The 72,089-nt window shown below is 41.9% G+C and overlaps 2 protein-coding genes across 2 annotated transcripts; one reads left to right on the top strand and one right to left on the bottom strand.

Moving 5' to 3' along the window:
* Positions 1-46,401: 46,401 nt before the first annotated feature.
* LOC147459831 (uncharacterized) lies at positions 46,402-47,206 on the bottom strand. The gene is given in 2 exon segments (XM_086511640.1): positions 46,402-46,584; positions 46,586-47,206. Coding segments are annotated over 2 exon segments (804 nt in total).
* A 4,573-nt stretch (positions 47,207-51,779) lies between these two features.
* On the top strand, positions 51,780-55,114 carry LOC147459830 (pentatricopeptide repeat-containing protein At2g39620-like). The gene is made up of 2 exons (XM_086511030.1): positions 51,780-51,944; positions 52,108-55,114. The coding sequence occupies exons 1-2, from the start codon at positions 51,888-51,890 to the stop codon at positions 55,063-55,065; spliced, it is 3,015 nt and encodes a 1,004-aa protein (XP_086367156.1). The 5' UTR covers positions 51,780-51,887; the 3' UTR covers positions 55,066-55,114.
* Positions 55,115-72,089: the final 16,975 nt, after the last annotated feature.

The raw sequence follows: 72,089 nt of genomic DNA, 5'->3' as shown, positions 1-72,089 counted from the left end.
GAAAAAGACAAGCCATCTACATCCACGACAATGCCTCAGAGTAATCCTACTGGCTGTACTCTTCTCTGATTTGCCATGCGAACTACAAATGGTGCAGGTTCCCAATCACTAAGTCCAAAATGCTCACATGCCGCTTGAGTAATAATATTCACTCCCGCACCTCCATTTAACTGTACTTCGATGTATGTGCCATGATATCTGACTGAAAGCTCGGGAATGTGAGTATCAGTGATCCTATTTGCCGACAACGGGATTGACTTGTCTCCCTCACCCTCAGCTACCACAATGTCAACTTCCATCATTTCTTTGGACTTCTAACTTAGCAAGGCATTATGAAAATTCGGAACCAATTTTAGTAATGAACCCAAAGGTACTTGTAATGGCGAATCTAGGACCTCTTTCAAAACTGAATCCCAATTATCCACTTTCATAGTATCAACCTCGTTTCTGACTTTCCCCTCTTTTGTTTCCAGACAAGAGGTCGATGGTACTGATGATTGCAATGGTAGTATTGATTGTGACATCCACGTCACAGTCTTTTTTTGTACATCTTCTTGAGTCGCCCAATCCGGAAGTTTAACATCAACTGTTGGAACCACATTTTTTCCAGAACGCGTAATTAGTGAAACCGCCGGGTTTGATTCCTCCAGCCCTTCAATCTGAACCATAGCCACACTCGACTGCTTTTCAACAACACGTTCCTGTTTCTTCCGATCATATTCCATAGCCTCTGAACACTCGGACCGCCAGTGCCCATCTCCCAAATAGAAAAGGTAGGTCTTGGGTCGATTAGGATCTCGGCCACCTCGTCCGTGACCGTGACCCCCTCCTTGACCCCGTCCACCTGCTTGTCCTTGAATGGGAACCTCTGTTGTATGAGCGTGAACCATCGACACCACAGGCTCTTGTCCCTGCCTTGACTGTGGTGGGTGCCATGTAGAAGAATCCCGACTCCTACGACCCCGACCATTGAAATAACATTCCACTGTATTATGAGTGTTGGCCGTGCAAATTGCACACCATTTCTGATTCATTGCACACTCTTGAGCGGCATGTCCTGGATTTTGGCACTGAGTACACCACAGTTCCTTCATACTTTTAACCACCGCAAAAGATTTTGATGATCCGGATGGAACACCTTTCCCTTGACGCTGGGATTTTCTCCGAGGTGCCCCCTCCGATGCTTTCCCAGAATCGTTGCTGTCTGAGTCTGAGGAATCTGAGTCTGCAGTCTCCGACTCCGAATTATCACTGCCACTTCCGCGAGACTTACAATGAGATTTCTTTTGATCTTTTTTCTTTGACTTCTTTGGGGATTTTGTATCCTCTAAAGCTTCTCCTGCTACAACAGCCCTTGCAATTATATTATCCAGTGGAGTGGTTACCTTATCCACTATTGCCATAGCAGTTCTGAGATCCTTATTGAGTCCTTGGAGAAAATAATCATTCAACACCTCGGCTACTTGCCGTTGTGCCTGAGGTACCACTGCAAAAGCATCCAAAATTTTGCAGCATAATCCTCCACTGGCAATGACTTTTGACGTAGCGTCCGAAGCTTTTCCAAATGTTGAGGGATCGTCTTTTCCGTTCTGAACCATCATAAGAACGCTCTGGACCCTTCGACATACGTCTGAAAGTGATCATCAGGGTACTCTGATAGCCATTTGGCAGCTTTCCCTGAAAGTGTAGATTCAAACACTGATTGTTGATGAAGAGGAACCACCATTGCAGGATGATTCAATCATACACTTTATTAAATTTTTGCAAATGTGCATTAGGGTCTTCCTTTGAAAGACCTCGAAAACAACTATACTTAATCTGACCACCTTCCACCACTGCATGTGCCATCGTCCCTTGCCCAATTGTACCCCCTCTTGGAAAAAGCTTTGATTGATGACATGAAATTAGAGATATCCCCAAAGACTTGTATGCCCCCCATATACAACCGCTACTCCAGCTCGAGAACGGTGCAAAACCATGTCTTGTCTCATGATATTCCATGAAGAACTGTCCCAAAGCCGCATGACTCCTAGTCCGCAATGTCCAAACACTGCAAGACCGCAGGAACGCATTGTGCCGCTTATGCCGTAACAATGGAAAGTGTCCACACCAACACTAGGTTTCTTTGTTTTTTACTTGAAAAGTGCGTCAATCCTCGGGCTTTGACATAGTCTAAGCTATCGACCACTCAAACAACCTAATCTAAGCCTAAAGGTTCTCAATGAGTACACCTACTCCCAAGACACCTCTACACAAATGAAGTAAACAAACCTCAACCCTGCGGTTTCTTAAAGTTGGTTTTTGTACTCCAGGAAAACCTGAACAAAGTTTTTGGACAAATCTACTAAGCACTAAGGTTTTCCTAGTTAAGATCACCGCGTCCTCAACAATGGTGTTAAACTGTGGGGCTCTTCGAATGAAAAGCCTCAATATCTTATTGTAGGAACAATGAGATCCATGAACATAAATGTCATATCGTGGGACGGAGTCGACTTGACTAGTGCATGGAGGCTACAAGAGGTTTTTGATCTCTCAAAAAACACACTTAATCCATATCTTACTCAAATCTACACTCTACTGCATGTCAGGTAGGAACGCCTACCTACGACACCATAAACAACTCTCAACACTTACCAAGTAAACGAAGTCCAAAACAAAAAAAAGCTCATAGGATGGGTGGAAAACATCTAAAGACTTTTGCGTATGCCCTCAAAACCACTTGCCAAAATCGTGCTTATTATCTACATGGCAGATTTGACCTAATCGTTTTCAGCCCTGAATGCACCCTAGACCTTAGCAATGATGCCCCGATACCCCTCCATGACACCCATCCAATGCATAAAATACAGTTTTGTTATGTAAATCCTAAGTTATGAGCAGATTAAGGAGTAGGTGAGTAGCAACATAAATAAAATTTACTGCAAGAAAATCACAATGTTGCGAAGAGCTTTCATCTATGAACGTGATGAAGCAGACAAAACTTCAAACAAACACTTCACAAGGGAGTTATGAGCTTGAGAAAAAAGCAAGAGAATACACAGTGCTTTGAAAAATAGTCATAATGCATATAATTGAAAAAGACTCCTTTAGGCTTTACAAAAACTAGGCTTTTAAGGTTTTAGGTTCAGAAATGAGAAACTCTCTAACGCTTTAGTAGCCTAGGATTCCACTGATAGAATGTGGAAGAATTTAGCCCCACTCTGTCTGGCTCACAATCCCATAGTTGTTTACAATTTAACTTCAAAAATTAATGAAATACAAGGGCTTAAGACTATAGATGTCCAAAGTGATTTAAAAAATGAAATATTACATCATAGGCTAGATATATAGGATCCACTACTAGCTATGTACTAACAACGGGCCTCAAAACATTATTGAAGGAGGGAAGAAAGAAGGTATGGGGCATTGCAGGGTACTACTCTACCTCTCGTGTGATCAGCTCTTTGTGATGTAGGTATTGCAAGAGCTCTGGTTCAATCAATGAGACAATTCATTGCCCTTGAACTAATTGCAAGAGCTCTGCTTATGCTCTAGATGCCTGTGTGAAGTGGCGGAGAAGGTGATTGCCGCAAAACCCAGAACTGCAATATTTTGTTTTTGCTTGCTATGTACTTGGACTATGGGGCATATCTTTTTTCTACTTCCAACCTCCCCTTCCATCAAAGGATAGAAGTATGACCGTATGGGGAATTGCAGGGCACTACTCTACCACCCCTGTGTTCTGCTCTTTATGGTGCAGGTACTGCAAGTAGCACAGCCTAAGTGCTACCCCTCTCGTTGCTCCAAAGTGAGGTTGTTGATCAGCCGGAGGAGGCGATGTAAGCACTGAACTAAGAGAAGAGGCAAAGGAGGCGAGGTAGGTAATGAGGCAGAAGAAGGGAAAAACTAGAGCACAGGAGGGTTGGGGGAGTATCCCCAGCTCACGTGAAAGCAAAAAACTATATTATTGAGGATAGCACAAGAACTCATTTTTTGAAGGGCAAGCTCAAACCTGCACTGCTAGCGCAATTGATGGACGCCTGAGCACCCCCTTCAAGCACATGCATTGCCAGACACACCAAAAAATTGTGTGCGTGTCATAATAACTAATATCTAATTCTCCTAACTGACATTTAATATGGGGAAGTACCAGGGGAGAAAAAGCTAGAATATTGGTTAAGCTGGAAGATCGATCACGGTAGGGATCCAAAGGAGGGAAAATAGGGATCCAAAGGAGGGGCCATCTGCAAAATAGCAATGTGCAAACAATGGGCTTCAAAGACCCTAAGGTTCAACCCATTAAGACTTCCAAAATGCTAAGGTTCCAATATTCAAAGGTTAGGTCCAATGGTGAAAACCTAGGGAAAATTGGATGCTTGTGGGAAGACTCAAAAGTCTTCCCACATCCCTATCTTTGAGGGGGCGAGCCTTTCTTGTAGGGGATGAGAGAGAAACACACACTCTAGTAGGCTCCCTTTACACAAAGGGAATAGGGGACACATGTCAGGTCCCTAGCCCAATTGCCCCGAAGATGCTTTCAATTCCTATTGGACGGCCATAGAGGTGGACCAATGAGAATTAAGCTAGAGTACATTTAGTTTAATTCATTCAAAAACACTTGATAAAAGAATCATTAGAAATTAAGCTCTCTAGAAGACTATTGGACATTCTCCCCAAGGGGTCCAATGAGCATTCAACAGCCCAATGGCTTGCCTGATTCCTATTGGCCATAAGACTAAAGGGTCCAATGAGAGTTCAATTGCACTAATTAAATACCTAAAGCTCTCACAAAAGGGGAAAGGGGGACACATGTCACAAGGATATCACTTATGCTTCTTACTTATGATTGGCTAAGCTTTGCAGGGTCGATCAAGAGAGAGAGGGGGCTGATTTTGGCAATGCATTCTCACACACACACTCACACAATCTCATGTGTGAAGCAAAGAAGACTCTCTCTCCTTCTCAAGCTTTAATGGAAAGCTCATCATCTACTCCAAGCTTGTGAGAAGGGAGGCCTACACAAACAACTCTTGGCTTTGTGATGCAAATCCAACCAAGAGCCAAGCTTCAATGCATGCTCATCTCCTCTACCATGCTAATTACAAAGCTATGCTAAGATTTTATGAGTGATTATGTGAGGAGATATACTTCTTTCTCGTAAGAATACTCCTTCTTCCTCTCAATCTACTCTCATACCCTGCTAGCTCTCACCATCTTCGAAGATGTGTGAGGTCTTGGGTCTGAGACCATGAGGGAATTGATGTTGTGTTTTATAAGTGTGTGCATGGTGCTTGAAGCTTCCATCTTCATTGCACCAGCAAGTTATTGAAGGAACACAAAAAATTGTATTGTAAAATGTCTCTCTAATTGACGGGGGAAACCTTTAATATAAGCCTTTTGGAGGGGGGACCGGCTCCATGTAAATCCGGTCCTCAACTGTTGTTAATAGCTTAATTTCTCTCTCTTTTGAAGTATTGTGCAAGCCTATCTAACTAGGTGTTATGATTTTTGTTTCTCTCTCCATCCAAGCACTCTTGCTATGCTCATTAGAAATTTATTCTAATGAAATACTCACTATGTTTATGCAATTTTCCGCTACACACAAGTTACTAGGCCATTAAATGTTACACTGGTATCATAGCACAAGGTTTCTCTTTTCTTGCTCAAGAAGGGAGGTCCTCAAGCTAACTATAAATGGTTGGTATTATTAATTGCAATTGAGTAAGTAGAATAGGGATTTTTCAGCCTTGCAGTGCGCCTGCTTCGTGCAGATAATGGGGCATTACCGTCGAGATCTATGGTCTTCATAGTGGAGTCCTATGGGGCTTGCCTATACGGCTTCACCACTATTGAGCTATTAGAAGCTTGACAGGAGCTGGTACTATTTTGGTGTTGAAAGACCCTCTCTTCTATTCCTTGCAATTAATGATATTCAAGTCTCCAGTACAGGAGCTTGAGTGCTTTTCTAAAGGGGTAAAGAGGAGTAGCAACTAGGGCTTGAAGTGCCAAAGTACACCTAAAAAAAATTTACACCTAAAAGTTGTTAGAATGGCTGACAATATTAAAGAGAGTGAAATTAATGTTGATAGCTTTGATTTTGCTAATGAGCAGGCTACTAATGATGTCCCTATACTTGTTAACTACCTTATTTCTAGGCTTCAACAAGCCATGGGCAATCCATCCCTCCAAAGTGAAGTGCAATGGCAGCTTCATGCTTATGGGATTCTCCAAACTCCCCACCAAGAAGAGAGAATGCTCCTTGTGAGACTTCCAAAAGAGGCCTCTCTCCAATTCGGGAAGAAGAAGAGGATCTGTACAAAGGGATCAAAAATCTACCACTTGATGACGCATCTCCTTCCCAAAGGAGAACTCAAGATCCCCCACCAAAAGAACAAGAAAGAAGTGAGTCTCTTGCCACCTCGGAGGAGATGGCTCCATGAAGACAATGGGCAAAACGCTCTCCAACACCCCCTACACGGAGAAGACCGTCGCACACTTCTCCACACCATAATTCAAAAAGGGATAATAGAAAACAAGAGAAGAAAAAGGCAAGAAAGAGGTCACCCTCTTCTCCATCTTCTTCATCCTCTTCCTCTTATGAAGAAAGTGATGGTGCAAACAAGGAAGACCAAGGGAAGAAAAAGTCAAGAAAGGGGTCACCCTCTTCTCCATCTTCCTCAAATTCTTCCTCCTCTGAAGAAAGTGATGGTGCAACTTTCGAACCACCAAAAAGAAGAGGCCATAGGAAATACTATGCTACGTGGAAGAGGTCTTCCAAGCTCAAGAAGTTCAAAGAGGGAGGAAAGAACATCTCTTTCCTTACCTACGATGGCACCTTTGGTGCTACGGATAAATTCTTGGCTTTCATCCAACAATTCGATGCGGCGTTTGGAGATGAGGGCTTCACGGAGTCCTCTAAGCTACACCATGTATCTATGCATTTTCAAAAGTCCGCCAGGCAATGGTGGTCTAGCCTATGGGCAAACGATGAAGCTCCACGAACATGGAAAGCTTTAAGAGCTTCCATCATGAAGCAGTTTTTGGCTATCGATGCCAAAGACAAAGTACTCATCAAATGGCGAAGCTTGAAGCTCACTCCCTACGAATCTATCCACAAATATGTAGACAAGTTTTGTGACTTACATCTCAAAGCCACTGTCTTCAAAAAGAATATATGTGCTCATACACCATACCATGGTGGCTTCACGAATCAATTTCCAACGAGGGGCTAAGAGAAATCTTAAGCCCACGGAGAACAAGGACCGTGACAATGAGCCTAAGGGGAAGGACAATGTCCTCCTAAAGGCAACGCCAACAACAACAAAGCTAAGGAGAGGGGAGTTTATAAAGGCAAAAATAAACTCTCTCCTGAAGAGCTTGAGCGTTATCGTAAAGATAACCGCTGTTTCAAGTGTGGGGAGCAAGGGCATGCTTATTGTGCTTGCCCCCACAAGAATACATGAAATGAGCCTCCTAGAGTTACCTTGGTCGAAATCCAAGAAGAGGATGCTCACCACAAAGGATCTCCTCTATGCCATGCTTGGGGAAAGGTAAGACAACATGATGCTTTTATTCTCTTTGACCCTGGTTCTACTCACAATTTCATATCCACAAAATTGGCCACCAAGGTTTGATTGCATGGCTGCCAATGTGAAATTCCCTGAAAGGCAAATCTACTTTATGTTTGGGGAAAAAGATATGTACATTGATGCTAAGGAGTTGGGTAACACCATACCCATTGTACATACGCAAGCTTTCAATAAGTCAATAAAGAGCTCTATTTCCATGTATATGATTTTTGTTAAAGATTCTCAAAATGAACCTAATGCTTTAGCAAAAGAAAATATAAACAATCACAAGGAATTAGAGTTATCCAATTTTCTCCAGGGATTTCAAGATGTTTTTATTGACGACATCCCTTGAGAACTACCTCCTAAACAAGGCAATGATGACCATGAAATTGAACTTCTTCCAGGAAGTTCACCGCCTAATAAACCTCCTTATAGAGTTTCTCAAGCTCAACAATAGGAGATTATGCGGCAAGTGCATGAGTTAGTTGATAAGGGGATGGTTAGGCCTATCTCATCTCCATTTTGTTCACGTGTGTTATTAGTGCAAAAGAAAGATGGCACATATCGTATGTGTGTCGACTATAGAGCACTAAATAGGATCACTATCAAAAATAGGTTTCCCGTTCCACGGGTAGAAGACCTATTTGATAAGCTGCAAGGGACCTACTTTAGTAGGATTGACCTAAAAAGTGGCTACCATCAAATAAGGATAGTTGATCAAGTCATTGTAAACACTGAATTTTGCACTACGTTTGGTCTCTACAAATACATTGTCATGCCTTTTGGCTTGACCAATGCACCAACCACATTCAGCCGCTTAATGGAGAAGCTATTTAGGCCTCACTGAACCTGTACTGGAGTGTTCTTTGATGATGTCATCATCTACTCTAATTCACTAGACGAACATAAGCAACACCTCCAAGTAATATTTCAAGTCTTACGAGAGAATAAAATTCATATTAATCAAAAGTAAGTGAGTTTTTCTTACAAGAGATTCAATATTTAGGTCACATTATCTCTCAAGATGGCATCCAAATGGATCCATCAAATATCACTTATGCTTCTTAATTATCATTGGCTAAGCTTTGCAGGGTCCAATGGGGTGCCAGTGTGAGTAAAAAACATGAGGGGTTGACCAAGAGAGAGAGGGGGATGATTTTGGCAAGGCATTATCACACACACACTCACACAATCTCATGTGTGAAGCAAAGAAAACTCTCTCTCCTTCTCAAGCTTTAATGGAAAGATCATCATCTACTCCAAGCTTGTGAGAAGGGAGGCCTACACCAACAACTCTTGGCTTTGTGATGCAAATCGAACCAAAAGCCAAGCTTCATTGCATGCTCATCTCCTCTACCATGCTAATTACTATGATAAGCTTTTATGAGTGATTACGTGAGGAGATATACTTCTTTCTCATAAGAATACTCCTTCTTCCTCTCAATCTACTCTCATACCCCGCTAGTTCTCACCATCTTCGAAGGTGTGTGAGGTCTTGGTTCTGAGACCGTGAGGGAATTGATGTTGTGTTTTATAAGTGTGTGCATGGTGCTTGAAGCTTCCATCTTCATTGCACCAGCAAGTTATTGAAGGAACACAAAGTATTGTATTGTAAAATGTCTCCCTTGATGGGGGAAACCTATAATACAAAACCTTTTGGAGGGGGGACCGGCTCCATGTAAATCCAGTCCTCCACTATTATCAATAGCTTAATTTATCTCTCTTTTGAAGTATTGTTCATGCCTATCCAACTAGGTGTTATGCTTTTTGTTGCTCTCTAACACCATTTTAGATAATTTGGGAAAATCCCGTTTTCCAAATGCTAATTGGGATGTCAAGATTGTGTTATTTAACTCTTTTAAGGCTCAATTTGTCGTTAGTCTAGATGTGATGTCAACATTCTACCTATCATTTTTATTTTCCTACTTAATAATCTATAATAAAACCACTAATGTAAGTTACAGCAAAAGGATTTGCAATCAATAAATGCTTTTAAAACTTTAATCAAGGCTTTTAGAGATGGCATCTTAAAAGAAGAGGTATCCAACAACACCCAATAAGATGGATACTAAGCTATATAGGTTTATTGCACCAATATCAAATGTTCTTATAATATCAATGACCTTAATTTGCTTGTATAGCAAAGTACTAAGTCTTTACTTTGCATCACTATCAAATACCAATTACACCATAACTAACATTAGCAATTGGAAAAGCTTAACAATACTATAGAGTACCCTATGGCCCTAAGACCATAAGATGCCACATATGGCACTTATAGTGCCATTTGATATATTTTGTGTCCTATAATGTAACATGAGACACTTATAGAAATAAAATGTCTTAACTTTGCAACACTATCAAGTTTTAATTACATTTTAATATTGTATAATAGAACCATAACTAATATTTAGCAATTAGAAAACCTAAATAGTAATATTAAAGTATCCTATGGTCCTAAGATCATAACATCCTACTTATGGCACTATATCTCTTTTGTGACCGTAAGTTGTTATATGAGACACTTACATAAATATAACTTTATAGTTTTAAGTACAATTTTTTCTTTACATAGAAATACAATATAAGAACTTTCCATATAATTTTGTGGTCATGAGATTAAGATTCTATACAAATATGCTATATCTACTCCTTAATACATGTTTTAAGACTTTAATGGAAGATCTTAGAGTTGTTGTCTCTAGAAAAGACATGTTTAAAAACACCATATGTTGTGACTACCATAAAATTTTGTACATCGATTATGCCAAATCATATGAATTGTAGACACAAAGATTACCAACAGGTGTTGGTCTCATGTAAAACAAAACACTAAGTACAAAGAGTATGGTGTCTTCAAGATAGAGGGTGTTAAACAAACACCTTTTTGTAGTACTCCACTCTTTTCATAAAATTGATGATCTTGATCTTATATCAAACAAAGTACTAAGTACAAAGAGTATGGTATCTCCAAGTCTGAGGGTGTTAAACAAATGGTGTTAAACAAAAACCATTTTTGTAGCAATAACATTTATAAACAATAATTGGTAGTTTATATCACTCCCAAAAAAAACATTACTAAGAAAGAAACCATAGCAATATGCCATAAATATTAAACCATTAACTTACAATGCTATTTAAATAAGAAAAGTATCCTCATAATAAGATGCACCTCACAAATTCAAATCTTTGTTACTTTTCAAGCTATAACATGCATGTTCTCATTAAATAAAAATATTGAAAATATATACAACACCAAAAGTTTTGGTGGATGATATTTATGATGCATGATGAGTACAACAAAGATAAAGTTATGTTTAAACTCTTTTTCTTCAGATTTGGAATCCTTCAAAAAATATAATATCATTTTAACATGTATGATTATACAGTCAATAACCAAATTGTGATTATAAAACAATGAGCACATTCTACACATGGCACCCAATATGTTACATGAAAACTTTTGTGGTATATTTTAGAAAAAGCACCTTGTTTGTCTTATAGCCTCAAGGTCATAGGGGTTTAATAGCATATGATGCAAATCCCTTGGATTCTTTTGACATTAAAATTGTGGAGTGGTAATTTAAAATGATAAACACTTCAGAAGATTCTCAAAAAGGTTTTCTTTTCCCTAAAAAAAATAGGCCTTCTTTTTTAGCTATCATTAAATTGAGCCTAAGTGTGAACAAATAGGCTTATGTTTTTCTTTGCAGTTCTCAATATAGAGGCTTTTTCTTTTTACTTTGTGACTTGGAAGTAACCTCCTTGAACTTAGGATCATAGGGTGCTAAATCCAAGCCACACACAGTAAGTGATTTGTGGAATCAATTATACCACCTTGTGGCCTTATGTTCATAGGGTGCAAATGTCATGGAGTGAAAATCATGTGGCTTCTTATAGTTACAATTGGTAAAGGTCTTGTAGAAGATAGAGGTGGTGCCCTATTGAATTGAGACCATAGGGTGCTTTGCATAAAAACAAATAGCAAGGTTCTTACAATTTGGCTTCATGTAGCTATATTTAGTAAACGTATAAAAAATAATCAAATGGTAGAAAAGACTTTAAATTTTTTAAATCCTCTTGTATCTTGAAACCATAAGCACTCTCACAAGAGATTCCAAAGATCATTTGTAGATGCCAAAATATTACAAAAGCTTGTTCCATACATCTTGTTGCACGCTTAAGTTGACAAGGAACCTTATGGCCCTAAGACCATAGGGTGGTCAAGTTTCCTTAGGTAAGGACCATATGCTCATCTTTTGGCACCTTCATGTTAATAGAGAACCCTATGGCCTTAGGGTCATAGAGTGGTTAGGCTGCCTTATCTAATACATACATAATCATTATGTACTAATGGATATGTACTATAACCCTTTAGTCCTAGGGTCAGAGGATGCTCTTTGGAATCTCTTGTGAGAGTGCTTATGGTTTCAAGATACAAGAAGATTTAATATATTACAAAAGCTTGTTCCATACATCTTGTTGCATGCTTAAGTTGACAAGGAACCCTATGGCCCTAAGACCATAGGGTGGTCAAGTTTCCTTAGGTAAGGACAATATGCTCATCTTTTGGCACCTTCATGTTAATAGAGAACTCTATGGCCTTAGGGTCATAGAGTGATTAGGCTACCTTATCTAATTCATACATAAGCATTATGTGCTAATGGCTATGTACTATAACCCTTTAGTCCTAGGGTAATAGGATGCTCTCTAATATTGTGGTCTTATAAGCCTTTTGCCCTAGGTTAAAATAATGATATGTAAGTGGAAAACCCTATGGCCCTAGGGTCATAGGATGCTCTCTATTATTGAGGGCTTGAACCCTATGGTGGTCACAAATTTCCTTATGTAATTGCATACAAGATCCTTATGTACTACATACATAGATGACCTAATGGCTCTCTATTGGAATTTTGTGGCCACAAGGTCATAATCTTATCTTGTTGAACCCTTAAGCTAATAGACAACCATATGGCCTTAAGGCCATAGGGTGGTCAAGTAGCCTTAAGCAAGGACCATATGCTCATCTTTTTGCACCTTTATGTTAATAATGAACTCTATGGCCTTAGGGCCATATGATGGTTAGGTTGCTTTAGGTAAAATTACATACAAAAGCATTATGCACTAATGACTTTGTACTAGAACCTTGTGGTCCTAAGGTCAAAAGATGCTCTCTATGTTCGTAAAAGATCCTATGGCCAAGTTCATATGATGTCCTCTCTTACTGAGGGCTTATAAACTTAAAGTGTATGTGCTCAATTTTGTATCTAAGGAAAATATGCTCATCTTTTTACACCTTTATGTCAACAAGGAGCCATATGGGACTAAGGCCATAGGGTGGTCTAGTTGCCTGGTGTACTAGATACAGGATTTGTATGTGCTACATACAAAGATGACCGAATGGCTCTCTATTGGCATCTTGTGGCCCCATGGTCATAATCTCACATTTGTGAATCCTTACATTAAAAGGGAACGCTATGGCCCTAAGGCCATATGGATTTAGTATAGAGCCATTAGTACATAGTGCAAAAACAATACAAAACTTTGTTTCATCATCTTTTTATGTGTAAATCTATTTAAAAACATAAGCTTTCTCACAAAGTACATAATGACAGTGCATTACAAAACCTTGTTCCATCCTCTATTTTCAAGTGTAAATCTATTTGACCCAGCCTATGGCCTTAGGTTCATAGGGTGTTAATACAATAAAGTGCAAATTTTCCTATGGTTACAAATCAACTTTTGGCCTTATGACCATGTACATTGTTCTTAATAGCTCAATGACCTCAAATTACAAAATAAAAGACTATAAAATCTTTCTAAATAAAAAAACTAAACATTTGGCACATCAAGCTCATGTGCTACTCATAACTCTAATAGAAAAATTTAGAACACTTTCACATCTTCATGTATGTTGAAAACATAAGCACTCTTACAAAGGTTTTTCTATACACAAAGATCATTTGTAAATGCCATAACATTACAACATTTTGTTCCATCATCTCTACAAATGTGAACCTATTTAATACAATATTGACTTTTGAGTTGTTTGATATAATTCTTGGCTTCATGTGCTTTGATTACAGGCTCTTTGTACCCCAATTTCTGAGCAAGCATAATTAACTCAACTCCTTTCAAGGTTGATATAGATTTGATATTCTTCAATATCCTCATTTTTTCTTGATCAAGTGTCAGCCTTTCTTATCTTGACTTCTAGCGGACATTCCAGTACTGCTAGATGAGGCACCATTCTCATCATCAAGAACGCGAGAAGCTTCTAGTAGCCTGCTTGTAGCGTAGGTTTTTTGTAGACAAACCAAATTGCGCTCCTCCCACTCTGAAAAAACCTTTTGTACATGATTGTAAAGCTCGTGACCTTGCACTATGGGAGCTTGTCCATACAAAGAAGATCTTGTAATTGTACGAATGTCGTTGACATGATGAAGATCTTTGGTATATGGTAGCAGCTCTCCAAGGAGAATATTATCCTCCTCATCAATGTTAAATGATGGTGGAAATATACAATTTAATGCAAGATTAATGCATCCTTTCAATGGTGCATCATCTATAAGAAGCAATCTTTTTAAATCAATCCCAAACTTTGCTGATGCAATAGCTAAAGGTTTGAAAAATGCCTCTACTCCAGGATTGTCGGGGCGAGTGATTCTTGACTCTACACATTGTTGACATTGGCTTTGCCCCCAAATCATAAAGAATGGAAATTGTTCTCCAGCTTCCTTCTCTAAAATCTTGATGATTTGCATAACCTGTGTATCATTAGCTGTTTGACCATATGCCAACATTGGAGATGCTTAGGAGACTCTTTAAAAACTCAATGCATCCTGGTCGCAAAACAATATACTCATGTTTAAACTTCAAGCTCTTCATTTTTTTGGACTTTTGCCAACAACGCCTCAAAAGCAATCCACACAAGCTCAGTATTATAGTCAACGTTGGTCCATCATTGGATGAAAGATTTGGATCACCATGCACTCTAATGCTCAAATCTTGAGCTACTAAAATGTTATTGAGAGAGTCTTCTTCTGTCCTTCTATATGCTTTGGAGCTTGCATCATTGTCTACTTCCATTGTATCGCTGGAATTTATGTCCAACAACTGCGATGGTCGACCTTCAAAAACTTGTATCTCTTTGTCATCTTCTTTACAAGATTGTTGGTTCAAATGAGGATTGATAGATTCTTCTTCAATAGGCTCAATAGCTGGAGCATCCTTTGTATCAATGACCTCACAAGAGACACTGCTAACTGTAAAGTCTTGTTGAAGAGCTGCAAGTTTAAACAACACCCACTTTTAGCTTTGAAAATACCTACAATCTTGATGGCTTGAAAAAACATTAAGTATCCAAACTACATATTAAATATCTCATAATTATATTGCAATGTTGTATATACTACATGATATTTTTATTTAATGGCTCTATACTAGCACCCTATTGCCCTAGGACCGTAGGGTGCCTTCTATATGAAAAGTTATAGCTATATGGACATAAGGTGTTGAGTTATACATAATGACTATAGGCTCATCTTTTTGCACCTCTACAATGACATCCTCTATCCCTATGGCCATGCAGTCCTCTCTATATTTGTGTGGAGCCATTTGTTAGTGAGGAACCTTATGGCCATTTGTCCATAAGGTGCTCTATTTTGAGTCATTCGAACCATTGGAACATTATATTGAACATCTATATTGGCACCCTATGGCCCTAGGGCCACAAGGTGCTTTCTTTGCTAACTAAGAAACCTATGATCACTAATGTGGCCAATGAGAGCATTACCTATATAGTACACATAGTGAAATTCATGGGAATATGTGTACATAAGGTACTTATGTAGAGCTTCATGACCATAAGGTGCTCTCTTTTGAAGCTAAGGACAATAGATTCATCTTCTTTTTACCTATGTACTAGCACATTAGGGATATGGGATCATCTTTGCATTACAAGGTAGCCTATGGCCCTAAGGCTATAGGGTGTTATTTATGATAACAAGGAACCCTATGGTCCTAAGGCCATAGGGTGGTCATGTTGCTTCACTACTACATATACAAGAGCGGAGGGATTTTTACCTTGGTTTTTATGGTGTATGAACCTTTTGATCCTAAGACCGTAATTTGTTTATATGCTCTTTTACAAGCTACTACTTACAAAGTGTGGCCTACAATTAGAACCTTTGACCATGAGGTCACTAGTCATAGATTTTTTTAAATATTTTAGAGGATGCATACAATTTCCACCCTATGGCCTTAGGGCCATAAGGTTGCATGTCTACAAAGAATGATATGATGTTACAACCATGAAATTTGTCTTCAACAATGAAAAACCTCTGACCCTAAGATCATAGGATGCTTTGACAAGACCCCTAGCCTTAAGTGGTACAATGTCATATGTGTGACAATAAACCTCATAGCATAACATAGCTTAAAAGCATTACATAATATATCAATAACCACATAGCTTTAAAGTTTTACATCATACATCATTTGATCACAAAGCTAAAGGATGACCTTTGTAACCTCATGTCTATGTATAAATTTTCCACTTAAATTAAATTCATTTATTTTGAAAATACTCAAGCTCACAAGTATACACTCTTATGGTCACATAGATAATGGGTGCTCTTTGCCACCATATGTTCATGACATGATATTTACACACTTAAATTTAATTCATCTAATTTGAAAACATTAAAACTCACAAACATGCAAAATAGTTTTTAAAACAAAACAATATTGTTGGTCAATATTTACAAAATCAAAGAGAAACAACAATCTCGATGTCATGGGAGAATTGTCGTTGGTTGACCTTCGGAAGCTTGGATCTCTTTTTCATCATCTTTATGGACATTTTGGTTTAAATGGGGATTGAGAGGCTCTTTTTCAACAGTTTCAATAGCTTGAACATCTTCTGTACCGATGACCTCACATGAAACATCCTCAATTGCAATATCTTGTTGATGACCTGAAAGTTTAAACAACACCTACTTTTAGCTTTGAAAATACTTACAAATGTGATGAATTTCTATAATCAAGCACTTAGAAAAAAGATTGAGTATCCAAATGACATATACATGAGAATTAAATTACAATGCTTTATATACTATATGCAAAGTTCACTTAATTGCTCTATACTACCACCCTATGGCCCTAGACCCTATGGCCCTAGACCCTATGGCCCTAGGGCCATAGGGTGCTCTATATGTTGGTCAAGAATCTTATGGCCCTAGAATCATATGGTGCCCTCTATATTGACAGTTTATAGTTTCATGAATATAAAGTGCTCCATTTCACACATTGGGACTATAGACTTATATTTTTTGCACCTCTATGGAGGTATCTTTAGTCCTTGTGCTATACCAACCTCTCTTTGTTAGTGAAGAATTCTATGGATCTACACGAGTATTTTGTACTACATACATGTACCTCACGTCCATCAGGTGTTCTTTGGGTCATTGGGACCATATGATCATTACATTACACATTTGTATTGGCACCTATGACCCTAGTGCCACAAGGTGATTTCTATGCTCAATACAATTCCTATGGCCACCAAATTGACATAAAAGTGCATTATGTACTACCTACATGGTCACCTAACGGCTCTTAAGCCATTAGGTGTAAATAAGGTAGCCTATGTACTATGTATAGCTTCTTTGTACAAACATCATAGGTCCATGGATGATCTTCATGTTGAAAATGAGCCTTATGGTTCTAAGGCCATATGGTGCTATTTATGTCTACAAGGAACCCTATGGCCCCAAGGCCATAGGGTGGTCATGTTGCTTTATGTATTGCAAACAAGACCTTAGGGATTTCCACTTGGTTTTTGTGGTGTATGACCCCTGTGATCATGAGGCCATAATTTGTCTACAAGGAACCCTATTGCCCCAAGGCCATAGGGTGGTCATGTTGCTTTATGTATTTCAAACAATATCTTAGGGATTTACACTTGGTTTTTGTGGTGTATGACCCCTGTGATCATGAGGACATAATTTTTCTACAAGTAATCCTATGGCCCCACGGCCATAGGGTGGTCATGTTGCTTTATGTACTGCAAACAAGAGCTTAGGGATTTCCACTTGGTTTTTGTGGTGTATGACCCTGTGATCATGATGCCATAATTTGCTATATGTTCTTCTACAAGCTACTTACAAAGTGTGGTCCACAATTATCACCTTATAATCAAAAGCTCACTAGCAATACACTTTGGATCCCTTTTTTAACGATTCAAAAAAACTCTAAGCAATACGGTGATCAAATTTATGACCATACGGTGCTCAAATTTATACCAAAAACTATTGACTCACCTCTAAAAAGCCACCCTTAGGTCCTAGGGCCATACGGTCCTCTCTTTGTTAGTGAAGATCTCTATGGCCCTACAAAAGTACTATGTACTACATACATGTACCTCATGTCCAAAAGGTGTTCTATTTTGAGACATTGAACCATAGGATCATTATATTGCATATTTGTATTAACAGCCTAAGGTCACCAAAGTGGCCTACAAGAGCATTATGTACTACCTACAAAGTACACTTAATGGGCCATTAGGTGTACATAAGGTTGCTTAGGTGTTATGTAGAAATTCTATGACCATAAGGTGCTATATTTTGAAGCTAAAGACCATAGACTCGTCTCCTTTTTGCCTATGTACTAGCACCATAGGGCCATATTTGATCTTAATGTTAACAAGGATCCCTATGGCCATAGGGCCATAGGGTGCTGTTTATGATTACAAGAAACCCTATGGACCTTAAGGCCATAGGGTGGTCATATTGCTTTATGTACTACAAACAAGAGCCAGGGATTTTCACCTTACTTTTTGTGGTGTATGATCCCTATGATCCTAAGGCCATAATTTGTTTTTTGTTTTTCTACAAGCTACTTACAAAGTGTGGTCTACATTTATTACCCTTAAGGTCACTAGCAAGACACTTTGGATCTCTTTTTTGACAACTTTGGAAAAATTCTAAGCCTCTTAGTTAAGCTATAACATAAAATATTTGACACTCCTATTTAGGATATTTTATTGTTTCATAGAGTCATAACCCTATGGTCTTGAGGCCATAGGGTGTCATGGGAACCATATACTTTGCACCCAATGGTCACACTACCCTATGACCCTAAACTTTAGATTCATGGGTTTCTCTAAATTCTATAAATGCTACATACAATTTCCATAAACCTAAATTGATACAATTTTATCAAGGTCTTATAAACCTAAATTGATACAATTTTATCAAGGGCTTATAAACCTAAATTGTAAGTGCTCTATTTTGCATCTAAGAACAATATGCTCATCAATTTTGCACTTATACGTCAATAAGGAACCCTATGTCCCTAAGGCCATAAGGTGGTCTAGTTGTGCTATGTACTAGATACAAGATCTGTGTGTGCTACATACAAAGATGACATAATGGCTCTCTACTTGTATTTTTTGGCCCCATGGTCATAATCTCATCCTTTTGCATCCTTACATTAAAAAGGAGCCCTATGGCCCTAAGGCCGTAGGGTTCTAGTATGGATCCATTAGTACATAATGCCAAAACAATACAAACCCTTGTTCCATGATCTTTTCAAGTGTCAATCTATTTGAAAACATAAGATTTATCACAAAGTACATAATGATAGAACATTACAAAATATTGCTCCATCATCTGTTCAAGTGTAAATATATTTGATCCAGCCTATGGCTTACGGTCATAGGGTGTTGATACCATAAAGTGAAAATTTTCTTGTGTTTATAAATCAACTTTTGGCCTTATGACAATGTACATTGTCCTTAACATCGAAAATAAACTCAAGTTACAAAATAAAAAGAAATCTTTAAATATGAAAACTAAACATTTGGCACATCAAACTCACATGCTGCTAAAAACTTTGATAGAAAGATTTAGAAAACTTTCACATCTTCATATTTTGTGGTTATATTTGATTCATCTATTTTGAAGATACTTTAATTACCAAGCATACATATCTTATGGGCACATGGTTAAAAGGTGCTCTTTGCTCTTTGGCACCATTTGTTCATGAAATATTTGCACACTTCAATTCAAATCATCTCATTAGAAAATACTCTAAATCATAAGCATACACAATTGTTTTGTGAAATAAAATCATACCAATGTTTAAGATTTCAAAATCAACGTTCAAGATTACAAAGTCAAAGAAAAACACCAAACCAAATACCAATGTTCTAAAGATCATGAAAGAATTGAAATTTTGGCTAGCTTAACCTGTTTCCTGTAGAAGCTCTAGAATGGCATCAGCCTCAACATCTAATGGCTCATCGATTTCTTCATTCTCTGAGTCCTTGCCATTATCATTTTGTGGAGTAGAGACCAAACCTGCCCACCTTTTAAGCTCGGCATCTTCATCTATTGTAGAATGGCAAAGAGCTTCTAGCTCAGTCATTTGCTCATTGGTACAAGCAACTGAGATCACCTTTCGTTGTTGTAGAAGTGCCTCTTTGGTCCCGTAACCAAGTGAAAATATGTCCACTACCTTATCATCCTCTTTGAGACAAATACACTTGATGGCGCGCCGAACAAAAAAAGCTTTGGCGGTAGTCATAGCATCAAACTCTTCATTGTCGTCAATGCCTAGAGTAGACATTGGTTGAAAGAGAGACTCCTTGAGACTAGAGTGATTGGCAAATTGCTCTTCTTGACTAAAGAAAACCCAAACTCCAAAAATTACTTCACGAAGAGCAGTGGGTTGGACGGTCCCTGATGTTATTAAAGAGCCAAGAGGCAAAGCATACAACTCATACCATTTTTCTTTTTCAAAGATTGCCTTCTCAAGAGAAGCAGCATGTTGGTACTTGACTAGACCAACAATAATAAATTATGATGGTTGATGTGCTATCCTACAAACTCCATCAATAACCTTTCCAAATTGAGCAGCACTCCAACCACTAGATATAGTGCCCTTGTGTGTTGTGTCTATGATACATACACCAACACGCACTGTAGAATTATTCTCACCTTGGAGAAACTCAATGCCTTCTAGATTCTTCCCCACGCACTTTATGGTCCATAGCAAGCTGAATTGTAATCTAGATGAACCATTCTTTTGTGCAATGATCAATTGCACATATCCCTTGGTAACTTCTGGAATTGCTGGGGTCTCCTTTGTTTTTTGAAGCCTAAGATGTAGCCATTGGGTGCAACTAATAAAGAGAGATTTGTAGATCTCATCTGTAATGTTATAATGAGATCTACATTCCTCCCATGAAGTAATGGCTTCTACTGGATCAAGCTCTTTGAATAACTTGAACATCTCAGCCAAAAACACCTTCGTTTGTTTTATGTTTGTTGCACATGCAGAGAGGTCGATCATGTCCGGTTGATGTGGTTGCTTCACCAAGAAAATCTTTTCTTCTTTGAGCTCCTGTTGTAATAGCTTAACATCGTTATCTTCTAAGCCTCGTAAGCATCTAAAATTAGTTTTACTTGGTTGGCGTCCACGTGAAAATGAGGCTTGATGGTTCTCTAGGATGTTTATCCACTCCTCATAGATGTCTTCTGGATACATGACCATGTGGGCTTCTCTATTCGCAAATGAGCTATGGTTAAATGTGATGTTTGCCACAATCACAAAGGCCTACAAGAAACAAAAAGTAATAAGGTTTTATCTACAACTGCAGATTAAGAAAATTAGAAACAAGAAATAGAACTTACATCCCAATCTTTTCGACTCTCATGACCATAAGGAACACCTGCCTTTGGTTTTTTTGGACAAGAATATGCTAGCCACTGTCCATGCCCATGCTTCAAGACCTCCACATAAGGTTGGGTTTTCATTGTTGTCTGTGTCTCTATGTTCTCCATTTTGGAGATTCGCACTGCAATCTCTTTAGGGGCATCTACAACAATCCTTGCAGCTCTGTATTTGTAGAACTCTCTCCTTGAAGCATACTTTGTGCTCTTGTTGCGCAAAAATGCTCTAGCTGCTATTATGGAGTGTTGACCAGAAAGAATCCAGTAGTGGTATGTTGCTAGCTTGTCTGCATGTACTTCATTAGCCTTTAGAGGCTCCTTTTTTATGGGATCATATGGCATAAGGTCAGCTACATTGGAGACTGATCTAGAATGCTTTGCAAATTGTCTCAAAAGGAACTTTACATACACACCTGACAATGGCCTACATTTGAAGTGATCAGGTGCAAGATTGCATTGGTCAATAGAGATGAGTTGTGTAAACTGCACCCCAAACTTGAAGTAGTGCTCTATTCCAATGTACCCATCTAGCCCACTCTTGAAAGTCTTCTTAACATCCTTATCAAGATCTTTTTCTTCCGGCTGAACAATTGAGGCTAGCACCTTCACTGAGGCTGAATCTACAATTACTGCTATTGAAGGAGTTATTAAAGGAGGTTCAATTAAGCTAGCTTCATCCCTACGTGGAGCCTCTAGAGGTACAAGTGAAAGACTTTCTTGCTCCACATTTTCGGTGCTATTTCTGATTGAGGGCGTCTCACTCTCCTTTAAAGTCTTCTTCTGATTAACTTGACTTGTACCTTCATTTTTTCGCTTCTTACTATTCTGTGCCTTCAAGCTGGCTAAATACTGAATAACTTTCTTGAAGCCTTCAGTAAACATGTTCATGAGATTCTCGCTGGGAGTATCTTCTCTGATTTCTATCCACCCTGCCTTTATCATTGTCTCTCCATCACTGCTATCTTTCAGCAACTCCCAAGCAAAGGCCATGGGCTCTAGCAAGTAACAATCACCGTTTTGTACTTTCACACAAAGACATGGGGACATGTCAAGATCTGAGCAATCTTTATTTATCTCCTTGACAATTCCACAATCTTTGAAGGGAGATTTTTCTTTATCTCTAAAGAACAAGTGGACTCTCTTATCAGATTTACCACTTGGTAAGTGAAAATCTAGATACCATGGGCTTGGAGTGGAGCCTGTTGCATCAACTGACTTTGGCATTCTTTTCTTTGAAGAGGATTGAGCCATATCTCTGAAAACATAACAATATAACATTATTTGTATTTATGTTCGATTTGAATATGATTGAGCCAAGTTTATGTAAACTTAACAGCATAACATTACTTTGTTATAAATGGCTCTAGTGCTACATGGCTGGCCTAGGTGCCCAAGTAGAGTCTCTATATTGAATGCTACTGGTCAAATAGAAAACTACCTCACATTATCTAGCCATGCTTGATCTCTGAACATTGTACATTGCCACCCTATGGCCCTTAGGCCACAAGGTCTCCAAATGGGACATATGACACCTTGTGATCCTATGGCCCTAGGGCCATAGGATCTCCAAAAGGAGCTTATGGAACCCTATGGACCTTGAGATTGTACATTGGCACCCTATGGCCCTTGGGCCACAAGGTCTTCAAAAGGAACATAGGGCACCTTGTGACCCTAAGTCTATAGGGTCTCACATCATACTTGAGGGCATCCTAGGGCCCAAGGGTGGCCATAACAAACATAGGGAACCCCATGGTGCACATTAACGGGCAACATGGCAGCCCTTACGGCCCTAGGCCCATAGGATCTCCAAACGGAACATAGGGAACTCTATGGCCCTATAGATCTCTAGATGGGACATAGGGCACCCTGTGATCCTATGGCAGTAGGACCATAGGATCTTCAGAAGGAACATAGGGAAACCTATGGCCCTTGATATTGTTTATTCCTAACCTATGCTCTTGGGCCACAAGGTCTCAAGATGGGACATATAGCATCCTTTGATCCTATGGCTCTAGGTTCCTTATGTTCCTTTTGGAGATCCTATGGATCTAGTGCCATAGGATCTCGAAAAGGAACATAAGGAACAATATGTCCCTTGAGATTGTACCTTCCCACCCTATGGCCCTTGGGCCACAAGGTCTCCAGATGGGACATAAGGCACACTTTGATCCTATGGACCTACGCTCCTTATGTTCCTTTTGGAGATCCTATGGCCCTAGTTCCATAGGATTCCCATAAGGAACACAGGGAACCCTATGGCCTTTGAGATTGTACATTGCCACCCTATGGCCCTTAGCCCATAAGATCTCTAGATGGGACATAGGGCACCCTATGATCCTATGGCAGTAGAGCCATTGGATTTCCAAAAGGAACATAGGGAAACATATGGCCCTTGAGATTGTACATTCCTACCCTACGGCCCTTGGGCCACAAGGTCTCTAGATGGGAAATAGGGCATTCTTTGATGCTATGGCCCTAGTTTCCTTATGTTCCTTTTGGAGATCCTATGGCCCTAGGGCCATAGGATCCCATAAGGAACATAGAGAACCCTGTGGCCTTTGAGATTGTACAAGGCCACCCTATGGCCCTTGGGCCATAAGCTCTCTATATTGGACACAAGGCACCTTGTGATCCTATGGCCCTAGGGCCATAAGATCTCGAAAAGGAACATAGGGAACAATATAGCCCTTGAGATTGTACATTTCCCCCCTATGGCCCTTAGCCCATAAGATCTCTAGATGGGACATAGGGCACCCTGTGATCCTATGGTAGTAGAACCATTGGATTTCCAAAAAGAACATAGGGAAACATATGGCCCTTGAGATTGTACATTCCCACCCTATGGCACTTGGGCAACAAGGTCTCTAGATGGGAAATAGGGCATTCTTTGATCCTATGGCCCTAGGTTCCTTATGTTCCTTTTGGAGATCCTATGGCCCTAGGGCCATAGGATCCCCACAAGGAACATAGAGAACCCTATGGCCTTTGAGATTGTACAATGTCACCCTATGGCCCTTGGGCCATAAGCTCTCTATATTAGACACAAGGCACCCTGTGATCCTATGACCCTAGGGCCATAAGATCTCGAAAAGGAACATAGGGAACAATATAGCCCTTGAGATTGTACATTTCCCCCCTATGGCCCTTGGGCCACAAGGTCTCTAGATGGGACATAAGGCACCCTTTGATCCTCTCGCCATAGGTTCCTTATGTTTGTTTTGGAGATCCTATGGCCCTATGGCCATTGGATCTCCAAAAGGAACATACGGAACCATATGGCCCTTGAGATTGTACATTCCCACCCTATGGCCATTGGGCCACTAGGTCTCTAGATGGGACATAGGGCATTCTTTGATCCTATGGCCCTAGGTTCCTTACGTTCCTTTTGGAGATCCTACGTCCTTAGTGCCATAGGATCCCCATAAGGAACATAGATAACCCTATGGCCTTTGAGATTGTACAGCGCCACCCTATGGCCCTTGGGACATAAGCTCTCTAGATGGGACACAAGGCAGCATGTGATCCTATGGCCCTAGGGCCAAAAGATCTCGAAAAGAAACATAGGGAACAATATGGCGCTTGAGATTGTACATTTCCCCCCTATCGCCCTTGGGCCACAAGGTCTCTAGATGGGACATAAGGCACCCTTTGATCCTATGGCCATAGGTTCCTTATGTTTGTTTTGGAGATCCTATGGCCCTAGGTTCCTTATGTTTGTTTTGGAGATCCTATGGCCCCAGGGCGATTGGATCTCCAAAAGGAACATAAGAAACCATATGGCCATTGAGAATGTACATTCCCACCCTATGGCCCTTCTGCCACAAGGTGTATAGATGGGACATAGGGCATTCTTTGATCCTATGGCCCTAGGTTCCTTATGTTTCTTTTGGAGATCCTATGGACCTAGTGCCATAGGATCCCCATAAGGAACATAGAGAACCCTATGGCCTTTGAGATTGTACAGTGCCACCCTATGGCCCTTGGGCGATAAGCTCTCTAGATTGGACAGAAGGCACCCTGTGATCCTATGGCACTAGGTCCATAAGATCGCCAAAAGGAACATAGGGAACAATATGGCCCTTGACATTTTACCTTTCCCCCCCACAAGGCACCCTTTGATCCTATGGCCATAGGTTCCTTATGTTCCTTTTGAAGATCATATGGCCCTAGGGCCATAGGATCCCCATAAGGAAGATAAAGAACCATATGGCCCTTGAGATTGTACATTCCCACCCTATGGCCCTTGGGCCACAAGGTCTCTAGATGGGACATACGGCATTCTTTGATCCTATGGACCTAGGGCGATTGGATCTCCAAAAGGAACATAGGAAACCATATGGCCCTTGAGATTGTATATTCCCACCCTATGGACATTGGGCCACAAGGTCTCTAGATGGGACATAGGGAATTCTTTCATCCTATGGCCATAGGTTCGTTATGTTCCTTCTGGGGATCCTATGGCCCTAGGGCGATTGGATCTCCAAAAGGAACATAGGGAACCATATGGCCCTTGAGATTGTACATTCCCACCCTATGGCCCTTGGGCCACAAGGTCTGTAGATGGGACATAGGGCATTCTTCGATCCTATGGCCCTAGGTTCGTTATGTTCCTTTTCAAGATCCTATGGCCCTAGGGCCATAGGATCCCCACAAGGAACATAGAGAACCCTATGGACTATGAGATTGTACAGTGCCACCCTATGGCCCTTGGGCCATAAGCTCTCTAGATGGGACACAATGCACCTTGTGATCCTATGGCCCTAGGGCCGTAAGATCTCAGAAACGAACATAGGGAACAATGTGGCCCTTGAGATTGTACCTTTCCCCCTATGGCCCTTGGCCCACAAGGTCTCTAGATGGGACATAAGGCACCCTTTGATCCTCTAGCCATAGGTTCCTTATGTTTGTTTTGGAGATCCTATGGCCCTATGGCCATTGGATCTCGAGAAGGAACATAGGGAACCATATTGCCCTTGAGATTGTATATTCCCACCCTATGGCCCTTGGGCCACAAGGTCTGTACATGGGACATAGGGCATTCTTTCATCCTATGGCTCTAGGTTTCTTATGTTCCTTTTGGAGATCCTATGTCCCTAGTGCCATAGGATCCCCATAAGGAACCTATAGAACCCTACGGCCTTTGAGATTGTACAGTGCCACCCTATGGCCCTTGGGCCATAAGCTCTCTAGATGGGACACAAGGGCCCTGTGATCCTATGGCCCTAGGGCCAAAAGATCTTGAAAAGGAACATAGGGAACAATATGGCCCTTGAGGTTGTACATTTCCCCCCTATGGCCCTTGGGCCACAAGGTCTCTAGATGGGACATAAGGCACCCTTTGATCCTATGGCCATAGGTTCCTTATGTTTGTTTTGGAGATCCTATGGCCCTAGGGCCATTGGATCTCCAAAAGGAACATAGGGAACCATATGGCCCTTGAGATTGTACATTTCCACCCTATGGCCCTTGGGCCACAAGCTCTGTACATGGGACATAGGGCATTCTTTGATCCTATGGACCTAGGTTCCTTATGTTCCTTTTGGAGATCCTATGTCCCTAGGGCCATACAATCCCCATAAGGAACATAGAGAACCATATGGCCCTTGAAATTGTACACTGTCACCCTATGGCCCTTGGGCCATAAGCTCTCTAGATGGGACACAAGGCACCCTGTGATCCTATGGCCCTAGGGCCATAAGATCTCGAAAATAAACATAGGGAACAATATGGCCCTTCAGATTTTACCATTCCCCCCTATGGCCCTTGGGCCACAAGGTCTCTAGATGGGACATAAGGAACCCTTTGATCCTATGGCCATAGGTTCCTTATGTTTGTTTCGGAGATCCGATGGCCCTAGGGCCATTGGATCTCCAAAAGGAACATAGGGAACCATATGGCCCTTGAGATTGTACATTCCCACCCTATGGCCCTTGGGCCACAAGGTCTCTAGATGCGACATAGGACATTCTTTGATCTTATGGCCCTAGGTTTCTTATGTTCCTTTTGAAGATCCTATGGCCCTAGTTCCATAGGATCCCCATAAGGAACATAGAGAACCCTATGTCCTTTGAGATTGTACAGTGCCACCCTATGGCCCTTGGGCCATAAGCTCTCTAGATGGGACATAAGGCACCCTATGATCCTATGGCCCTAGGGCCATAAGATCTCGAAAACGAACATAGGGAAGAATATGACCCTTGAGCTTGTACCTTTCCCCCCATGTTCCTTGGGCCACAAGGTGTCTAGCTGCGACATAATGCAGCCTTTGATCCTCTGGCCATAGGTTCCTTATGTTTTTTTTGGAGATCCTATGGCCCTAGGGCCATTGGATCTCCAAAAGGAACATAGGGAACCATATGTCCTTTGAGATTGTACATTCCCACCCTATGGCCCTTGGGCCACAAGGTCTATAGATGGGACATAGGGCATTCTTTGATCCTATGCACCTAGGTTCCTTATGTTCCTTTTGGAGATCCTATGGCCCTAGGTCCATAGGATCCCCATAAGGAACATAGAGGCCCTTGAGATTGTACATTCCCACCCTATGGCCCTTGGGAACTTAGGGCCATAGGATCCCCATAAGGAACAAGGCACCCTGTGATCCTATGGCCCTAGGGCCATAAGATCTCGAAAAGGAACATAGGGAAAAATATGGCCATAAGTTCCTTATGTTTGTTTTGGAGATCCTATGGCCTTAGGGCCATTGGATCTCCAAAAGGAACATAGGGAACCATATGTTCCTTGAGATTGTGCATTCTCACCCTATGGTCTTTGGGCGACAAGGTCTGTGAATGGGACATAGGACATTCTTTCATCCTATGGACCTAGGTTCCTTATGTTCCTTTTGGAGACCCTATGGCCCTAGGGCCACAGGATCCCCATAAGGAACATAGAGTCCCTTGAGATTGTACATTCCCACCCTATGGCCCTTGCGAACCTAGGGCCATTGGGTCGCCAAAAGGAACATAGGGAACCATATGGCCCTTGAGATTGTACATTCCCACCCTATGGTCATTGGGACACAAGGTTTGTAGGTGGGACATAGGGCTTTCTTTGATCCTATGGACCTAGGTTCTTTTGGAGATCCTATGTCCCTAGGGCCATAGGATCCCCATAAGGAACATAGAGATCCATATGGCCCTTGAGATTGTACAATGTTACCCTATGGCCCTTCGGCCATAATCTCTTTAGATGGGACACAAGCGACCCTGTGATCCTATGGCCCTAGGTCCATAAGATTTCGAAAAGGAACATAGAGAACAATATCGCCCTTGAGATTGTACCTTTCTCCCCTATGGCCCTTGGGCCACAAGGTCTCTAGATGGGACGTAAGGCACCCTTTGATCCTCTGGCCATAGGTTCCTTATGTTTGTTTTGGAGATCCTATGGGCCTACGGCCATTGGATCTCCAAAAGGAACATAGGGAACCATATGTCCCTTGAGATTGTACATTCCCATCCTATGGCCCTTGGGCCACAAGGTCTATAGATGGGACATAGGGCATTCTTTGATCCTATGGACCTAGGTTCCTTATGTTCCTTTTGGAGATCCTATCGCCCTAGGGCTATAGGATCCCCATAAGAAACATAGAGAACCATATGGCGGTTGAGATTGTACAGTGTCACCCTATAGCACTTGGGCCATAAGCTCTCTAGATGGGACACAAGGCACCCTGTGATCCTATGGACCTAGGGCCATAAGATCTCGAAAAGGAACATAGGGACCAATATGGCCCTTGATATTTGACCTTACCTCCCTATGGCCCCTGGGCCACAAGGTCTCTAGATGGGACATAAGGCACCCTTTGATTCTATGGCCATAGATTTATTATGTTTGTTTTGGAGATCCTATGGCCCTAGGGCCATTGGATCTCCAAAAGGAACATAGGGAACCATATGGCCCTTGAGATTGTACATTCCCACCCTATGGCCCTTGGGCCACAAGGTCTCTAGATGGGACATTGGGCATTCTTTGATCCTAGAGACCTAGGTTCCTTATGTTCATTTTGGTGATCCTATGGCCCTAGGGCCATTGGATATCCAAAAGGAACATAGGGAACCATATGGCCCTTAAGATTGTACATTCCCACCCTATGGCCCTTGGGCCACAAGGTCTGTAGATGGGACATAGGGCATTCTTTGATCCTATGGCCCTAGGTTCCTTATGTTCCTTTTGGAGATCCTATGGCCTTAGTGCCATACGATCCCCATAAGTAACATAGAGAATTCTATGGCTTTTGAGATTGTACAGTGCCACACTATGGCCCTTGGGCCATAAGCTCTTTAGATGGGACACAAGGCACCCTGTGATCCTATGGCCTAGGGCCATATGTTCCTTTTGGAGATCCTATGAGCTTAGGGCCATAGGATCTTCAAAAGAAACATATTGAACCCTATGGCCCTTAAGATTGTACATTCCTACCCTATGGCCCTTGGGCCACAAGGTCTGTAGATGGGACATATGGCACCTTTTGATCCTATGGCCCTAGGTTCCTTATGTTTCTTTTGGAGATCCTATGGCCCTAGTGCCATACGATCTCCAAAAGGAACAGAGGGAATCCTATGGCCCTTGAGATTGTACATTCCCACCCTATGGCCCTTAGGCCACAAGGTCTCCATATTGGACATGGAGCACTCTTTGATCCTATGGCTCTAGGTTCCTTATGTTCCTTTTGGAGATGTTATGGCCCTAGGGCCATAGGATCTCTAAAAGGAACATACAAAACCCTATGGACCTTGGAATTGTACATTCCTACCCTATGGCCCTTGGGCCACAAGATCTGTAGATGGGACACCCTAAACCTTGTGATCCTATGGCAGTAGGGCCATATGTTCCTTTTGGAGATCTTATGGCCCTAGGGCCATAGGATCTTCAGAAGGAACATAGAGAACCCTATGGCCCTTGAGATTGTACAATCCTACCCTATGGCCCTTGGGCCACAAGTTCTGAAGATGGGACATATAGCACCCTTTGATCCTATGGCCCTAGGTTCCTTGTGTTCCTTTTGGAGATCCTATGGATCTAATTCCATAGGATCTCCAAAAGGAACATAGGGAACCCTATGGCCCTTGAGATTGTACATTCCTACCCTATCACCTTTGGGCCACAAAGTCTCTAGATGGAACATAGGGCACCCTTTGACCTTATGGCACTTAGGCCACAAAGGTCTCCAGATGGGACACCTTGTGATCCTATGGCCCTAGGGCCATAGGATCTCCAAATGGAACTTATGGAATCCTATGGCCCTTGAGATTGTACATTGGCACCCTATGGACACAAGGAATTAAGATGAGATATAGGGCATCCTTTGATCATATGGCCCTAGGGCCATATGTTCCTTTTGGGGATCATATGGCCCTAGTGCCATAGAATCTCTAAATGGACCATAGGGAAGCCTATGGATCTTGAGATTGTACATCGCCACCCTATGGACCTTGGGCCACAAGGTTTTCAAAAGGAACATAGGGCACCTTATGACCCTAAGTCCATAGGGTCTCACATCATACTGGAGGGCATCCTAGGGCCCAAGGGTGGCCATAACGAGCATAGGGAACCCCATGGTGCACATTAACGGGCAACATGGTAGCCCCATGCCCCTAGGGCCCTAGGGCCATAAGATCTCCAAAAAGAACATAGGGAACACTATGGCCCTTGAGATTGCACATTGCCACCCTATGACCCTCGGGCCACAAGATCTCCAGATGGGACATAGGGAAACTTGTGGTCCTATGGCCCTAGGAAACCATATTGTTCCTTTTAGAGATCTTGTGGCCCTATTGTTCCTTTTGGACATAGAGCACCATGTGATCCTATGGCCCTAGGGCCATAGGATCTTCAATAGGAACATAGGGAACCCTATGACCCTTGAGATTGTACATTGACACCCTATGGCCAGATGGGACATTGGTCACCCTATAGTACGATGTGAGACCACCCTATGGCCTTGTGGTCATAGGGTGACTTAGGGCCATATGTTACTCTTTAGTATGAGGTGAAACCCTATGGCCTTATGGCCATAGGGTGCCCTAGGGCCATAGGTTACCCTCTAGTATGAGATGAGATCCTATGGCCTCTAGTATGAAGTGACACCCTATGGCCTTATGGCCATATTGTTCCCTGGGGCCATATGATTCCTTCTATTTTGATGTGAGACCTATGGCCTTATGGCCATAGGGTGTCCTTTGTAGCCACACCCTGTCTGCCCTTCTAAAGATTCTATGTGTAGTTTTATTTTAGTGACCCAGGGCCATAGGGTTCTCTCTATGCCATCGAGGGCTGAAGGCGGTAGGGTCCCCTCTATGCTAGTAAGATCCTATGGCCCCAAGGCCACAAGGTGCCCTCATTCTTTCAAAAAAACCCTCTATGCTCTATGCTCTATATTAGGAACCTATGGCCTTCAGGCCATAGGGTCCCATGTATGCCATAGGGAGCTATATTTGTCAATAAAAAACACTATTTTCTCTATATTGGCACCATGTGGCTTGAAGGCCATAGGGTCCCCTCTATTCTAGTAAGAGTCTCTCCATGCTCTATATTGGCACCCTTTTGTGTAAAGTCCATAGGGTCCGCTCTATGCTAGTAAGAACGGATCTATGCTCTATATGGAACCCTGTATGCTAGAAACCACTATGAGGGTTTTTTGGCAACCTATGGCCATACGATGCTCTCTTTATGGCCATAGGGTTTGTTGAATACTAAGGAAAAGTCTCCATGGTCTATATCTGGGCATCTAATGGCGGTTGTGCCATTTGCTAATAAGAAACCACCATTTCTCTAGGTTTTTCTTCTATTGTTTTATGACAACAAGGTGCCATGCTCCATGGAAATAATTTAAAAAAACCTAAATGCTCTACATTGACACCCTATGGCGCAGGGCCCAGGTGTTATCTATGCTACCCTAAACCCCTCTATGCTCTACGTTGACACCCTATGGCCCCAGGGCCACAAGGTGCTCTCTCTCTCTCTCTCTCTCTCTCTCTCTCTCTCTCTCTCTCTCTCTCTCTCTCTCTCTCTCTCTCTCTGATTTAAATTGTTAATTTGGCCTTATTATCAGACCTCCCTCTCTCTCAACTTCCTCTCCTCTGTTTGTCTCTCTTACTCTCCTTTCTCTCTCACTCCAAACAACTATTTATCTCCCTCTTCTCATCTCTCCCCATTCATAAATGTAACATAGATGTAAGGGTCAATCACATTCTTAATATCAAAGAAATCCAACTCATCTCTTTGAAACTTGAAGATTTCTTGGTACAAACTCTGAGCACTAATCTTTTCACAAGTCTACTCTTAGACATGAAAAGTTTATAATTACACACGGTAGGAATTATGGGCCTTCATCCTTAAAGCCTTGCTAGCTTACCCAGTTTGTACTTCTTGACTTGGTAGCACTTTTTTCAACCCTACGTAGACCAAGGGAAAGATGCCCTTCTTGCTATATAGGAGGTTATGATGTGCATTACTACCATGTCTTGCTCATAAGAAAGACACAAGGATAGAAGCAAGTAAGAGAGTGGAAAAGAGACATTGGATCGAGTTGTGTTCCTAATACCTATTCTATCATGCATAGCGTAAGAACGGGTAGGCCAAGGGCCAAGATAGACATGCGGTCAATGGGTTCTATATTTTAGCAGGCTATGAGTCTATAAATAGCGAGGTTGGGTGGAGAGTTGCATGGTCTAGTTTCTTTTATGGTAGGTATTGCCGCTTCAATTTGAGCGCTCTTCAATTTTCCAAGCACCATAATGTAGGTTTTTTTTTTGGAAAAGTAAAAATATATATTAAAATAGGATGGAAATGAAATGTTACAAAGGTCCTCAGGTAGGGGGAAGGCCCATCCCTAACAAAAAAAATCACAAAAAAAGGTGCGACATCCTAAATCTTAAGTTAGAATAGAACAAGGGGATTCTCAAATTCCATTTCTACCATTTAAGAGATCTCTATAAAGTGGAGACTAACAATATAGACCCATCTGAGTATCTATTAGGAGCTTCTTTAGCCTTTGAACATAGTCAGCTGGCATATCTTTTCAAATTATATATGAGGGCAAAAGGGTGAACTAGAGGACTCTAAGAGAAGATTTCCAAGTTCCTATTGATCCAATTATGCCAGAGTACCAAGGCTCTCTAAATGTTCCATATGGGGATATCTAGACCCTTTGAGTTCTCAAGAAAGAAATCTAGAGCTTGCACCTTCTCCTCTTTTACCTCGCTGCATTTATCAAAGAGAAATTCAATCACTTGAGATGCATATTTACAATTAAGAAATAGATGAGGGATGGTTTCTCTTCCTTGCATCTTTGGCAAACTCTATCACATATACCAACATTTTTGGCTCTTGAACCTATCCATAACTCATGATGTAGTATAAGCCAAAGTAATACACTATGCTTGTTGGCAAGAGAAAAAGCCCAGAGACATTGAGCCTGTATATCCACTATTTTTTACTCCAATTGAGCTTCCATTTTTTGTTAAGCTTTATCTTAAGGGACTCGTCAACTCCTTCCTTCCACTTATATTGCTAATAGATTTCCATTGCAATATTTAAAGTAGAGCTTTTGAGATGGCAAGACCTAGCTGAGAAAACAGAGGTAGCCGCAGACACCAATTTTGGTATCCCTATTTGAAATGTTAAATTCACTATGAAGTTGAGCAGGAGTCTTCAATGAGTGATGGACAAAAAACTGACTCCATTCCTTGATGCCAACCTTGTAGCATTTATGACCTCTCCTATAGGGAGAAAGGTTTTTGGCAGTTGCAAAATGCCCAAGCCAAGGCAAGTCATTCAAAAAACAATGAAAATTAGATTTAAAATCCTTTGAGGATTTCCAGTCGTCTTTGAGTTTTTGCCAAGCCATACAAAATATGCACACAAGTTTAGAACCAAAATGGTGGATTAAAACTTTGGACAAAATTACTTCTTAGGAGGTGAGGCCAGACCAAGCTTTGTAGGAGGAGACTCTAAATTTATGAAGATTTCTCCTGATCAAATGGGCTTAGAAATCATCAGATATAGTAGATCTCAAAATCCATTTGGCAGCCATTTTTGTGGCAATATGCTCCAAATTAAGAATGGTCATACCCCCTTTGAGCTTGGGGAGGCAGCATGTGTCCCATGCTACCTTTGAATGCTTGGTGTGATCAAGATCACCACCCCATAGAGAGGCTCTAGCCAATGAATAAACCTTATTGATCTGATATCTAGCTGGAGATCAATATGACAAAAAATAGATTAGTGAAGGGAGAAGATAGTGGTTGAGCACAAAGGCCCTTGAGGAGAGGGATGTGGGATAAGAGTTCCACTTAAAGACCTTATCCCTGAACTTTGCAAGCACCCAACCCCATCTTTGATTGAGGTGACTTTAAACCCCATGGGGATGCCCAACAGCCTAAATATTTGTCTATCCTGTAGATCTTGGCAACCTGCACCTGTGATGATCTGAGGAACATTACCTCTGCTGATTGTTTACAACTAGTTTTATGATGGTTAAATACGGAACCACTGGCAGAACAAAATTGTTACCATATACATGTGGTAGTGATGTGTGTGAACACACTAGGACCGCTGAGGCACTTTTTCCCTCTTTAGGAGGTTTTTTCCCCCGTGCATTGTATATACGCCCATCACTCTAGGGCTATCTATCTTTCCATTGCACACTAAGTAATAATCTTGGCTTGTTTTATCCCAAGGGGGGATCATTGCCGCCAGACTTACATGCTTTTTTCAGACTCGGATTGGGCTGGTTGTTTTGACACGCGAGTGTCCACAAGTGGTTTTTGTTTCATGCTTGGTAGTTCATGTATGTCATGGTTCAGCAAGAAGCAACCTACTATGGCCACTTCGAGTTGTGAGGCTGAGTACAGGGCAGTCTTCACAGCTACAGTTGAGTGTGTATGGCTCAGACGCCTTATGGCTGATTTGGGTGTTGGACAGGACACTGCCAACACTATCTACACTGACAGTCAGAGCGCATTGGCAGTTGCAAGGAACCAAGTTTTTCATGCTTGCACAAAGCACATTGGGGTGCATTACCAGTATGTCAGTGAAAGGCTCTCAGCAGGAGAGGACATCTTGGCTTAAGTGCCAACACAGGATAACCTTGCAGATCTTTTCACAAAGGCATTGTCTTGTGAGAAGCTTGAAGCTTTCCGCAAAGCTTTGGGCTTGCTCCCCTTTGTGGACTGATCATGTCCTCAGGGCATGGCACTTCCCTTTACTCATGTGCCGGCTCTCGTTCACCGCATCACTCCACGGGGGACTTGTTACCATATACATGTGGTAGTGATGTGTGTGAACACACTAGGACCGCCGGGGCATTTTTTCCGTCTTTAGGAGTTTTTTTCCCCCGTGCATTGTATATACGTCCATCACTCTAGGGCTATCTATCTTTCCATTGCACACTAAGTAATACACTCTCTATTGTGTGCCTTGAGCTTCTTTCGTCTTCTCCAAGCTGTGTCCGTTTCTCTGCAACCAAGAAAAATATACCAAGACAATCCCAAAAAGTAGAAACTAACAGCACATCATTTTCCAGCATTGCATTAATATCATCAAGAAATTGTTGTAAGCATAGTCTTTTGGCTAAACTTGGAATTATATCTTACCTATTTCCATTGCATCCTTTATGAGCCACCCTAATGCATCTAAGCAAATAGCACATAATAGAGGGGCTAATTGGATAGCCTTGTCTTATGGACTTCATAGGAGGGAAAGCATCAGTAAGATCACCATTAATAGCAATTCTAACAAAGGAATTACTAAAAAGAATTTGCACAAATTACGAGTATCTTTCCAAAACCCACATCAAAGAGAGACAAAATGATATAGTTTATTCTATTATATCATAAGCTTTGTCAAAAGCACACCACCTGTCCCGGATTATTGTATATGTCCTCTAGTTTCTCAACCATAATAAAATCTTCTGCAAGAAGGCAAGGATTAGGAAGATTTTCTAAATCAGCCCAAGAGTTGGCCCTGATAGACATGGAGTTTTAAGCATAAAGTGAGACTATAGAGTAGTTAAAAGGTTGGCTTAAATTGATAGCAACCCAGCTCCCTTCTATAGGTCTAATAACATTACTGACCAAATCAGAGTATTTTTCTACTAGCCTAATAATGGCACCAATGCCATGAGAGTGATCAGTGCAAAACCAGGTATATCCAGCACCAATCCTTTCTAGATTGGAAAGGAGGTTTGGACCTCAAATTCTAACTTCCTTTAAACATATAACATCTGGATTCATATTAGTATCCTTGAGCCAAGATTTGATGGCATAAGCTCTTATGGGGTTTGTGAAACCTTTACAATTTAGACTAACCTTTTAATGGTGGGGATTTTCATTTTTTGCTGCTTTTGGAGGGTTTAGCCAAGGAAACAGGAGCTTGCAATGTCTGTGGCACTGGCAGCTGGCGCTTTGCCAATGGCTACCTTTCCACTCTCTCCACTCTTTTAGAACCTAACTTAAAGCCCTGCTTTAATCTTTATTACTTATACTTTGGCGTTTGACTTGGGACTACATCCCAAGGAACCCTTGTCGTGACACAGTACCTACTTAAAAAGTAAACAAATAAAAAATAGGTGCAATGGGATTGATTTCATTATCCATATTGTACTAAAACTTTTGATGCACTTTGAAGATCTGCACAGAGCTAGAAGCTAGCATCATCTATTGCCACAAAGTGTACTTAGCAGAGTTCATCATGTATCTCACCCAAAAGAGTGAGAAGCGGAAACAATTTCAAGCAAGTCATTCACGCACCCCCTACCACATCTCCTCTTTAGATGTGGAAACAATTGTTAGGTCCTAGAAAGAGGAGATGTGGTAGGGGGTGCGTGAATGACTTGTTTGGAGTGAGAGGGCGGCAACGGGCGGCTATTCGATGTCGTGAGAGGGCGACAACGGGCGGCACCACAGGGCGGCAATGGGCGGCTATTCGATGTCGTGAGAGGGCGGCACCATAGGCGCAGCAAGGGCGACAGAGGGGCGCAAAAGAGGAGTTTGGGAGAGGCGTAGGGAGGGCGCAGGAAGGGCGTTTAGGAGAGGAGCAAGGAGCGCGCACGGAGGGCGTTTAAGAGAGAAGCAAGGAGCGCGCAGAGCTGTGCTCGAGAGAGAAGACTAGGGTTTCAAAAATTTTGAAAAGAAAGAGAGAAAGAGAGAGAGAGAGAGAGAGAGAGAGAGAGAGAGAGAGAGAGAGAGAGAGAGAGAGAGAGAAAGAAAGAGAGAGATAGAGATTAGGTTAAAATTTCAAAATTCAAAATTTGACTTTCAAGTTTTAAACCTAAACTTCCCGCTCTCTTTTATTTTGAATTTTGAAGAGTTTATAATCGTTTTCTTAAGGAGGAGAGTCATACCAAAGGAGTCATAGCAAAAAAAAAAAAAAAAGAGTATAGAATTTTTTCAAAAAATTTACGTGAGACTTTGTCAATGCCCGTGTCGTCTCGCTACGAGTGGAACGACACCCATGGTCGAAATCTCCGTCCTGGGACCAAAATCACATACTGAAAAATACACTAAAAAACATTCAAAATTAGAGAATTTTCCCTCGAAAAAAGTGCGATATTTTTTCGTGCAGTATTGATCGGGAGACTTGAAAACACATTTTAGAAAAATTTGGGGTAAGCAAAAAAAAAAAAGGCTTTTTTCGCCACATGCAATTGCGCACTAATTGCACGTGTTTTGAAAGTGTAAGTATACATGCAACATACATGTATATATTTATACAAATAGTATTTAAACGAGGAGGTCATATACTAGAATGGGTTGCAAAGGTGCTGGTGCGCATTTGCGAAGAGGCTTGTAAAGGTGCAATTTGATCACACATTTGATCATGCGATACGTGCACACCATTGTTTTTTATGTCCCTTCAAAGACGTAAACATGTCATATGGATGTACATCCACGGGACTACTTGAGACACGATCTCTAGATATAATCAATGGTTGTGGCATATTATCAATGAATGTGGATGCGCCAGGTGGCATATCGTGCGGCTCATACGTACCCCCTTATGTCCTGACAGGCTCTAGCTTTCTGAAATCACTATATAGAGCACCCTATGGCCCAAAGTCCATAGGATGCATATATAGCTCACCACAAAACACGAATTGAGGAGACCTTGTGGTCATAAATCCATAAGATCTATATATATTTATCTAGAAACATCAACTATAGAATCCTATGGCCTTTTGTCCGTAGGATGCTCGTATAGTCATCATGAAACACCTACATATAGGGCCCTATGGACCTAAGGCCATAGGATGTATATATAATCACTCCCTAGGCTATGGACCTTGTGGTCATAAATCCATAAGATCTATATATATTTAGCTAGAAACATCAACTATAGCATCCTATGGCCTTTTGTCCATAGGATGTTCATATAGTCATCATGAAACACCTACATATAGGGCCCTATGGACCTAAGGCCATAGGATGTATATATATAATCATATCAATACACCTACATATAGCATCCCATGGACCTAAGTCCAAAGGATGTATACAAACTCATTGTGTCCCTAAGGCCACATGATGCTATATACCCATCATGAGACAACTACATATAGCGCCCTATCGCCCTCAATACAAAACGCCTTGATAAAACATCATATACACTAAAGTCCATATGATTTATATACAGTCAACACAAAACACCTACATATAGTCCCTATGGTCCTAAGGCCATAGAATGTTATAGACCCATCACGAGACAACTACATATAGTGCCCTATGCCCCTTAGACCATAGGATGTGTATGTATGCATTGCGAAACACCTGCATATATCATCCAATGGCCCTAAGGCCACAGGATATTATATACCCATCATGAGACAACTATGTATAGTGTCCTATGGCCCTTAGGCCATAGGATGTGTACAGTTGCATCGCAAAATACCTACATATAGCTCTATATTGGCCCTAAGGCCATAGAATGTTATATACCCATCATGACATAACTACATATAGTTCCCTATGGCCCTCAGTCCATAGGATGTGTATAGTTGCATCACGAAACACCTACATATAGCATCGTATGGCTCTAATTCCACAGGATGTTAAATACCCATCGTAAGACAACTACAAATAGTGCCCTATGGCCCTCAGGCCATAGGATGTGTACAGTTGCATCGCGAAACACCTACATATAGCATCCTATGGCCCTAAGGCCACAGGATGTTATATACCCATCATGAGACAACTACATATAGTGTCCTATGGCCCTAAAGCCACAGGATGTTATATACCCATCATGAGACAACTACATATAGTGTCCTATGGCCCTTAGGCCATAGGATGTGTACAGTTGCATCACAAAACACCTACATATAGCTCTATATTGGCCATAAGGCCATAGAATGTTATATACCCATCGTGAGATAACTACATATAGTTCCCTATGGCCCTCAGTCCATAGGATGTGTATAGTTGCATCACGAAACACCTACATATAGCATCCTATGTCTCTAATGCCACAGGATGTTAAATACCCATCGTGAGAAAACTACAAATAGTGCCCTGTGGCCTCGAGGGCCATAGGATGTGTACAGTTGCATCGCGAAACACCTACATATAGCATCCTATGGCCCTAAGGCCACAGGATGTTATATACCCATCATGAGACAACTACATATAGTGTCCTCTGGCCCTTAGGCCATAGGATGTGTACAGTTGCATTGCAAAACACCTACATATAGCTCTATATTGGCCATAAGGCCATAGAATGTTATATACCCATCGTGAGATAACTACATATAGTACCCTATGGCCCTCAGTCCATAGGATGTGTATAGTTGCATCACGAAACACCTACATATAGCATCCTATGGCTCTAATGCCACAGGATGTTAAATACCCATCGTGAGACAACTACAAATAGTGCCCTATGGCCTGAGGGCCATAGGATATGTACAGTTGCATCGTGAAACACCTACATATAGCATCCTATGGCCCTAAGGCCACAGGATGTTATATACCCATCATGAGACAACTACATATAGTGTCCTATGGCCCTTAGGCCATAGGATGTGTACAGTTGCATTGCAAAACACCTACATATAGCTTTATATTGGCCATAAGGCCATAGAATGTTATATACCCATCGTGAGATAACTACATATAGTACCCTATGGCCCTCAGCCCATAGGATGTGTATAGTTGCATCACGAAACACCTACATATAGCATCCTATGGCTCTAATGCCACAGGATGTTAAATACCCATCGTGAGACAACTACAAATAGTGCCGTATGGCCCTCAGGCCATAGGATGTGTACAGTTGCATCGTGAAACACCTACATATAGCATCCTATGGCCCTAAGGCCATAGGATGTTATATACCCATCATGAGACAACTACATATAGTGTCCTATGGCCCTTAGGCCATAGGATGTGTACAGTTGCATCGCAAAACACCTACATATAGCTCTATATTGGCCATAAGTCCATAGAATGTTATATACCCATCGTGAGATAACTACATATAGTGCCCTATGGCCCTTAGTCCATAGGATGTGTATAGTTGCATCACGAAACACCTACATATAGCATCCTATGGCCCTAAGGCCACAGGATGTTAAATACCCATCGTGAGACAACTACAAATAGTGCCCTATGGCCCTAAGGCCACAGGGATGTATATTTACTCAACACAAAACACCTGCATAAAACATCATATGGACTAAAGGCCATATGATTTATACATACTCAATATGAACCACCTACATATATCATCACATGGCCCTAAGTCCATAGGATTCTGTATACCCATCATGAAACAACCACATATAGTGCCCTCTGTGTATATAATCATAATGAAACACCTACATATATACTCACAATAAAATGATTTTGTGATGGTTTTCTTAACAAATATTTATTGAAACCTTCTTGCAGGTATGGATTTTATTCAAGGTGATAGAGTATGCATGTTTGTAGCCACACAAAAGGTTGCCCTTGGGAGTGTCTGTGAGACAAACCCAAATGCATATTGCCCAGGAATGCTTATTGGTGAAGGAAATGTATCGGTGTCAGTTGATTTGTGTTTTCAAAAGAAAGCACTTATTCCATTTCCAACAATGAATGCATTGACAGTGGGAGATGCTTTTCACAGTATTGTGAAATGGAGTACTGGGTTGCTACAACATATGGATGAGATACACTACGAAGGGGTTTCTATGTCTGAGACTCACAAAGGAATGGGAGCATTCGAGGCACAGTCTGATGGAATGAGCTATAGGGAGGTTTGGAAGGATAAGAGGGTTCAACTTTGGGATGAAAGCAAAACACATGTAGTAGCCGAAGGGGTTGTCATGTATGTGTGTCCATTTGATCCCGTGAACTTTTGTGTGCTAGGTGAAGATAACATCGGTATTGGTATTGAAACATCCTATGCTTGTGAGGCTACTATTTCTGCACAATCTGATGTATGCAGCATCAATCTGGTTTGTTGGCCTATCAAGAGAGTGACAACTATGGATGGAAAAGCGTTGTTACAATATGAGGATTTACATGCTAGTGACGCATTACAAGATACATGCATTGAATCAGCTCGTTTGGTAGAGCCTATTTCAAAAAAACGAAAATATTTCTTTATGAATAGGAAGCCAAAAATGTCTATGAAACCTTCTAAGAGATCCAATCAAAGCATCCCTATCATCTGTCCAACTTGTTTCAACCATAGATTGTTGCTCTATGAGGTGTTGTCAATATGCCAATAGAGATAAGGTCATGGCTATGCGCAATGAATTTTGGGGACAAAGTTTGCAAAATAGAACCAACTATGTGTATGATACAATGTTGACTGCTTGGCGTGAGAACAAGGCAACTGCAAAGACTTGCTATGTATTTTCTTTTAATGGAAATGAGGTCTGTACTAGAGCTTGGTACGAAATTCATGGCATTCCAAAAACTTCATTTTATCGTTACCGTGAACAGTTTGAAAATGGGGTTCGACGCTCAGTGCATGGTAATGATGGTGTCATAAGAAAAGGAAGAGACCATACAGAAATGGGAAGGGCATTGATGCGCTCTTTTGTAGATGATAACTCAGAGAAAATGCCACATAAGAGTAGAACTATGGAAGATGGTACCAGAGAAACCTTGCTTGCAATACCAAACATGTACAAGCAAATAGACATCTTACATGATGTCAATAAAACACTCGAGAGTATGTGTCTCAAGCCAATGTCTAGCACTACATTCAATAGGGTTTGGAATACAGAGTTTGCTAATATGACCTTGTCAAAAACAAGCGAGCTCTCAAAATGTGTTGTGTGTAGTCGGATAAAGTCTCAACTAGAGTCAACAAAGGATGATGAGTTGATTTCACATTTGAAGGATGAACATAAAATTCACATGATGCAACAAAAAAGCTGTAGAAATGTGTACTACACCTGGTGTAAGTTCTCGCAAATGCAAAAGGATAAGTACTTATGCATTATACATGATAAAATGGACCAAAAAAAGACAGCAATACCTAGATTGCGAGTGAACTCAAAAGACTATGCGAATGCATATCAGTTGCAAGTATCATTAACAGGTATGATAACACATGGGCATGGGCATGGGATGTATGGTCATTTCTCGTTGAATGGTCTATGGCCTGCATATCCGAATGCTACAATTGGTTCCCTTGCATTATGCTTACAGAATTTGGAAAGAACAGAAAACCATGGGCTAGGAGATTTATGTCATGATGGTATGCCACGCAGCAATGTAACATTGTTCAATGCATTGAATTCAAGGACAACTTTAGACCACCAAAACAGAATGATGAAAGAGCGTGAGAGGAATGCATCAGCAGCAGTAACACCACCGTTGGCTATTGAAGGATGTAATGGAGAGATTTATAACTTGCAATCAGCCTCCTCTCAATGTGTTGTGGATACCATGTCCACTCCCGTGTTTCAAAAATTGCCTGAGAATCTTCTGCTACAGCTAGATAATTGTGCAGGAGAGAATAAGAATCGATATTTATTTGCATACTTATCCTTGCTAGTAGCAAAAGGTGTTTTCAAAACCGTGCATTTGGGATTCTTAATGGTGGGTCATACACATGAGGACATAGATGCAATGTTTAGCAGGTTCTCAGAGAGATTACGAACAGGAATGACCTACACTTTTCCACATTTGATGGAACATTTTCAAAAATGTTAAAGTTCAGCTCCAACACCATTTTTGATGACGCAAGTTCCTGACTTTAAATCCTTTGTTAAAGGGTACATGTGTGATGGACAAGATGCTCTTGTTGGACACTCGAAGCCACTTCAATTTCATTTCTTTGTGCAAGGTGAAATCCCAGTAATGCAGTACAAAATTCACCCCAAATCACCTGATTGGATGCCGAGGGAGTCAGGAATTGAGTTGTGGAAAAAAGATAATCAAGGGAAACCAAAATTGCCAGTAGGTTGTCCAGATGTGGTTCCTATAGCAGACTATGTGAGGGATAGTCCGCTTGTTATTCAAGGGATTAAGACATATCTTGAATTTTGGAAAAGATGGACTCTACTAAAGGGAAAGGAGCACGATTCTACAAAATATATGGAGCCAGTTATTATTTATTGGCAAAAAATAATTAGTGAGCTTGAACAACCAACCAATAAACAACTTGGTGAATATACATCATTTTGGCCAAAGACTACAGGGAGTCATTGAATGCAACAGATAGAGGAAGACACAGATGAGTTTCAAGGATATGAAGAATTGAATGATCACTATGTTGGTCCTCAAAGTGCAAGGCCACAGGAAGCTTTTAGGCCTCAAATTGATGTAAGGAAAGGGGATTTTGTTCTTGTGAGACCCGCAGATCCAGAATATCCAATATGGCTAGGAGTTGCAGAGTCAGATGTTGATGTAGACAGCTCATCTCCTAACTACAAGAAAGTTTTCATTCAATATTGGGCACCAAAACATCGGAAAAAAAATCCCACAATCCAAGAACAATATGAGGATTGTTGGAAAAAGAATTGGTGCTGCAATCTTGCTGACCCAAAGTGTTGGGAGTGTGTGATTCAATTGTGTGGTCATGGACTCCAAGGGGTGGAAGACTTGCAGAAGCAATTAAAATCCCATCCAATGTTGTGGAGAAAGCACAAGCTAGCTTAATAGGAGAAATTGACTAGCATTTCGTATTCATATATTGTTTTTCTTGCTATCCGTGTCTATGTATGTTTTGTAAAGTATCAATTAACACCAACATGAAAAAAAAAGGTGTTTCTCAACACCACCATTTTCTTGAGAATCTATCTCTTTGTCTAATGTAACACAAGTCCTCAAGACAAGTCCCAAAATAATTGAAATTTTCCCAAATCAATTGGGAAATAGGAATCCTTAGGCATTGAAATCAGTCCCAAAGATGTGGAATTTTCCCATTTTATCTAAAAGAGTGTTCTCTCCATCCAAGCACTCTTGCTATGCTCATTAGGAATCTATTCTAATGAAATTCTCACTATGTTTATGCTATTTTCTGCTACACACAAGTTACTAGGCCATTAAATGTTATAGTATGTGTGTGTGTGTGTGTGTGTGTGTGTGTGTGTGTGAGAGAGAGAGAGAGAGAGAGAGAGAGAGAGAGAGAACCTTTCGATACTACTTCAGGAAGGCAAAAAAGGGAAGGCGAGAGGGAAATTGAGATATAGTGGATACGTTGCTATGTAGGAGAGGAGAGGAAACGTCACTCAGTTCAAAACTACTTCTTGTAGTCCAATTTCAAGGCTAGATAGAGAAGAGCTGGCCGAGAGTTGTGTCAACTATCACAACATCTATGAGTGAGAGAGAGAGAGAGAGAGAGAGAGAGAGAGAGAGAGAGAGAGAGAGAGAGAGAGAGAGAGAGAGAGAGAGAGAGAACGTGCTCTTCAAACACCCCCTCATAGTTGTTCACCCCCTGAGACGTGCTACAAAAATCAAGAATTTCAACAACGTCTGAGCCTCCTCCACTGCCACATTACGAGCCTAAAAAGGGCTCTTCTTCATAGAGTAGAATAGATTACCCCCCCCCCCCCCCCCCCCCCCCCCCCCCCTCCCCCTCTCCTCTCTCTCTCTCTCTCTCTCTCTCTCTCTCTCTCTCTCTCTCTCTCTCTCTCTCTCTCTCTCTCTCTCTCTCTCTCTACTCTTTAGCGGCCCTTCGACAGCTCTTCAATGCCCCCTCATAACCTTCATAGACGTTCACAGTTGGAGGCTTGCATGATCTTGTTAAGGAATTTCAAAAACATATGAGCCTCCTTTGTTGCCACATGGCGGGCGTGAAAAGAGCATCGAAGGAGGGAATCAAGCAGGTGGGGCGCATTGTAGGGAACTACTTTAACGCCCTTGTGATCAACTTTTTGTGGTGTATGTACTGCAAGAGGTCTAGGTCAATCAAATAGACTTGGCTTAATACCCTTACCTAACTTTAAGAGCTCTGCTTATGATCTAGATGGTTGTGTGAAGTTTTGAGAAGGCGATCAACACAAAACCAAGAACAACAATATTTTGTTTTTGCTTGCCATATACTTGGGCTATGGGGCACATCTTTTGTATGCTTCCATCCTCCCCATCCATTGAAGGATGGAAGCAAGAAGGTATGGGGCATTGTAGGGGCATTACTCTATCGCCCTTGTGATCAGCTCTTTGTGCCATGTGGTGTAGGTATTGCGAGCATCACACCCCTAAGTGCTCGTCTGTCTGCCCCTCTCATTGCTCCAAAGTGAGGCTGTTGATCAATCGGAGGAGGCAATGTAGGCAGTGGAGTAAGAGAAGAGGCGAGGTAGGCAGTGAGGCAGAAGAAGGGAGGGACCAGAGCACAGGAGGGTTGGGAGAGTGTCCCCAGCTCACGTGAAAGCAAAAAATTGTATTAATGAGGGTAGTACAAGCACTCATTTGCTGAAGGGCAAGCTCATGGATGACTAAGCACCGCCTTCAAGCACTTGCATTGCCAGACACACCAAAAAACTCTGTGTGTGTGTGTGTGTGTGTGTGTGTGTGTGAGAGAGAGAGAGAGAGAGAGAGAGAGAGAGAGAGAGAGAGAGAGAGAGAGAGAGAGAGAGAGAGAGAGAGATTGTATTATCGTCCACGGAGGTCAAATATGACCTATGGGACCCAAGGCAAAACATTACAAACGTGGGGGGTTTTGGGGATACATCTCAATTAAGGACTGAGGGTCCAAAAAGAAGGTGAGAGATAATAAGATGAATAAAGTCTATGCAGAAAGGGGTGTGAAGGGAGCGGGTTTGGGAGTGCGAAACTCTTGAATAATGGCTTTACCTCTTCGGTAGACTGCCCATTTCCCTGCTGCGCGCGCTTCTCGCACCTTTTGTAGTTCTACTTTCTTTTGCTTGAGTTGTGCAGGTGTAAGATCTTCTGCAAACCATATTTTGGTGTCCTTGAGAATCCTTGATTGCTCAAGAAATTTGATTCGGTCCGCCTTGGTTTTGAAGGTGTAGATTGCATGATTGGTGTGAGGTTCGTGTGTAAGAGAAGTGAGGGTTGCCGGATCACACTGTACCATGGGGATTGCGGATTGGATGCAGGCAAATGACTCGTGACTGAGGTCTCCCTCCCCTTTCCAATCGCTTGGGAGCCCTCCAATGCGAACATTGAGGGCGATTTCCTCTTGCCGTTGTTGTTCACGTAATGTGGAGGCCACGCGATCTTCGAGCCTGTGAGAGATTACCTCTTGTATTTGAGTTTTGACCTCCTTTGTGACAGTCGTCTCTACTTCTTCTTTTGCCTTCGTGAGCTTGATTTCGATCTGCTTCAACTCCTCCTCCTTGCGATTCTCTATTGTGGCAAGCCGAGCTTCGAAAACTGTAAGCCTTTGTTTCAGCTTGTCATTCTCCTTACGGAGGTTTTCGACTTCGGCTTGGAGGCGGGTGATGTTGTCTGCCTTGGGAGGTGTTGCTACAACTCCAGCGAAGCTGAGCTTACCTCGGGACGAGACCCGGGTAGCCATGGATGCCAAGGGTGAGTTGCTTGGGACCTTCTCGAATCAATCTCCTTCTCGAGACAGTCACCTTAGGTCGGGGTTAAGGCCGACTTTCTTGTGGTTGAGGTCGGAAGGCAAGGGTGAGAATCACCTTCACTCACACAGACCCTTAGGTACACAAACCCCTTAGGTAAAAGGTTAAGGAGGTTCGGTTCATAAGGTGAGGTAAGGCGGGTTGCCGAATGCGAAATGGAGCAGGGCACCACCGAGCAGAACTGCCTGACGGGGGCGGAATTGGGCAAGGCAGGTTGCCGAGCAGGTTGACAGAGGCGGAATCGAGCAAGGTCGCAGATGACCACGCAGGGCCAGGTCGCGCAGGAAGCCGAGACCAGGCCGCGCAGGGTGAGCCAGGACCAGGCCGGTTCGATCTGAGTTGGGAGGGAGGGGGCGAGCTAGGGCTTGATGCCCCCCCACAGAGCAGCCCCTCGCCCAGGGGGAGGCTGAGGAGGAAGAAGAGAGAAACGTCTAGGTCGAACAGAGAGAGAGAGAGAGAGAGAGAGAGAGAGAGAGAGAGAGAGAGAGAGAGAGAGAGAGAGAGAGAGAGAGAGAGAGAGAGAGAGAGAGATGAAAATGGCATATGAACTTTGAGAATAGCCGAATTAAGAGAATTAGAGTGAGCATTTTTGTGAGATTACTTTGAGAAAGTAGAGAGTGAACTTAATTTATGGTAGCAACATAAACATAGTACTTAATTAACTTGGCATGAACAGTACTTTTGCAAGAGAGAGAGTACTAGAGAACATGACAATAGTTGAGGACCTGATTTACTTCCCCCCTCCAAAAGGTGTTTGTATTATAGATTCTCCCATCGAGAGAGACTTCGTACAATACAATATTTTTGTTTCTTGTGACCTAGGTGATGCAATGAAGATGGAAAGCTTCATGCATCACAAACATAACATAAACTTTGCAAAAAGAATTAACTATACCAAGCCTCAATCCCAAGGCCTCAAACACTTTCGAAGAGGTGGAGAGAGCTAGCGGGGAATGAGGGTAGGGAAGAGAAAGAAGAATCATCCATAGGAGAAAGAAATAGTTCTTCACTTATCATCACTCTTCTTGCTTAGCATAGCATAATAGCGTAGTAATGAAGATGAAGAAGATGGCAAGGCTAAGTATTGAAGCATGGCTCTTGGTTGGATTTGCATTCCATAGCCAAGAGTGTTGGTGTAGGTTCTCCACTTCTCAACAAGCTCTGAGATGGAGATAGAGCTCTTGCACTTTGCACCCCACACAATGAGAATGTGTGTGTGTGTGTGGGAGAGTATACGCCCCCCTCTCATGCTTGGTCCACCTCTCTCTCTCTCTCTCTCTCTCTCTCTCTCTCGTATTATTAAATTATATCATTTGGATATGTGTCTTCTTTTTCCTCTTTGAGAGAAAGAACTAAATTATTTATTTTATGCATCTAAATTCTCATTGGACCCCTTTTAAAGCATATCCAATAAGATTCAAGCACATCATGAGGGAAACATGTGGAGGATTTTGACGTGTCTTTTATGCTTCTTAAGTCATTTGTTTGAATTGGACACTTCAAGCACTTAGTCAATTAAGCATGGAAACCGTTTATGCCTCTTGAGAGTTTATCTTTGAATTGAACACTTCAAGAACCTTAGTCATTTAAGCATGTGAGAAGCACCTCAAGCTTGGGCAAGGTTTCCACAAACACTTAGCAATGTAATGAAAATGGCATAATCCAAGGAATCTACATGAGCTAAGAAGCTTTATTGGTATGTGTGCATACTATAGATGTCTCATAGAATTTTTTTCTCAAATAGCAGGACCATTACATGACTTAACAAAGAAGAACGTTAAGTATTCATGGAGCGCTAAGGAGCAAAAAGCTTTTGAGAAGCTCAAAGAGAAGCTTACCTCTCAACCAGTCCTCATGCTTCCAGATCTCTCAAAGCCATTTGAAGTCCAATGTGATGTTTGTGGTGATTTCCTTGGAGCAGTCCTGCTTCAAGAAAGGCATGCCATAGCATATGAGAGCCAAAGGCTCAATACGGATGAACGGGTCTTGGGCATTTATGAGAAAGAGATTTTAGCTGTTCTACATGTCCTAGACACATGGAAGCACTATTTATTGGGGACTCCATTCATTTTACAAACAGACCACCAAAGTCTCAAGTACTTCATGACGCAAACCAAGCTTTCCGACAAACAAATAAGGTGGACAAATTTTCTTTCGCAATTTTATTTTCATGCTTCTCACATTGCGTACCTAGATTTTCATGTGAGCGTACTTAAGCCTTACAAAGGAGAGCCACCAAGAGAATCAATTATTGAAGACCCTCCGAAAATTGAAGACCAAGAAGAAGTGTTATAACCCGAAGCTATCCTTCGGCATGAAGACAAGGTACTGCGGCATGGTAAGATTATCCGACGGTATCTTATTAAGTTCAAAAATTATCCTTTTGAAGATACTAGATTGATGTAAGGAATACAGCTTAAGGATAATATGAACCTTGTCAATGCTTACAATGTTGCACTAGAGTAAGCAAATGTAAATGCTTTCTAAATGAACAATGTTTTTGTCTTATATTCTAATCCTCTTTTGTGCACAAATTTAAATAGTATGCATGCTTAGAATCATGTTTGTGATGACGATGTCACTCAAACACCAAGTAGAATTTGTCACTCTACTTTGGGAGTATGATATGGACTAAAGAGCAGACATGCTTGCGGCAGCTACGTCTCCCAAGCACCAAATGGACTAGTCATCCATTCTGGAATGATGTCACAGGGTGAAAAGGGATTCTCTACCCGCTAAAAAAGGTAGACTAATGACTAAGACTTTATTTTTTTTACCTCATCGTCGAGGACGACTATGATTTCAAGAGAGAGGTAATGTCATAAAATCTAATACCTAACCAACCCAAATGATTTTCTCATATTAAACTCATCATTTAATGTGGGAGAATAAGGGTTAGAATATAGACATGTGCTTACGGATCTGTCTTAACACAGGACCAAGGTTAAAGGGGTCCAAATGAGAGATGATATGTTAAAGAGCAATGCTACCTAATAGAGCTTAAAGACCTTAGGATTATCTTCATTAAAGACTTCCAAAAGTTAGTGTTAAAAAGTCCTTTGACCTTAGGCAAGCTAGGGTTGACCTTCAGGTGGGAATCCTACTTAAGCATGAGGTGCTTGTCGGCTTGCTAAGTGTTTGTGGGAACCTTGCCCAAGCTTGAGGTACTTCTCACATGCTTAAATGACTAAGGTTCTTGAAGTGTTCAATTCAAAGATAAACTCTCAAGAGGCATAAACGATGTCCATGCTTAATTGATTAAGTGCTTGAAATGTTCAATTCAAACAAAGGACTTAAGAAGCATAAAAGACACATGTCAAAATCCTCCACATGTGGCCCTCATGATGTGCTTGAATCCTATTGGATAGACTTTAAAAGGGTCCAATGAAAATTTAGATGCATAAAAATAAATACTTAAGTTCTTTTTCTCAAAGAGACACATGTCCAAATGATATAATTTAATAATACGAGAGAGAGAGAGAGAGAGAGAGAGAGAGAGAGAGATGGACCAAACATGTGAGGGGGGGAGGAGGGGTATACTCTCACATTAAATGATCAGTTTAATATGAGAAAATCAATTGGGTTGGTTAGATATTAAATTTTATCTCACACACACACACACACACACACACGTGCATTGCCATACACACCCAAAAACTGTGTGTGTGTGTGTGTGTGTGTGTGTGTAAGAGAGAGAGAGAGAGAGAGAGAGAGAGAGAGAGAGAACCTCTCGGATACAACTTCATGGAGGCAAAAAAGGGAAGGTGAGAGGGGGATTGAGATATAGTGGAGACATTGCTATACAGGAGAGGAGAGGAAATGTCACTCAGTTCAAAACTGCTTCTTGCAATCCAATTTCAAGGCTAGAGAAAGAAGAGTTGGCCGACAGATGTGCCAACTATCGCATGTGTGTGCATGCATGAGTGAGAGTGTGTGTGTGTGTGTGTGTGTGTGTGTGTGTGTGTGAGAGAGAGAGAGAGAGAGAGAGAGAGAGAGAGAGAGAGAGAGAGAGAAAACGTGCCCTTCAATGCCCCCTCATAGCTATTCACCCCTTGAGGCCTGTTGGATCCCGCTAAAGAATTTCAACAGTGTTTGAACCTCCTCTGTTTCCACGTGGTGGGCCTGAAAATGGCTCTCCCTTATAGAGTAGAATAGTTGGATATAAAATTGCCACTAACATGGCAATTTAAAAGGTTACTCGAGATGCAGCACGATGTCACGCAACAACGACAACTTGCAATTGCCCACTGATGGCATGGACATCTATACTATTATAAAAGGGGGAGGGATTCCGAAAGCAGCTCCTTCAACCAACGAGTGTTCCCTACAACCCCCAGTCACACATCGACATCTCCTTCAACCGGCGAGTGTTCCCTGCAGCCCCCGACCACCTAGCGATGGAGAGAGAGAGAGAGAGAGAGAGAGAGAGAGAGAGAGAATTATTAGCAATTTGTGTTTTTAAAATTGCAAAAACCTTCCAAGGATACTGCAATTTAAAATGTATACTCACTATCAGTTGCAAACACGCCATGATCAGGGAGAAGGGATCTCGCTCTCCAGCAACTGTCTTCTGTCAATGTCTCTTTGTTCTTCTGATTTTGTCTGCATCTGCAAATGAGGAACAAATCGAGAACGATGTTGGCCTCCGCTGTGGGACTGCATACTGCCAAGGTAAGAAGCACTGTTTCTCTTTTCTCGTCATTTCCTGCTCTCTCTCTCTCTCTCTCTCTCTCTCTCGTGCGCGCGTGTGTATGCACGTTCAAAAACAGTTTTCCTTTTCTCAATTTTGGTGGCTGATGAATATCCTTAAGCGTCATTGGTTTTGTATCCACAGAGCGGTGCAAAAACCTCCGACCAATTCAGCGAAGAAGCAATATTTGCTTCACAAGTCAAGCGCAGACAGAAAGAGCACGATGATGAGTCAAAAGCAACAATTTTTTCATTTCTGACCATGCTAAAAGCCTGTGCTCAGAAAAAGGATTTGTACCAAGTCAGTAGGATACACACTGAGCTCCGCAATAGTGCGTTACTTCGGAAAGACGCATATCTAGGGAGCACATTGGTGAGTGTGTATGCCAAATGTGGTGCCCTCACTAAAGCACGAGAAGTTCTTGATGGACTTCCTGTCCGGAATGTCATCACATGGAACGCATTGATTGCAGGATATGCCCAGCATGGCTGTGGCAAGGAAGCTTTGTGCTGTTTTCACCGGATGCGAAGGGAAGGCCTCTCTCCCGATGCAATCACCTATGCATGCACCTTGAAGGCTTGTGGCCTTATGCAAGACCTTCGCATGGGTGAGAGAATTCATGACGAGATTGCCGGGCAGGGGCTGTTGGAGAAATATGTTCTGCTTGGCAATGCTTTGGTCGATATGTATGCCAAATGTGGTTCCCTTTCGAAAGCACAAAAAGTTCTTGATGGGCAATCTGCCCAAAATGTCGTCTCTTGGAATGCGTTGATTGCAGGATATGCCCAACATGGCTGTGGCATTGAAGCTTTGTGCTGTTTTCATAGGATGCAAAGGGAAGGCCTCTCTCCGAATGCAATCACCTACGCTTGCACCTTGAAGGCTTGTGGTCTTTTGCAAGACCTTCAAATGGGTGAGAAAATTCACGATGAGATTGCTGGTCAGGGGCTATTGGAGAAACATGTTGTGCTTGGCAATGCTTTGGTTGATATGTATGCCAAATGTGGTAGACTTAGAAAAGCAGAAAAAGTTCTTGATGGTCTTTCTGTCCGAAATGTCGTCTCTTGGAACGCGTTGATCGCAGGAAATGCCCAACATGGCTGTGGTAAGGAAGCTTTGTGCTGTTTTCACCGGATGCGAAGGGAAGGCCTCTCTCCGAATGCAGTCACATATGCTTGCACCTTGAAGGCTTGTGGCCTTATGCAAGACCTTCACTTGGGTGAAAGAATTCACGATGAGATTGTTAATCAGGGGCTGTTAGAGAAACATGTTGTGCTTGGCAATGCTTTGGTTGATATGTATGCCAAATGTGGTGCCCTTTTGAAAGCACAAAAAGTTCTTGATGAGCTTTCTATCCGGAATGTTGTCTCTTGGAGCACGATGATTGCAGGATATGCCCAACATGGTTGTGGAAAGGAAGCTCTGAACTGTTTTAAACAGATGCAAAGGGAAGGCCTTTCTCCAAATGCAATCACCTATGCTTGCACCTTGAAGGCCTGTGGCCTTACTCAAGACCTTCACATTGGTGAGAGAATTCACGATGCAATTGGTAATGAGGGGCTGTTGTCAAAAGATGTTGTCCTTGGCAATGCTTTGGTTGATATGTATGCAAAATGTGGTGCCCTCAGGAAAGCACGAAAAGTTCTTGATGAGCTTCCTCTTCGGGATCTCGTCTCTTGGAGTGCGCTGATTGCGGGATATGCCCAACATGGCTGTAGTGAGGAAGCTCTAGGCTGTTTTCACCAGATGCGAGGGGAGGGCCTTTCTCCAGATGCAACCACCTATGCTTGCATCTTGAAGGCGTGTGGCCTTAGACAAGACCTTCATATGGGTGAGAGAATTCTTGACGAGATTGCTAGTCAGGGGCTGTTGGAGAAACATGTTTTGCTTTGTAATGCTTTGGTCGATATGTATGCCAAATGTGGTGCCGTTACGAAAGCACAAAAGCTTCTTGATGGGCTTTCTCTTCGGAATGTTGTCTCTTGGAACGCGTTGATTGTAGGATATGCCCAACATGGCTGTGGCAAGGAAGCACTGTGCTGCTTTCACAAGATGCGAAGTGACGGCCTCTCTCCGAATACAATCACCTATGCTTGTACCTTGAAGGCATGTGGCCTTATGCAAAGCCTTCACATGGGTGAGAGAATTCACAATGAGATTGCTAGTCAAGGGCTGTTGGAAAAACATGTGGTGCTTGGAAATGCTTTGGTCGATATGTATGCAAAATGTGGTGCCCTTACGAAAGCACAAAAAGTTCTTGATGAGCTTTCTATCCGAAATGTTGTGTCTTGGAGTGCATTGATTGCAGGATATGCTGAAAATGGCTGTGGCAAGGAAGCTCTGTGCTGTTTTCATCGGATGCAAAGGGAAGGCCTCTCACCGAATGCAATCACCTATGCTTGCACCCTGAAGGCCTGTGGCCTTACAAAAGACTTTCACATGGGTGAGAGAATTCACGATGAGATTGCTAGTCAGGGGCTGTTGGAGAAAGATATTGTGCCTGGTAATGCTTTGGTTGATATGTATGTCAAATGTGGTGCCCTTACAAAAGCACGAGAAGTTCTTAATGGCCTTCCTATCCGGAATGTCGTCTCTTGGAACACGTTGACTGTAGGATATGCCCAACATGGCTGTGGCAAGGAAGCTCTGGCCTGTTTTAACCAGATGCGAAGTGAGGGTTTCTCGCCAGACGAAGTCTCTTGGAGTGCTCTTATAGGAGGATATGCCCAGCAAGGGCTGGCCGAGGAAGCTGTGAACTGTTTATATTGGATGCAACACGAGGGCATCTTCCCAACTGCAATCACTTTGCTTAGTGTGCTCAATGCATGTAGTCACTCTGGTCTACTGGATGAGGGCCAAATGCTTTTTGATAGCATGAGGGAAAAATATGGCATTATACCAGTCAAAGAGCACTACACTTGCATGGTTGACCTTTTCGGGCGGGCAAGCCATTTTGACAAAGCTATGAGAGTCATCAAGATGATGCCATCTGATGATTATCTTCCAGTATGGTCGGCTCTTCTAGCTGCTTGTCTAAAAGGAGGAAATGTGGAGCTTGGACGATTGGCCTTTGAGCGTGCAATAGAATTAGATAATGTGTAACAAGGGTATTCCTCAAGGTTTTGTTTTGCCAGCATTCTGAGAAACTGGCCATTGCTTGTGCAATCATCAATACACCTCAAAGGATGGATATATGAATCACCACCTGTGGGTATGCGGGGATTGTCATGCTGCTACCTCACTGATATCACCTGCATGGCCACTGATATCTACCGCGGGGATGTCTGCCTCAGATGCAGATCGCCTGCGCGTCTTTGAAGGTGGAAAATGCTCTTGTGGTGATTATCAGTAAGAAAAGCTTTGGTAAATATCAATTTGGGGAACTTGAAGTTGCATGGGTGCTTATTGTGGTTAGCTCCAAAGGAAGCCCAAACTCTTGTGACGAAAGGGTCCGACTTTAAAGATTACCACAAGATTATGTGAATGATGATTGTACGTATTCACCACAAGAATTAGGTCGGGTCCTGTCATCAACGAGTCTATTGAGAACACCTTGCGGGTAAAGACAACAAGTGCACAATGCAAACAGCCAAAAATACCACCCATCCACGTGCAAATAGCCTTCAGTTGTTATTAGATGGCCCATGATGTCATTTTCTAAGATCTACAACCTTCCTCAACATCTACACAAGCTCTCTCTCTCTCTCTCTCTCTCTCTCTCTCTCTCTCTCTCTCTCTCTCTCTCGGAAGTCCTCTATGGTCGAATACATTTGTGCAAAACGATTCTCTCCCTTGATGAGAGCAGTTGTAAGGTGTATTGTAAACACTTGCATTGCTCTTATAGTTGTAAGACGAGAAAGACGGTGGTGGCAACAGGTGTTCAAAGATGGTACAAGCAGAGTGAGCATAAGGAATAATTGGTACAATTTTAAATAAGCCATAGAGTACTGTTGATGTGCATCATTCTTGGGTCTCCTTTTGCATCATGACTCTTACTTTAGCTCCAGCAAGACCCTACATTGTTAGGTTCAAGAGATTTGAAAGAACTAAACTTTAAAGAATGTGGACTAAACTTCAGCAGTTGCATAATTATGACATAGGTTGCAGCATCATACCCGTCTCGGACTTTAGTTGTACTAAGTGCTCAAAGGAGAGCCCACCGTTTCCTATTTTTGAAAAGCACCTAAACAAGAGAGTAAACTTGAGGATCATGAGTTTTATGTTCATTGCACTGTCATTCCTTATTAGAATACATGTGCCCATCATCCAGAGGACATGAGTGAGAGATGTGGTGCATTGATGAAAGTGATTGCATTAGGGAGATAGAATTGAACATGACTTGGCATGAAAAGAAGCCATCTATTCATCACATGTGCATTTTGGCTTTTTGACTTACGCTTTGGTGCCACAAATGCAGCGCAAAAAATTGGATGATAAGATTGTTAAATGCATTTTTGTTGGTTATAGTATTGAAAGCAAAGGTTATAGGTTGTATCATCCGCAAAAAAAACATTTCTTGGTGTCACAAGGTGTTGTGTTCGTGAAATATTTTGTTGTTATGTACTAGAGATAGTAATTTAAGCTCACAAGACATTTATGACAGCTCCTTACCTCTTTTCAGTGGTGGAAATTTGAGTGTAAATTCCAATAAGGCAAATGTACAGTCTATGTGGGTTTCAAAAAATGCTACAGATCAACCTATTACCGATGTAGATCTATGCTACTTTCAAGATGAAAGATTTGGGGCTATTGCATCATTATTTGGGCATATAATTTAAGCAGTGTGATGGTGGTATTGCCTTGTGTCAAAGAAGTTACATAGAGACATTGCTATATAAGTTTGGACTTGAGGACTACAAACCTATTCCTACTTTCATGAAAATAGGTTTAAAGTTGAGTCTTCATGATGTTGGTGATCCTGCCGATGTCACTCTTTACCAAATTATTGTTGGATGCCTTATTTATATATGCAACACGAGGCTTGATATTCAGTTTGCAATCTCACAATTCAATAGATTTATGCATAGCCTAGGGTCTAAGCATTGGCAAGCTGCTAAGAAGATTTTTTGCTACTTGAGTGACACTTTACATCTTGGGTCGTTTTATCCCAAGGGGGGATCCTTGCCACCAGATTTACATGCTTTTTTTAGCTTAGATTGGACTGGTTGTTTTAGCACTTGAGTGTCCACAAGTGGTTTTTGTTTCATGCTCGGTAGTTCATGCGTATCATGGTTGAGTAAGAAGCAACCTACTGCGGCCACTTCCAATTGTGACGCTGAGGATAGGGCAGTATTCACAGCTATGGTTGAGTGTATATGGATCAGATGCCTTATGACTAATTTGGGTGTTGGACATGACATTGCCAACATCATCTACACTAATAGCCAGAGCGCATTGGCAGTTGCAAAAAAAGCTCAGTTTTTCATGCTACAAAGCACATTGAGGTGCATTAGCACTATGTTAGAAAGAGACGAGAGAGATCAGCTTAGCTCATGTGCCAACATAGGACAACCTTGCAGATCTATTCACAAAGACATATCCTCGTGAGAAATTTGAAGCTTTCCACAAATATTTGGACTTACTCTCCTTTGTGGATTAATCATGCACTCACGGCATGTCACTTCTCTATACACTATATGCTAGCTCTTGTTCACCGCATCACTCCAGGGGGGATTTGTTACCATACATATGTGGTAGTGATGTGTGTGAACACACTTAGAACCACCAAGGAATTTTTTTTCCTCACTCGAAGGTTTTTTCCCGCGTGCATTGTCTATATATCCATCACTCTAGGGCTATCTTATCTTTCAATTTCACATTAAGTAATACTACTCTCTATTGTGTGCCTTGAGCTTCTTCATATTCTCCAAGCTGTGTGTGTTTCCCTGCAGTCCTATTTTCAAAAAATATGCTCATCTATGAGACTACATACTAAACATATAGCCTTGTAATAGATACATAAATTGGGCAACCGATACATTGGTGATAGAGAGTGACATTAAAATAGTTTCCAACATCATGAAGAATAAGCTTCAAACGTCTCTTTATAGGAGCAAAAATAGGCTTGCAATCTTCAAGGATGTACTATGAAACAATGTCTGAATGTGCTTTGTGTGACACAAAGCAATACCTCCATTACCATACTTAGACTATATGCCCAACAAATGATGCAAAAGCCCTAAATTTCACACCTCAAAAGAGGCATTCAAATCAGTCTTAGAATTAGCAATGTGTCCCTCACTTGTTTCAATGAGGAGCAGACATCAACATAATTCACAATGATCATAAATACATCATGCACACACCTGACATACAATGTTATCTTATCTAGATTACTCTAAAATCCATATGCAGCAAAGTACACATGGATCTTCTTATATCAAGTAAGTGGAGCTTGCTTCAATCCATACAAAGCCCTCTTAAGCCGATACACCTTGTTTTCCAACAATTTTTGAACAAAATTACGAGGGTGTGTTGCTCATGCGTCAAAGCATAAGCCAATTAACCAAACATGTGCAAGTCACCAATAGATGGATTCTTTCCATTCCAAGCCTCATATGGAGTGATTGATAACAATGATTTAGTGGGACACTTGTTTAGTACTGTAAGGTGCAGCAGATGTGAATGTTGAACTTTGCTCAAGATGAGTTCTCTGAATTGTGCTCAAGGGTTCCCTTTACTTACGAAAGGGAGAGCCTGTAAAGAAAGAGGATGCAAGAGAGCTACACAAGACAAGCACACACCACACAGAGATGGAAAGCTTCTTCTTCTTCTCACAGAAAAGAGAGTACAAAATGACTAAGTGCTAAAACTGAAAAGTAGCACATACGTACATGCGGTCACTAAGTGTGAACTCGCTAGAAGCGTACTAGGTTGGCACTATAAGTGTAGTCCAACTGTAGAATCACTGGCAGAGATCCTCCGTGTCGGTCACCTAACGCGCCAGTGAGTAAATGCCGTAAGCGGCCAAGACCCGTAGTGGATGCCAACTCAAAATGTAGAGCTCGATATCTCAACACTCCCCCTCGAGCTCTGCATGTCGCAGAGTCCAAGCATAGTCCGGAAACGTCGAAGCTTCTCAGCTCCGAGGGCCTTGGTAAAGATATCCGCTATTTGCTCCTCTGTGCTGACATAGACCAAGTCGATGTCGCCCGCCAACACTCGCTCTCGAACGTAGTGGTAATGGACCTCTATGTGCTTAGTCCTGGCATGGAACACTCGGTTCCTAGCCAACTACATGCTGCTGAGGTTGTTACAATGGATGACAATCTGCTGGTCCACCTGCACTCCCAAGTCCTCAAGTAATGTGCGTAGCCAAGCTACCTCACACGCCGCAACTGCTGCATCTCTGTACTCGGCCTCTGTGCTCGATAAAGCAATCGTAGGCTGCTTTTTGCTGCTCCAAGTAACAGCAGTACTCCCAAAAGAGAACATGAAGCCACTCGTAGATCTCCTATCAACAATGCTACTTGCCCAATCTGCATTTGTATACCCATACAATGCTAATGGAGCATCTGCTGCATAGAACAATGCATAGTCAAGAGTCCCTTGCACATACCTAAGTGTCCGTCGTACTCCATCCAAATGTGGCTTCCTCGGAAGCTGCATGAACTGACTCTCCAAGTCTGGCCTCGTGATAGTCAAGTAGATTAAACTACCCAAAATCTTCCTGTACATCTTGACATCCTCAACAACATCACCCTTTTTTCACTCAGCTTTGCATTCACATCCAAGGGAATAGAAATTGGCTTACAATCAGCCATACCATACTTTGACAACATGTCCAAAGCATACTGTCTCTGTGACAGCCATACACCCTCTGGAGTCCTGATCACCTCAATGCCAAGAAAGTAGCGCAACTCGCCCAAATCTTTCATTTCAAACTCCTGTTTGAGAAGACCCTTCACATGGTCAATCTCCATAGCATTGTCACCCACAATAATAAGTTCATCTACATATATGGTAATTACCACAATCCCCACATCACTCTCACGTACATAGAGTGAATGATCAGCATGAGCTCTCCTAAAACCAATACTGACAAGATACTTGGCAATCCTGTCATACCATGCTCTAGAGCCCTACTTCAAACCATACAAAGCTTTGAGAAGTCTTCATACATAATCTGGGTAACCTGGATCGACATAACCAGGTGGCTGATCCATATACACTTCCTCTTGCAACTCACCATTCAAGAAGGCATTCTTTACATCCATTTGATGCATAATCCATCCTCTAGATGCAGCCACTGCTATGACAGCTCTCACAGTCATCATCTTTGCCACTGGAGCAAAGGTCTCCTCATAGTCTATCCCATATGTCTGTGCATAACCCTTTGCGACCAGCCTTGCCTTGTGACGCTCAATGTTACCATCAGCCTTATGCTTAGTTTTATACACCCATTTACAGCCAATAGCTTTCTTGCCACTTGGCAATGGCACCAACTCCCATGTGTCGTTTGCTTCCAATGCAGCCATCTCTTCATTCATTGCATCATTCCAATGCACATTTCCAACTGCATCCTCAAAACATGTGGGCTCCACATCCTATATCACCTTAGCCATGTAGGCTTGGTGATGCGCTAGATACCCATCATAAGTCAATTTCTGAACTGGATTTCTGACTCTGTTAGATCTGCGCGGTCCTGGGTCACTCCTTTGCCCTCTAGCATCTTCTTGTACTTTCCTTACACCAGGTGTCCTGACAGCCGGAATTCCAAATTCCTCATCAAGACTTTGTTCAAAACCATATGAATCCATGTCTACATGTGAAAAACCTGATGATGCATCAGCCATAAGGGGAGGTTCATCAACCTTTTCCTTTTCTTTTCGTGATACATTCCTTGTACCTGCTGGTGGAGTGCCCTGCGTACGTAGTCTACCATTCCATGGCTTCTCAACAGAGCCACGAGAAGACGACTCTTGTGGTCCACTCAAAACCTGTGACATTGGCCTCACATTTTGTACAACCACATCATCTTTTACATCAGCCCCAATAGTGCCATGTGCATTACTATACCAGCTAGTCATCTCACCAAAGACTACATCTCTGCTCACTCGTAATTCTCGTGTAGTAGGATTGTAGCACCTATACCCCTTTTGTTCAAGGGAATATCCCACAAGAATACATTTCTCTGCTTTAGGATCCAATTTCCTACACAGCTCATCTGGTACATGCACGTAAGCTATGCAGCCAAACACTTTCAAGTGTGCCAAATCAGGCTTTGTACCTGTAAACTTTTCCTCAGGTGTTACATTATGCACCGCAGCTGTAGGTGTCCTGTTCATAATGTACACAGCTATATTTACAGCTTCAGCCCAGAAATGATGAGGCATGTTCTTCTCATTCATCAATGCGCGTGCAACCTCTGCAATGTGCCTGTTTTTCCTTTCTGCGACCCCATTCTACTGTGGAGTATATCTGCATGTAAACTGCCTGCGTATACCATGCTTTTGCAGAAAATCTGAAAAATCATTGGAGAAGTACTCTCCCCCTCCATCTGACCTCAATGTCTTGATTTGCATATCTGTCTCCTTCTCAATCATGAATTTGAAGTCTTGAAAGTGACCAAACACTTCAATTTTGTTATGCATGAAGTAGACCCATACTTTCCTTGTATGGTCATCAATGAAAGAGACATAATACCTGCAACCATGTATACTTGCAGTATCGGTTGGACCCCAAACATCTGTGTGCACCACCTCAAGTGGCTTTTTACATACATTGCGCTCATGTGGAAATGAGCCCTTTGACTGTTTTCCAAACTGGCATGCTACACACTTTATGCATACCGTCGACCTTGAATTTGGGCAAACCTTTTACAATCTGTTTTGATTGCATGCTGCACAATCTCTGCTCATTGACATGGCCAATGCGTTTGTGCCAAATGTCAACATCAGCCACAACACATGTGCCCTGTGCAAATAATGCAGCTTTTACCTCAGGCATGTTTACATTCAGCGTAAACATTTTGCCCACACATTTTCCCTCTGTGATCAGCTTCAGCCATTCTGGAAATCTTCTACATAACAATCATTGGGATTGAAGCGAACCTGCAAACCTTGCTCAACCATTTGTCCAACAGAAACAAGATTCTTTGTAATGTTTGGGATATGAAGTACATCTGTTAAGTACTTTGATTTCCCACTCTTCGTATTTAGAGGTATGTCCCCTACATGAGCAATGGGGTGAGCTGTGTCATCTCTTATCTGCACATAGCCTAACACATCTGGTTTGCGCATATCTCTAAACCACTCTCCACGAGACGTCATGTGATTAGAGGCACCTGAATCCACATACCAAACATCATCTTGGGTGGAATTCTTTGCAGTCATTGTATTCATTACGTGCTGCATAACAAACATGCGCTCGTTTTTGCTGTCATCTGCATCTCTACTAGTAGATGCATAGTTGCCTTGTTCTCTCTTTCCACTTGATTTTCCCTTTGGACAATCACGTGACATGTGACCTCTTTCACCACAAGTCCAACATTCTCTGCTATCTGCAGTATGTTGCTGCCTACTTGATCCTGCACCATGATCTCTTTGACTCCCCCTGCCTTGAGACTGGTTTCCCCTGCCACCTGTATTGTTTTGATTTGATTGACCTTCTCGAAATTGGCCCCTGCAACCACTTGGGCCTCGAGCACGACCTTTACCTCTACCTCTACCTCTGTTGGAGTTAGAATAGAAGGTCTGTTCAGAATTATTTTTGCCATGAGAAGTAGATGTGTCAAGACCAAGGTTCTTCTCCTCAAGAATAAGCATAGAAATCAAATCTTGGAACACGGGGATGTCGTCTCTTGTATTCATGGAAGACCTGAAATGTACATACTCATCTCCTAGACCATCCAAGCATGCACGGACAATGTCATCGTCTTCCACTGAGACTTTAATAGATCCAAGAGCCTCGATGATACTCTTGATCTTCAAAGCATAATCATTGATGGAGAGGTTGTTCCTCTTAACCTGATTTAGCTCCGACTTTAGTTGAAGCTTCCTGGCCTTGGTGTTCACCTCGAACACTCTGCCTAAGTTTTTCCATGCAATGGCGGGGGTTTCAGCATCTTGTAGATAGTCCATCATGCCATCTGTGATGCTCATAGAAAGCCAATACATCACTTTGCTCTGGCCTTGTTGCCAGTCCCTCAAAGCTTTCCTTTGTTCTGCTGTAGCATTTGCCTCGGGAATCTCTGGTTCCTTTTCATTGTCTCCTTCTACATAGTCCCAATAACCTTTTCCTTTTACGAAATTTTTTATTCTGAACTTCCATGCAGGGTAGTTATTTTTCTCAAGCTTCTCAGTGATAATCTGACTGAAACGGTCAGACATTTTGAAGCACTAAGACAAAATAGCTGCAATCTGCAAAAACCTGCAAATCTGTTGAACCTGCTATCGTGGTACCTATAACGCTTTCTACACTCAACGAGTGTCCACAATCAAGCGTACATACAACCACTGTACTTGTACAGTAAATCTCCGTGTACTGCACTTTGGAGACCTGTTCAGAAACTTGTACAATAAATCTCTGTGCATCTGGTCGTGGATTGCGAACGAAGGGATTGTGATGCTCTTGCTCTCTTAGCCTCTCTTGCCTGCACCAGGCTCTGATACCATGTAAAGAAAGAGGATGCAAGAGAGCTACACAAGACAAGCACAAACCACACAGAGATGGAAAGCTTCTTCTTCTTCTCACAGAAAAGAGAGTACAAAATGACTAAGTGCTAAAACTGAAAAGTAGCACATATGTACATGCGGTCACTAAGTGTGAACTCGCTAGAAGCGTACTAGGCTGGCACTATAAGTGTAGTCCAGCTGTAGAATCACTGGCAGAGATCCTCCGTGTCGGTCACCTAACGCGCCAGTGAGTAAATGCCGTAAGCGGCCAAGACCCGTAGTGGATGCCAGCTCAAGAATTAGAGCTCGACATCTCAACAGAGCCTTCCGTTCCTTTAGTGAGAGAGTGCAAATGATTACAAACAAAGTGGCAAACACTGTGAATGAGGTGTTGAGACTGTGAGATAGAGAGAGAAGAATACGACACCAGAATGTTGTCAAACCCTCCTCCAAAGGCCCCACTCTCTATGGCGAGAGCAGTCTACTATTTATTGCACAAATCTCTACAATGCTTTGGACTTGCCGACGATGTCGACGACGACGAGACGGGCTGAAATCTAGAAACGCTAATGGTTGAAATCTGCAAATCTTTATCTGCTAAATTTTGACTCTATGTCGGTGACGACGAAGATGACGAAGATACAACGACAATGTGTTGAAAACGTAGATGCTGAAATCTGCGTTTTTCGGATTGAAACTATAAACTATGCTGGATCTGACCGTGCGGCAAGGATCTGTTGCAGGAAGGTGAGAACTGCAAGGTTCACGGCGTCTACTGCGAAGTCTGACTGCTGAAAACTGAAAACATTGAAGCTTCTTGAGGTCTTGTCGTGATGGAACTGCAAAACGCTGGTTGTTATGCTGCTCTAAAAATGCTAGGACTGATCTGGGTCCTTGTTGCAAAAACGCTAGGTCCTGCTTTGTCCTATTGTCGCCACGTAGATTTGCAATGCAAAAACGCTAGAGGCTCTGCAAGGTTGAAAACGCTGGTTGTTCTTGTGGCTGAAAACGCTAGGAGTTCCGCCTTGGGGGGGAGGGGGGGGTCTTGCTGAGAAGGTACTGATGAACACAAGGTTCATGCTGCCTCTTCTGCCAGAAAGTGCTAGCGCTGGATTTCTTATATACTTGCTTGCTAAATTTTCCCTGCCTAGTTCCCAACAAAAGTCACTAAAAAATAATAAGTGAAAAATGTCAAAAATAGGGAAAATAGGTATATGCACTGTAAAAATGCTCCTGATGGGTTTTGATGGAAATCTGATGGTCATGCTGTGTGTAACCAGAGGATATGCATCTACTCAAAGTGTCTGGACATGCACGGTCTGCGAACAAACTCACAAAAGTGCCATATCACTTCCTAAGCTAGGCTAACTGAACTGAATTGAACCCTTGTCATGAAGTAGCTTGTCCACGTACACATGGGGTTAGATGTGCATGTGACATCCCCCTCCTTTTCAAAGTGAGGTACTGGTACCGAACTGTATGGCATCGAGGGAGATCTCCAATAGCGTCTGGAATACTGTTAAGGAGTCTTCGCCGGCCCACTCTGATGCGTGGGTCGTGCGATACTTGAACTTCATAAAGGTTTGCAATGCTTGCTTCTTTCGGCCGTGCCAAAAGCAATACAAAGTCATATGTGTCTCCTTCAATGCTTCAACTTTGTCGATAGTCATGCGTCTACCTTCTTCAAGAATCTCCGAGGCTGAAAATTCCTGAAACCACTTCCAACACAAAAACATGAACATACCCATTCCATGTAAAGTGACTGGAAAAATCTAGTCTTCCTAAAAGATTGTGCATGCAATGTAGATGAACATATAGACGGAGTGCTAAAACATTCATCAAACACACGCAAACAATGGAATCGAAACTTGTCTTTCTGATCTAAATCAATCAACTGTGGAAAATCACAATGGAAATGCCGATGCTTGATGCTCAATCCTTCTTGTGCTCTTTTGGATACTATGTCATACCAAGGAAGAAACATCGAATGTCAATTCCTTGAATGCAAACATTTCATCTTTTCATGAGTAATCCGCATACATCCATGCTCATTCATGAGTGAATCGTGTTCATCGTACAATATGTCATGCCTAGAAAAAGGGATCACATAAGGACGGTGACTAAAATACAGGAAAGCATCATGAATGAAACACTCAAACAATGCGTGCTAACTAATCATTCAAACACAGAATACTTCCTGTAGGGGTTATTTGGACCTCGACTTGAGAGCCAAGATCGGTTTGTCGTGATTGATCGAATCTGCAATGAGGTTAGCTTCACTAGAAAAAGCATCAACTAAACCATCATCCTTGTGAACAATCACATCATTATCCTGCAATCATCATGCTTGTGAATAATCACATCTTGATCATGCAAATCATCATGCTTATCATCTCGCTTATCATTATCATGAAAATCATGTGTGTCGTGCTTTGGAAAAGAAGAGACTGAGAGAGTCTTCTTTGCCGGATTATTTTCAATCTTTGCCTGCACATTAGAAATGAGAGATGAAAAATGAACAACTTGCTCTCCACGAATGACAATGGGAGAGTCACTTTTGGCATTGTATTCTTCGTCCAATCAATGAGAGGGTTATCCTTACGAAACCGTCTAATGCCCAAAAGCTTATCACATCCTGAAAGAGGAGAGACTACAAATTTTCTGCGGAAGGATACTTGTTGAACAGTGAACAAAACATCAAGGCACTCTTGCATGATGAGAGAGTCCATACCGGGAGAGAATCCTGACACCTTGAAAGGAGATGTCCTGCGAACCTTCACGTGGGCTCTTTCGACAAGAGAGCCACCAATCAAATCATGCATAATGCCTGGGTCAAACAATATGACAAAACGCTGACCCTTCACATGACCATAACACTTAATGAGAGACTCATCAATGGGAGGATCATGAGAGACTTGGGTCACACTAGTGCTCTCATTTATTGCATTGATAGAGGAAGTGGGTTCTATGGGTTCTTTAGAATCATTAGATTCAAGCTTAGGACATGTTCTTTTTATGTGACCCTTGATGTGATTATGAAAACAACGACCTTCCTTACAATAAATGCTTTGTTCTTCTGACATGATGTATCCTTCTAAAATTCCTTGTTCTGCCTTTTCATATGGAGTGAGCTTAGGTTTCTCAATTGTGGTTGCTTTACCCTTAGGTTCATTTGGAGTGTTGTTTTCTGAGAGACTATTGGAAGATTGGTTAGAAGAGTTACTGTTCTTACCATTCTTACCATTCTGAGGAGTCTGAGTGGTACTTGGAGAAGTCTCGTTTTCCTTAGCATTACCCTTGTTGTGCTTCATCTCCTGTGTGAGAGCAATTGCTACTGCCTTGTTGAGATCGATTGGGTCAAGGAATTCAAGATCAAACTTGATATAGTCATCCAACCCAAAAATGAAAGCCTCCTTGCGCTCATCATCCGATTTGCGTAATTGGGTGCCGAGTTGCAAAACACGATTAGAGAAAAATATAACTGGCATACCATTTTTCTTGAGATTGCACCAATCGTCTTTCAACCGTGCTTGGTACTGTGGTGGCATAAACTGCACCTTGAGCTTGTCTTGGAAGTCGGCCCAATTGAAGGAAAGGGGCATGCCTTCCTCGGCTTCCTCTAGGTGTGCAGTCAACTGGGCTTCTTGCCATGCGTGGTACCAATTAATGGCATCGTCAAAACCTTGCTATTTCTTGTCTTCTTAGTTATCGAAAAATAAGCATTAAATTGATGTAATCAAGAATGAATAATCATAGCATACATTTTACCATCATACTTAACTGAACGTGATCTTCTCTGTGATGGGGTTGTTGGAGTTTGAATCTCGGCTTGCACCACTTGATGAACTACCACCATATTTGTCCGGCTCGAACTTCAAGGTGAGATCCTGTCGAACCAACTCTTGCATGCGTAGGTCTCTCTGCACCTCACGCTCTGCCTCCAAGGCTGCTCGTCTGTCTTCGACAGCCAAGTGCGCTTGCTCATGCTCACGCTCAATAGTTGTCTTTCTCTCTACTTTTCTTTCTTTTCGTTCATCGTGCTCACGTTCCAAGGCAATGCAAGTTGCTTCTTGTCGTGCCATCATGTCCATCATCGTCTTGACCAAAGCCTCCATAGGATTTGGTGCAAACCATGGCGTAGATGGGAAGGGGGAGGGTCATAAAAACCTCTTGGTGGGGAAAATTCTTCTTCACCTCTTCCATGCTCATCATCTCCATGAGCAGTATCCATCCCGCTTCGGGTGATGACCATACACCGAAGTCGTGGGTTCTTAAGTTCATGAGGAACTTGGATTCTTGTGGGTCTTGGGGTCTTGGGTTCTAGAGGTTCTTGAATTCTTGAGGTTCTTCTTTAGCTTGCAATCTGTGTTAGAGAAGGATCTTCTCTTTACCTAAGCTCTTCTCTTTCCCGCGGGCGCACCACTTGGCGGCCTTGCGCTCACACCAAGGTTGCTTTTTCCCACCTCACGTCGATTGGCCGGCCGCTAAGTGCACGGTCCACTTTCAATGAGTGAAAAGAGAGACAAGGGGAGGCTGGACAAGCCCGTCTTTTTTGGGTTTCCTGTCACTCTTCAAAAATCCAATTAGGAATTGACATTCACAAGAGGTCTTGGGTTATGTGCCACCGCAACAAGCAAAAAAATTTATGTGGTTCTTTCCTTGAGTGATACAGAACACTGCCAAAGTTTTGATACCAATGTAAGGTGCAGCGGAAGTGAATGTTGAACTTTACTCAAGATGAGTGCTCCAAACTGTGCTCAAGGGTTCCTTTTACTTACGAAAGGGAGAGCCTTCCGTTCCTTTAGTGAGAGACTGCAAATGATCACAAAGTGGCAAACACTGTGAATGAAGGTGCTGAGACTGCGAGATAGAGAGAGAAGAATACGACACCAGAATGCTGTCAAACCCTCCTCTGAAGGCCCGACTCTCTATGGCGAGAGCGGTCTACTATTGATTACACAAATCTCTATAATGCTTTGGACTTGCCGACGATGTCGACGACGACGGGACGGGCTGAAATCTGGAAACTCTAATGGCTAAAATATGTAAATCTTTATCTGATAAATTTTGACTCTATGTCGGTGATGACAACGATGACAACGATACAACGACGACGTGCTGAAAATGTAGGTGTTTAAATCTGCGTGTTTCGAGCTGAAACTATAAACGACATTGGATCTGACCGTGCGGCGAGGATCTGCTACCTGCGGGAAGGTGAGGACTGCGAGGTTCACGACGTCTACTGCGGAGTCTGACTGCTGAAAACTTAAAAGTTGAAGCTTCTTAAGGTCTTGTCATGATGAAACTGCAAAACACTGGCTGTTATGCTACTCCAAAAACGCTAGGACTAATCTGGGTCCTTGTTGCAAAAATGCTAGGTCCTGCTGTGTCCTGTTGTCGCCACGTAGATCTGCAATGCAAAAACATTGGAGGCTATGCAAGGCTGAAAACACTGGTTATTCTTGTGGTTGAAAATGCTAGGAGTTTCGTCGGGGGGGGGGGGGGGCTTGCTGAGAAGGTGCATGATGAACACAAGGTTCCTACTGCCTCTTCTGCCAGAAAGTGCTAGCACTGGGTTTTCTTATATACTTGCTTGCTAAAGTTTCCCTACCTAGTTCCCAACAAAAGTCACTTAAAAATCATAAGTGAAAAATATCAAAAATAGGGAAAATAGGTCTATGCACTGTAAAAATGCTCCTGATGGGTTTTGATGGAAATCTGATGGTCATGCTATGTGCAACCAGAGGATATGTATCTACTCTAAGTGTTTGGACATGCACGGTCTGCAAGCAGACTCACAAAAGTGCCTTGTCATGAAGTAGCTTGTCCACGTACAGATAGGGTTAGGTGTGCACGTGACAAGTACATACACAAAAAACATGATAGCCTCAAGCAAAGACATATATTGGCAAAGCTTGGCTTTTCACCATACATTGTTCCATCTCCACAAGTGACCTATTTTTCATCTTAGCAACACCATTTTGCTTAGGGACCTATGGCACTATACATTGGTATTTTATCCCATGACTCACCAAAAGTGCATTGAATTTTATACACTCCCTCCCTCGATCAGAATGAAGGGTGCCCACAATACAACTAGTTATATTTTCAGCCATAAGCAAATTTCTTTAAAGCACATAACACTTAGAATTTTCCAATAGCAGATACATCAATGGATGCCTTGAGTAATCATCAGTAAAACTCACTAAGTAAAGATGATTCCCAAAATATGAGTACGCATCGGACCACAAACATCACTATGGACAAGCTACAATTTGGGAGTAGCCCACACAAAAAATTAAAACGCTTCATTTTGTCCAAAATACGGCCTTTACATACATGCTTCAATGGTGCCTCAAGAGAGGGCAACGAAGAAACCATATCACAAGTTTGCAAATGTCCATGCCAAATTTTTTCATCTAAATTTTTTTTGAATCAAGATCTACATAAGTTGAAATTTCCCACAAATTTCTTCTAAGCAGTGAGCTTATATAGCTCTAAAAAAAAGGCACCAGATGGCACAATAGTATCACCAAAATTGAGATCATATAGAGTATGTATTTTTCATCCAAAAACTTGGCAACACTAAGTTTTGCATTTATAGATACAAAAAAAGGCTCTTCTTGATCCCAGTGCATACAAAGTAGCCAAAAGTATGAAAGAATTGCCACGCTAGAAAACACACAATGTATCCAACTCTCTTGAATGGATAAGAGACATTGTGGCACATGTGATAGTATTTCCATTAGGAACAATATCAAGAGATCATGATGAGATATAATGTGCTTAGTTGTACCATAGTCAAAGTGCCACACATGATCCTTACATGGATAAGCTCTTTTTTCCAAATTAGGATCTGCATGCAAAGAAGCTAGTATGTTCCATCCTTGCAAGCCTAACTAATAGTAGGCAAAACAACTCTAGAGACCATGCACCATCTTCCACATAACCTATATCCACATAACTTGGCCTTACATCATAGACCTTCACAATGATTCATATGTCCTTTGCAACAAAAAGATATTGCATCATGTATGATCAAAGTGGGTGGTTTTCCGCGATCCAGTTTGTTCTTAGGAGGCAACATGTGAAAAACATAATTGTTGTCAACCATGGGTAATGACTACACCTGATATAAAGGTTGCATGTATAGAGGAAAAAATTCACAAAAATAACCTATGCTATATAGCACAATTTAGTAAACTAGAAAGTGCCTATTTTCCAAAAATATTTATTATTAAAAAATGTGCACAAAAGGACAAAAATGCTAGTGGAGTATTGTATTGCTAGAGGTGAAAATGGAGGCTGAAAAGAGCCTGAATCAAAATGCTAATCATCAAGCTTAAAGATATATCTCAAAGGTTATGTTGGTAACCAAGAATTGTTAGGAAATATGACGTAGCTAAGTAGATAATTGAGTAGATTACTTAATGGAGAGAGAGAGATAATTTACACACACAAGAGATTATAGAGTAGAGAGAGAGAGAGAGAGAGTACACATGATATACGTGGTTCACCCAATGTGGGCTACGTCCACGGGAAAGCAACCACTCAATGGATTTAGTACTTCAAAACAAGAAGTAGGTTACAAAGGGATTATACCCTTTTGAAGCTCCCGCCTTGCTTCACTCTCACCACCTCACACCCACCTTGTTGCATCACCTTTACACTATAAAATGTGTGTAGAAATGGCCTCCAAAAGGGCTGCCCTCTCTCATGAGAGCCAGCCATGTGTAGCCACCCTTGTGTAGATAAGTCCAAATCGGAACCTCCAATCTGCCCATGTGTGGCCGCCCTTGAGAAGACAAGTCCGCTTTTGAATTCGGCCACCTGCCATTGACTTCCGACCACCGGCCATTGACTACCTGCCATCGGCCAACCGACCGGTCGTTTTTCGACCACTTTCCGACCGCCGTCCGGCCATAATATTCTGGCGAGTGATTTTATTTTCCGGCGAGTTATTTTTCTTCATGCACGATAGCTTCTCCTCATAATGGGGGCCTTACAAATGTGCGTTTTTAACACAAAAAATTACAAGGGGTAAATCATGCTCATACTTAACAAGAATCACCTCAATTGGAGAGAGTGAGCCAAGAGGGTGTTGGAAACATTGCCTAGAATTCCAAAGCCTACTCTAATTTTATTTGTTGGAATTTCAGCCACATAAATGCACACAAAGATGGAGAAGAATTTTGAGAGCACAAAACACCACAAGTAGTATTATTGAGCGTGTTGTTACAAAGATAAGGCTTGCCTTAGAGTGATGGGTGTATATACAAACCGAGGGGAAGGGACCTCCTAACAAGGGAAAAAAATGACTGTCAATCTTAACTATGTAGTGCAAAGTTGTGGTTCTATGCTACTTCTATAATGGCCTATTCTTGAGGAGTTGTGTGTGCAATATATGACGCACAATGATCATGTCTCTACCTAAGGACTCCTCACCAAGACATTTTATGAAGAATTTTTGAAATATATTTTGAAATCCCCTTTGAGCATAATGGGCCTATT

Source organism: Adiantum capillus-veneris, chromosome 4 (genome assembly GCF_014529385.1).
Source record: "Adiantum capillus-veneris isolate H3 chromosome 4, ASM1452938v2, whole genome shotgun sequence".
Taxonomy (NCBI): Eukaryota; Viridiplantae; Streptophyta; class Polypodiopsida; order Polypodiales; family Pteridaceae; genus Adiantum; species Adiantum capillus-veneris.
Note: the sequence above shows the minus strand (reverse complement) of the source record. Positions and strands in the feature narration are given on the sequence as shown.

What these genes read in the sequence shown, in the direction of transcription:
- LOC147459830 (XM_086511030.1), top strand. Translation starts at nt 51,888, where the DNA reads ATGAGGAACAAATCGAGAACGATGTTGGCCTCCGCTGTGGGACTGCAT. An exon ending in TGGGACTGCATACTGCCAAG is followed by an intron (nt 51,945 to 52,107) that starts GTAAGAAGCACT and finishes TTGTATCCACAG; the next exon opens with AGCGGTGCAAAAACCTCCGA.